The following is a 71,525-nucleotide window of genomic DNA, read 5'->3' on the forward strand; positions in this document are numbered from 1 at the left end:
GTGACTATGAAAGGAAGAACTTGATCAAAGTCTTTCTCCACCTGCTTTGAGAATAAAGGTCTAGCTGATGCAGGATCAGCACACTTGCCTTTATTGTCAGTATAGGCAGTAACCACAAACGGGATAGCAGAGGAGGGATGTCTGGGCGTGCTGTCACAGGCTGTACAGAGCAGGAGGGAGGTTTTCTGCCTTGTGGTGCCCATCCCAGGGCTTGAGCTGAATGCCAAAGACTTGTGAAGCACCGAGGAGAGAGTATAGCCCACCTGGAAAGTCCATAATGGAAGTGCATTTGTTTGCATCATCTAATCTCCTAAAGAAAAAGGGCAGTATGATCATACGACTGATGTCTATCCATCTTACTACTGTTGACCATTTTTATTCTGATTTAAATCATCTCAAATCAATTTGAACATAGTAAGTGACTTCCTACAAGTTTAGGAAAAATAGGCGACCAGTAGAAAAGAAAGAATTGTTAAGGCTCCCCTGAGGAGGAGGACATGTCAAATACAATGATGTTGAGTCTGTGGCTGTCAGGCTGAACCTCAAGTGGGAAAGGACCATCTCTCTAATCAGAGCCAGCTTCTGAGCTTTACCCAGTGCAGCAGAAACGCCAATCTCCCTGCTGCCTCAAACCCTGGCCACACTCTCTTCTTTCTCACTATGTTGGCAGGAGATTTGCGAGTACATCACCATGTGCCATTTCAAGCTTCATTTGAATAAGCGTCCTATATAATAGACTTTTATAGCTCTCTTTCTGTGAATTCTAAATGAACGTAACTAATTAAAATGTTCCAAAGTTTTATGTAAATAACTAATTAGCATTTGGGAAAGAATAGTAAATTCACAGATGGTTGTGCACCATTCAGGGTCTGCTTTGCTCGCTCTGGCTGTAGCCAATGCAGTGTTGGGCCCCTGCTGCAGCATTCTCCCTGGCAGGAGCCAACTGCCTGAGTTTCACCCCAAGGATGACCCAGCACCATCCATCCTGCCTGTAGGCAGTGAAAACTGTGTCTTGCAGGACTAGTCCCATTTTTAGTGTCCCTGACACCAGGGCTTGCAAGATTAAGGAGGGCATGGGAGCATGGATGAGAATCTCAAGGAAGATGAATGAGGTCTGTGCAGAGGGGAGGAGGTCGGTGCCTGAGCTGTGATTTTCAATGTTCATACTCAGGTTGCTCTGCTGCTCCAAGGATATTCCTCTAGAACTCCTTTCTCAGGGATACCTTTTAGGTGTGCAAGCCATGATAACGCTGTTGAACCTCAGCACTCCTGGGTCCCAGCCCCAGCACTGCCACCAAGACCCTGGGAGACTGTTCTCTCACTCAAACACTGCAGCCAAGCATCACAAGAGGCAATGTAAAGTAAATATTTTCTTTTTCTTTCATAGGATTGGGGTTAATTGATGTGGAAGTGAGAAGAATGTCACTTTTCTGACATCCAGACTGTCATATGTATCAGGAGCCTTACATTTATATAGCCCTTAGCACCTTGCACATATAAGTGCTATTACAGCACACACAAAAAGAACACAACAAAACCCCTGTAAACAAGACAAAACCAAAACAGAAATGGGTTTACAGAAATGGCCTGTTGCTTACTCTAGAAGAAAAAGATTATCATCAGAGTAAATGTGGGGGAGAGATCACTTTCCCTTCCTATTAAATAGGTCCCACACAACTACCCTCACATGTTTTAAGGGCAGCTCTGAATGTTTGCACCTTTTGCTTCCAGAGCTGCAAAAACCTGTGGGAGTTAGAAGGAATATAAAAACCTGCTCCAAGCTAAGGTAAGGCTTTCTGGTACATTAAAACCGGGTCTCTAGGGAGGGGAGATGAGCTTGGGAAGGTTCATGTTGCTAGGACAATGCTGCTTGGCCATCAGGAAATTGAGGGAGCAAGAGTCAGTGGGGAAATCAAAGGATGAGTTTTAAGGGACAGGTTAAAGCCAGATGTGTGCAGAGTCTGGCTGTTTGAATGTGCTGAATTTAAAAACATAAGTATGTTCTTCAGACATATTACTGGAGAAGATAAAGAACTGGGAGAGTAAGTGGAACAGTAAAGCTGTTGGAGGATTTGCAAGGTGAGGGGGAGAAAGGGCAATGCCAGGCATGGCTTTTGAGTGGTTTTATTTGCAATCCCTGCCTGCCCTGGAAAAATACCCATCTCTCTCTGTTTATACATGCAGCAATCTCCTGTAGAGCAGAGAGAAAGATGCAACTCTCTATCTGGTCCACCAGCCAGCATTTCTCACCCTGGTATCAGCCTGGAGAAGAGGTGAGCTGAACTGGGTGGCTAGTGGGCAGCCTGGTTGCTTTACGGGGGTCTAGAGATGATGTGGAGAGGGAGCAAACCTGGGGGAGTCTCCTAGTCTCATCCTTACTCTGATCCAACCTATGCTGCTGCAGCATGCTTGGAGAGCACAAGGCAGGTGGGTACAGAGCATTTCATCCTAAGCATCAACTCATCAGTTTCCCAGGCAGAGCATTTCACTTTTCACCTCTTGTGAAATTTAGAGAGCAGCCTGCTGATGCTGTGTTTTTGAATCTGTAAGTGCCTTCCCTAATTATGGATATGCAGGCGTTTGGCTGCAGCCTGTCCTGAGCTGACTCAGCCTGTGAGAAATGAGGGTCTGAAATCATTGCTCTTTCCTGTCTGCAGCCCAGTGCTTGGCAGGGACAGGCTTCTCCTGATGCCCCCAACAATGCAAAATTAACCTGTAAAGGGCAACTGGCAAGAATTCAAGATGCAAGGTAAAGCTGCAACCAGTCAACTGTGGCAGCAGTCAATAGGTATTTGGAAAATCTGAGGAAGCCTTAGGCTAAAATGATAGAAACTGTCTTACGGTTACAGCACATCATACCTCTGGTGCCTGGGGTCTGAGTCTCGCAGTAGGCACCAAGAATGTCCCTGTGCCCATGTGGCCCCTTTTGCAGACCCATGGGTTTCCTGGCAAAGTAGCACATGTGGCAGCATGATGTATTTCAGCATTCATTGCTAAGTGGTTCTGCCTGGAAAATTGACTTGAAAATGTGTTTCAGGATGTGCCAGATATTCTCATGCTAATTTCTCAGCCAAAACCTCCCATGTGGTGTCCAATGTGATATCAGTAACTCAAACGCAAGGGAAAATGAAGCCTCTATCTGCTTTCAAGCAATTTATTCTCCTTTTGTATTTTACATCCAGCAGCTAAGTAAATTACAGGGATTAAAATACAAAAGACATTTAATTTTTTAACTGTAATTTCTTAGCTTCTGGCACCAGAGTAACAAAAAAAAAAGATAAATTAAAAAGAATTAAATCCCAAATATAATTTCTAATGACTAAAATACAAATACAAATTTAACTGATTAAAAGTAAGAAGGCCTGTTTGAGCACAAAGAAATGGCAGCAGGATTCAGGATTCAAGTAGCTGTAATCAGCTTCAATTTCACATTAAAAAAATAAAGGCAAAAATTTCTGCTGGTGATTACTTTGCTGGTATTTCTGGTATACTTCATCTTTTGCTTTTTTCAAGCTGCTTTTAATTTTATCAACTTTATCCTTAATTCTGCTTTTCTGTTCCTCAAGCCTTGAGGGTTATCCAGCCCTTTGAACTGATTTCTGACATGCTCTGTGGGAGGTACAGTGCCTTTCTGGGGAGCTTGGGAGATGAAAGGTCTCTTACACTCTTTTTCCAGGTGGGCTGTAATGTTCATGACTATGTGAGAAGTAATGTGGGAATTATTGCAAGTCCTGATGTCCAAGCCAGAAATAAGAGAAGCCAAACAACAATTTATACTACTCAGGTGCAGCAGATCTTCAAATGCAATTCTGAGCTCTAAATTCTCCCGCAAAGCCAAACAACTGTCAACCTTAGCCCTAATCCAGTTGTTTAGGCATTTTTTTAGGGTTCAACTCACTTTTTCAAAACAAACCTCAACAAAGCACTATATTTCAGCTTCCCATTGCCCCATCACAGCACAGCTCTCTGTAAAACACTGCACACTCTTTTCCGGTTTTAATGGGGAGTCGGCACCAGAGTTGTCAGCATACACAAGATGCTTGTTAGGTCCATTTCTCAAAGTTTCATCCCCCTGTGAATTCCAGAGCAAGAAATCTCCTCCCTTAATATATTCATGCTTGCTCAGTATTTCAGTTTTTGCAGTATCTATTTCAGGTGTTCACTATAAAGTTGGAACAGGGGTATTTGGATAATTCACAACAATTTCTCACAACAGGTCAATGGGGTTTATACTTTGGATATTTTTTAAGTTTTGACTTCCCATGATTGTGTGTTTTAAGGATTTGAGGCTCCATGAACACGTGTGTATGGAAGACAGTTTTCTGCAGTTCTCAGTCTGGGGCATGCATGCACATATAGGAGAAATCCCTTTTGCAGTTAACTAACCTAACAGGAGATTCCTTTTCGTTTAGCTTTCTGCAAGGCAAAAGGCTTCACTGACCCCATTCTGTGCTGGATTTTCCCTACTGATAGACCAAGACAAACACTAGGGCTCTCTGGACCATCTGAAACAACGGAGACAGTTGCATTTGCATCAGATCTGAGGGTGACCTGCAAAGCCTTGCTCCTGGGGAGGATGCAGCAGAACAATGTCATCCTTGTTTGCACTCGTTTAAATCAGTGCCTGGAGTCTTTCCTTCCCCCTGTGCAGCACGTCCCCCGCACAGCCTCACAAAGGGCCGTATTCATCAGTGAGCAGCAACTAGTTATAATCCTTTTGAAAGACAACAGCCTGTGCCAGCTCTACTAAGGTTTATTTTAAAGAGTTCATCCTTCCTCACTCACACAAGCCTGGGGCTGTGCTGGCTGATTCTTGTGCATGTGGATGGGTTTAAGAGCCAAGTTGGATGGTTTCCATGGGGTCAGAAAGGACCCCCTGGATCAGCCAGCTCTGTTGAAGGAGTTACATCCCCTGTGGGAGCTTGATGCCTTCCATCCTGGGAGCCATTTGGTTTTGTGCCCACACTCCTCCCACGGACAAGCTGCTGCACAACCTCACTGCTCTGGATGGTGTGAACCTTCTTTGCATTTCCAGCCTCAATTTATTCATGGCCAGTTTGCTTCCATTTGTTCCCATGCCAGCACTGGCCATTATCTTAAATAGCTCTCGCTGGATTTATTCTTGTGTTTGTAGGGAGCAAGCAGCCCCTCGTAGCTTTCGTTTTGTGAGGATGAGACCAAAGGTGCTTTAGCTGTGTTACAGACAAGCAATCCTCAGTCCTTCTTGTTACCCTGCCCTTCTCTTGGGCTAAACTGAATTTACCTGCCTTGGGTCTTCCCAGGCCAGGCCAGGAGGGATAATTGCAGCCTGGCTGAGCCGAGGTGCTGAGAATGCAGCTGCAAAAGCAAAGACTGAGCCAGCCACGGTGGTGTTGTGTGGGGAGGGGAGGAGCGAGCTCTCAGTGGACTTGGGCTGGAGGAAAAACTGATTGTGGTGGTGAAGTGAAAACACTGCAACATAAAAAAGGCAACGCATGCTTAACTGACTGTTGTCAGCTGACCTTAATGTAGACAGCAGGGCCACCCTGACTTTGCTTGTCTCCCTTCCACATCACAACTCTGTGCATTCTTCACTGCGTCTCATGTCCTTCCCTGTGTCTGTCCCACCTCTCCTCCCTTCATTCTCCTTCCTTGCTTTCTGGAAAAGACTTTCACAGTCCCATTCAGGACGGTATAGAGAAGCTGGTCAGAGCTTAGCAAGGTGACTGCTTTCCCAAAAGTCATTCCCAGCAGTCAACAAATACTCTAAAGGCATCTAAGGAAGAACCTTAAACAGGTTTAAACTTCTAACTGTGCTTATGAGCTGTCAGGGGCTCTGTGTGGGCTCCTGTTTGTTAGTGAATTCTTCACCACTCCCACCAAAATCCAGAGGTCTTCAGAGTATTCCCTGAAACTGTGGCTCAAACCAAAAGGTATGACTGAAAATTATTGTATGGCAAGCAAAAGCCATCACTTCTAGCATGCATATGTACAAGAACAAGATCGGTTTCTGAAATTCAGACTCCTAATCCAACCTCAGCCCTATCAGACTTAAGTTAAATCAGCTTCCCTCAAATTCTTCCTCTCTCCCAGTCTTGCATCCCTTCTCATGAAGACCAGCAAGAGCCAGCCCCCAGTAGAGATGGTTACTGTGGCAACTCTAAAAGTCACCCTTTGGTACTCCTATAACTGTACATCTTCCTCCCATTGAAAGGAGTGGGCACTTTAAGCAAAAAGATAATGGACAGTCGTAAATTGCTGTATGGTGCAGTAGTCCCTGTTGCTGCCTGGGAGATGCATTTGTCACCTAGCAACAACATAAGGTGATGAGGAAATAACAGATTTTTAATCTAATGGCCAGGAGTTAACATCTATCAGAGAGCAGCCTCCCATGTCCGCTGATGAAGTGGATATAATTGATACAGGAGGCAAGAGATACCTAACTTTACATCAGTAAATGGATGAAGAGGTGGGAGCAGGGGTTACCTTCATGTAGGTATATACAGATGTATCTCTTTGTAGGGGGAATGACAGAAAGCCTAGACTGGAGATTTTCCTTGGACACAGAACTACTCAGAAGATGTTTCTTTCAATAGTACAGAAACCCAAAGGCAGCAGTGTCACAGTAGGCAGGGAGTGGGCAGGAAGGATCACAGGCCTCCATGGGCTTCAACGCGGAGCTCCTCTGGGCGTTCAGTGTCAGGTTCTGTCTGCCTTAGAGCAAGTGCTGGGGCTCTTTATGACATTCATGTATTCAAGCTGCTCAGCAGATCATGGACAGGGAGAGTTTTCCTGCTAAAGCAGGAGCTCTTTTCAGTATCAGGAACATACCGGAAGGAAAAGACAGGGCAGTTTGTGGACCTCTCTTAGCCAACTCTTTCTCCTCTCAACATCAACATTACAGAGAATACAAGAACTGGCTCCACAAATTGCCACCACCACTTGAAACCTCTGTATGGGACCAACTGGCAGAAAACTTCAAAGTTTGCTTCAAGGCCAGGCAAACAGCAGTGGTAGAATCCATTTTTTCCCCTTTTCTTCTAGAAAGAGATAGAGAATAGATACTATGTGTAATTTTTCAGTACCAGGAGCTCATTGTGGTACCTGCTCCCTGAAATGCTGGGGATGATTCATCCAGTAGCTCTAAATTGCATGTACCCTGGGTGCTGGAATGAGGGAAGTAATTGTGAAAAGAAGAAATCTGAAATTAGTTCAATGATAGATGATCTCTTAGAAGCCTGAAATTGTAAGAGTTGCAAGGTTCCCAGCAAGGCTGTGCACATTTCTATACTTCAGGAGAATTTTCTTTTAAGAAAACAGCTAAAAAGTTGTTTTGGCAATCTACTGTTGAACAAAATTGAAAATAATTGGTCTGAACCAGGACAAACAATGTGTTCAGACCATTTATATTGTGTAGCATATGCACTTAGCACCATTATGAGAGGTACTTTCTCAGAGGGAATCATTTCAGAGGCTTGCCTTTGATTAGTAGTGAGCTGAAAGTAAACATTTGAGAACACTAGGTTTGGACTGGGTTTATGCAAAACTTTAACAATAAATAACAAACCTGGATTGAATATGTGTATCAGAGTTGGTTAGACTTCTTGACCTTTTAGTTGAAGCACAGCCACAGAGGAATATCTTGAGAGCAGCTTAGCTTTGTCAATCATTACTGAAGTAATGGCATCGCAACATAATGCTTAACTTCTGGAGTGACAACTAAACTTATTCACAGCAACACCCTTTGTGTTAAACCTGGAAGAACCATAGTTAATGGTGCATTTCAGCCACAGGCTGTAAACTTCAGTGACAATCTACTACTGACAACCAAACAAACCGGAATCGTCCATTCTGCAGTGATCAGAGCTACAGAGCAAGCCATCTTCCACCCCTGTTTTACTATGTCATCTGGATGTATCCATTAGGATCAAAGTGGTTCTTATATTGTGCAATGAAATTTTGTATCCCTTATGAGAACCACTGGGGATGTGTGGTTTTTTGGATGCATTTTCCTAGCAAACCAGTCCCTGGCAGCTGCATAGCAGCAGCAGAGGTACTGGGTGGTGGTTGTCTTAGGCTGGGAAGAGTTTCCTTCATCCTTGTGCGCGTGTTTGAGGTGGTAGTCATAGTGCAAAGGAGATGGTTGGAGGTAGCTCTGCTTTTTCTATAATTCCAGAATTGCAGCTGAAGGCAGCATGCAATGAAAGCATGGCCTCGCAATATAGTCTCCAGTGATCATTTGTAGCAGGGCCAGTTAAATACAGCCATGGGTTAATATAGAACTAAGCTTCAGCAATAGGAATCTGTGAACAGCTATGAAAATACCAAAATAACTACAAGGTGCTGACCTTAAACTAGTGTTCCTTTAACTTCTAGCAGCTGTTTGAGTGTGTCTGTGCAAACCCAAATCCATTCCCTGGCTAGCGGTAATTTCTGAAGCGTGGAACACATTGGGTATTGTGGTTTTTGGCTGAAGGCACAACAGGCAAAGAAGTTTTAAAAACTCCAAATTACAGAGGGTAAAACACTGCTGCAAACAAAGCTCTTCCCATGTTTCTCCTGCTTGTGATGCAAAGACCTGGAGCTTTGTGTCTCACTTCATGGATCACAGGAACTGGAGTTCTGTGTTTAAACTTCTTGCAGGTAACCAAACCCTTCACTGGGACCAGGCTGATTTAGGGTTTTGGGGTGGGGGAAAGACTTCCACTTTTATATAATTTAGTCATCAGCTCTTTATTTTTTGGGAAAGAATTCCTTGATGACCTGACAGATCTGGGGAAGATTTAAAGCTCACAACAGTTCCAGTTAATGCAGAGAAAATGCAACTGCCTTAATCCTTTATTCTGTCTATGGCTATTGAAATGAAAGAGCATGGGCCTTCAGCAGCATGGGTGGGTGGTTGGCTGCATTGATAGATTACTACCTCAGAGCAGATGCACTTTGCTGCAGCTTAACTATGCTAAGGTAGCTCTGCTGAGGTAGTTTGAAGGATGATAAAGGAAAGTCCAGAGGTTGTCATTCAGCCATGAAGAATACTCAGGGAACATGTAACCACAGCAATCAGCTGTCTGGTTTTGACCTGTTATTCCAATAATCAGATGAAGTGCAAAAATAAAATTAAAGTATTCTGCACCAGGGTATATGTGTGACATGGCAAATTAGCTCAGTTTTAAAAGGACATGTCTGGAAGAGTTGAAGCTTCTGTCCTTTTCTTTATTCCTCATTTGGGCTTCAATTGCTCATGAAATTTAATAGATAATGTTTTATATGAAAGATTTACTATATGTAAAGACCTCTGGTGAAACTAGGGACAGAAAGGCAGTGTCTGCACAGCATCAGACACATTATAGAGACTTGTGTGGTGATTTCTTGCTGCTTACAGTGACACAAGCTTTGGACAACAAAATCCTTACAAAGAAGTCCTGTTGATTAGAGATGTAATATGATATCTCTCAATTACATGTATTTGATATGAATTTCTAATACAGAACATAGCTTTCCGGTTTGGCTTAAAGAAAGTCAGAAATCTCTACGTGCTTTGGATATATGCAGAAGCAAATCCAAAATAAAGTAATGATTTACAAATTACGTTCTGAAGTTTTCTCCAAGAAATAAAACTAAAATTTTCCATCTTGCTCATTCTGCTTGCCAGTGTTATTGCAATTGTATATCTGATCAGAAGTTTTTTGTAGCAAAGTTGGGCAGGTGTTACAACACAAATAATGTGAGTCAGACAAAAATTGCATTGGATTTGGTTGAATCATACTGATGAACCACTCCGGTTACTTTTCCCCCAGATAACCTGAAACTGAGGCAAAGATCAAAAAGGCTTGCAAAAATAAGCTTGCTTGAGTGAAGAGTAGAAAATATACCTGAAAAACAAGCTTCAGGTTCACATATTTGTAATACCTGAAACCTGACTCTGGGAATGATGCACCACTACTATCTGAAAAAAGGAAAATGCTGGGTAGAGCACAAGTCTGGTCAAAACAGCTCCGGTTTACAGCTACATGTACAATTAGCTACTGGAAAATGAGTCACAAGCCAAGAATTTGGTGACAGGACCTTTTGAACAGACATTTCTGAATAACAAAGCCCAGTTCCATAACAGGTCTCTGACACCTGCTTGAGTCTCCCTGTTCTTGTCCTTCCCTCTTTCACATCAAAAGAAATGCTTTCCCCTTGTCCTAGCTTTCATCTGCAAACTATTGTATTTATCAAGCCGTCTATGAGGTTATCCACTGCTTTTGATGCAGGCTAAGTCAGAGCAGAGACACACAGAGGCACCTTTATGGCTTTTCCTCTCCAACTTCCCACTCTAATATCAGTAATTATACTGTTTAATTGTAAAGAACCCGACACATATCTGCCCTTTCTGATTTACATGTGTGTTTTCAGTTTGCAGCCTCTGCGTCGGACTGTGAGCTTGGCGAGAGGTGAGTGTGGCTCTCTGTTTTCTCACCCTCAGCTGCTCCCAAACTGAGCTCTTTCAGGGATGCTGTGCTCCTGCCTGGCACACTGGCATGGCAGAGAAATGAGGGCTTCCAGGAAATGGCCATTTACCTTGTCTTCCAAAAAAGGAAAACGAGGCTGGCAGCCCTTTGGGTTTCATTTCGGTTGGTGGTTGGTGGCAATGTTGAAAGGCAAACCAGTTTCAGGCTGCTTCCTACTTCATGTGCATCTGCTTCCATCTACATGAAGAAACTTTTAATAGGGTTCTCTTGATGGAAGAAAGCTTCTCAATCCTTTGCTTACCAATGATGCTTTTCTTTGTGTCGGTAGATGTGCATTGGAGCCATTACAGTCCCTTCACACTGGACTGAAAGCTCCTTTTATTTTTTCCCTTGTTAGGTGCATCAGGCAGAGTGATGAAAACTTTAGCAGCTGGTATGTGTGGTAAGTTTCAGATCTGTTCTGGAAGGGAAAACTGGCAAATAATATTCTTTGATGGATATAGAAAGAGAAAGGCATTAAGAGAGACTGATAGCTAGAGAGCATTGCTCCTGGGCTGTCCCTGTGTTCTGCCTTTACTGACTAATGGAAATCATTTATCCATATCCTCCTCACTGTATGCTGACAACTGAGCTGCACAAAACCAGTGAACGATTTTAGGGAGAAATGTTTGGATTTCCAGCCAGCACTCAGTGCTGAGACACTGGTTTCCGGGGACTTTGATCATGTCCAGTACGCTGGTGGGGAAACTGTGGCATTTAACAGCTATTTGCAAAAGAAGTTAATAAATATGTTAATTTGAAGACATGCAGCCATCTGTCGGTGCTGCCCGCAGATGGTGATGCTACTGTTCCTCCCCTCCTGCCTCTGCCTCAGGTTCCTGATGTTGTTTTTCCTGGCCTTGCTCCTGTCCTGCGGGATCTGCTGCTGCCTGCAGTGCTGGCTGAAACGGCGGAGCTGCCTCCCCCACCGGCGCACCCTGGCTGTCTTTGCACTCAGCAGTTCAGATGCCTTTTGCGGTTAGTCCTGTCACTACCTTCTGCAAAGTCACCCACTAGCCCCAGTGGGGTTCCCCGTGGTTCATCCATAGCCCAGTGAGAGGCAGCCAGGCTTGAGTGGGAGCTGGGCTGCAGCTAGGTGCTGTGTTTCTGGTGAGCAGTGGGATGCCCAGCTCAGGCATCTTGTGGGGATGTTTGGATCATGCACTGGAGGGCTTAAGCCAGCTACATCCACTTCGCCTGAGCTGTACGTTAGCTGAACTCAGTGCTGTACCTGTGTGTCCCAAAGGTCAGGACTTCGCCATGCTAACTCTTGAAGCCTGTGGGACCTTCTCCTCAGTGTTTAGCAGCCAAAACATACACAGCCACAGGCACTGCCTGGGGGCAGACAGCCCTTTCCAACACATGGCCTCCATTTCTCATTCAGGCACCAGCCTACTTGAGCCACCAGCAGCACCCTGGGGTCTGTTAGAAAGTTGTGTTGGTGAGCGCTGTTCATTGTGGTAGGCACCCTCAGCATTGCCCCAGAGCATCCAGACTTTTGCAGACTGGGCTATGATGACTATGTGTAGCACCCAGCACTGACCTGGAGTATTGCCAGTACATCAACAGCCTAGGCCAAACAGTCCCTCCAAGAAGAACAAAGCTAATCCAGTCATTAGACTAAGTGTTTCCCAGAGAAGGTATTGCATGCTTTCTGGGTGGTCATGAATAGCATTTGGGGAGGACCCACCCCAAACCCACCCAAATTCCTCTGTTCTCACTTCTTGTATCTGGAGTTTGTGGTGAGCAGCTTTGTGATGCCATGCTTAAAAAATTACATCCATGCCTTTCTTGTTTGAAGCGGTTGGGCAGCTCCTCCCAGGCTCACCCCTCTCACCCCACACTTGTTCTTCATGCCTGTCTATGGTTATTGCTTTGCTTTTTTTCCCCAGTGAGTGAAGCACCTCAGTGCCCGTTCTCCGGATCTCTGAGCCCCTGCATGACCGCGGAGATGTCCTCTTCTCCTGCCCCACGGTTCAGCCTTGGGAAAACTGAGTTGCCTCCATCCTACGAGGATATTATGAAGGAAAACAAGCTCTAGACGCCACATGTTTGCTTTCTGTGAGTCCACTTTTTTCATCAGAGATCTTCCATTATGCTATAGTAGTGCGAGATCAAATCAGCCCTTTCCACAGGCTGGCCAAGAGACTGAAAGGCAGCACATACTTCATCTAAACCTAAAAGCGGAGACTAAATGCAACAGAATAAATGCCAAAAGCATGTGTTGAATTTGTCACAGGAGCTCAACCTGACATTTTGATAGGGCTCTGGGTTTCAAGAAGCTCCCTCAAAGGTTTATCTGCACTCAGGGTTTCTGTCAGCGTCCAGATTTATCTCTGTAAGGTTGCTTGAGCTGGTGCAAACCTGTGCAGCTTAGGACTGAATGTTGATAAATGACTTGATAGTTCCTTTTCAAACTTGGGCTGCCTCTTTCATTTGGCACAGTGCCAACAAACACCCTCTGGCAAAGTCATGTTGTTCTAATACATTGTAATGCAATCATGCCACTCTGTGATGAAGGATCGTTTGCCACATTTAAAATATTTAGCACAACATATCAGATTTGCCTAGTGTGAAAAGCAGCAAATTTATAGCCAGGGAAGGGAAAACAAGAGATGGGGATTATGGAGGGAGCAGCAGAAGCAAGAGGTGGTTACAGAGCACAGAAAAAAAAGTGAGTTTGCTCATTTGAACTGTTCTTAATTTCGTAGTGACTGTCCCCAGCTACTCTTGCCCTAGCACTGCAGACCTGCAGGGTTTAAATTGCCCAGGACCCACATGGCAGTCCCCCACAGACATGAATTACGGAGTTAGGTATTTGGTGCTTAGCTACAGAAATTTATTGGGATAAAGAATGCAATTTTCTTTGAGATGACCACTGCAGGCTGGATGGAAAGAGATTTCAAGAAGCTGTCCAGGCTACCTTATACTCAAGAAGGATCTGCATTCATAAGCCATTCCTAGGAGGTATTAGCCTGTCTAGTTCTCAAATTACTGGGGAAAGATGCTGAATTTCCCCCTGAACTGGATTCCAGATGAAAGCAAAGATTTCCTTTGTCCTGGGCAGGTCACTGAAGGCTGGATTCAGCCTGCCTGACCTCTCCACCTCTGATCTGATCTCCCAATGGCAAGGGCTGGAGGCTGCAATCAGATCCCTCTTAGTACAGAAGGTAAATGTCACACCCAGTACCGTGCACTGCATGCCTGTGGAGCCACGGGCTCACAGTCAAAGTGGGCAGCTGGGTCCACGTTAGGTACCACAGAAGATTAATGGAAGCCCACAGCCTGCCTTGTGGAGCAGCTCCCCACTTGTAGAGTGTGGTTAGTACCAGTTCCCCTGCTCAGGAAGGAAACTGGGAAGATAAATCCACTAAAGGTTATGAAGTGCTCACATATTTTCATAATGAAGCTATATAATTCACTAGATAAGGAATTACAGTGTATTTTGAGAGACAAATTCTCTGCCAGCACCGCCGCAAATTATCTCCATAAAATCTTATTTTAGAAACAGCTTTACTGTTTGACTGTTGTGTGAAAGGAAATAAATGTTACTGTAGCAAAATGAATGTTTGTGCCAGCAGGCTAAAATATTACAGGGTATATTAATAAGGAAAATTAGCAAGTACAGACTCAGCCAGCAGAGAAGCCGAACAATTCTTGAGTGTCCTTTTGCTGGCTGAGCTTACTAGGAATTGCAGGTAATCAGCACCTCTCAGGATCAGACCTTTTATATACATAAGTGCTTCCCCTACTCAACCCCTTCAATTTATGCCCTGAAGCATGAGATTTGATTATGTTTGTCACTTCAGCTTGCATAGCCTGCCTACTGGGCATTAAATCTGCCATTGCTTCCTTCTCTCCTATACACTGCATTTGCTTCAGTGACCCCTTGGTGGAAGTTAACTCCACAGGTTGTCTGCATTATATGCTGCATAAAACATTACCGTCTCCCGCTTATTAATTGCTTGGTTCTAAATAAATTGCTGCCTGTAATTTCATTGAATGTCACCTTCTAATCAAATGGCTGGAAAGGCTAACAAGCAACGACTGCTCTGATTTCAATGCCTCCATCTCTCTTCATCCCTCTTTTACAAGCTCCAGGAAGCGGCACTCATTACCGAGGCAATAAATCCTTGGCCAGCAGAGGGCAAGCGAGGCTTTCAGCAACGCACCCAGGAGGCTTCTGCTCTTGCACAAACGTTCGTGGGAACAGGTTCTTGTTTCCCTGCTGCAAGTGTTCATTCAAGCGCATTCAGCTTCATGGTTTGGGTGATTTAATTATTCACAAAAGGAATAAAATTATGCCGTCAAAAATGTATCAAGTGGCTTATAGTAAAGCAAGCTGGTGGGTGTCACAAAATTAGACTCCAGACAGAATCACCAGCATGGGAGAATCTGTGTACTGTTGTGGTATTTGTACAACAGGACGGGAGCCATGGGTGCTTCCAAACCCTGCTGAAGACCTGAAGCCATCTAAAAAAAAACCCAAAGTTTGTGTAGGGTTGCTTAGGGGGGATAACCTGACCTTGCTGCTGACTTGGGGTAGCGAAGGAGAGTACCCTGAGAGGGAGCTCAGTGGGCACTGCTCTGGACCTTGGCTTCCTCATTACTGGAATGGACAAAAGAATGGATTCCTTCCTTCATTCTACAAATGTGTTTGGGATGGCCTCACCAATCTACTGTTGCCCACGAAAGCCTGCCCCCTGCTCCCAGGTGCTCCAGCAAAATGGACCAGGATCCCCAAACCTCAGTTCCCATTCTTACAAAAGCAGAGATTTTGCCTGGTGTGTTTTCCTAAGCACTCAGCCCTTAATGAAGGCAGTTAACTCAGTTTGGTTGATGTTTCCTGAGTTATAAGCAAAGATGAACCATTTCTTTATAATTCATCATCTTAGGAATAGGGTGCACTATGGAAAAACACTTGTTCTGCTGTGGCCTTCTGGCTGCCACTCATCCTCTGACTTACGCTTCCTGCTGACTTTGAGAAGTGGCAAACTGCTCTAGGAAACCCCAGAAAACACTAGAAAGCTGATGTATTTTGGGATGGGAACTTGTCAGCAAGCCTTGAGAGGGGGAAATAGGAGCAGTGCAGAGGAGCTGATTGCTCAGTAACCACCTGAAAGCAAAAGACAAAGGGAACGTGATAAGGTGCACAGTTGGACTTTCACCTCCGCACATCAAGAACTGAACAATAAAGTCATAAACTGGCTCTCAGGCAAAACAGAGCAAAACTGTAGGCAGCTGAATCATAAAAGGGGGTTGGTCAGAGCTGCCAGGAGGGTTGCATGAAAGCTGGGAAAATACTAGAAATGCTCATTAATCTGTTTTTTATTGCCATCTGAAGACTCTGGATTATGGCCTAAACCCTTTTGTGCTGGGAAGGGCTAGTGACAGATCCTCCCCTTCTTTGGGTCATAGGATGGCACAATTCTGGCTCTTGCTTTTCTCGCTTAAAGTCATCTTACAGCAGGGACCCAAGAGCTACTGGGAGAAAATTGTTCTTTGCTGCCAGTAACAGTGCTTGGACAGAGTAATTTAGTCATTATTTGCTTGCCTACAGTATTTAACAGATGCAGAAGAGCAAACTGGTGATGGGGCAGGGCAGGGGGAGGTCCAGCCCCAGCTGAGAGAGAAAAACTCACTTTATTGCTGGAATTTTACTTTTCTCACTTGGAAAGGTGATAAAATGACTGTAAGTAGATGTGTTTAAACTGGGGATAAAGTCTACAGCTGTCAAAGGGCCATTGCTGCAGGTGTGCAGTGGGGCTTGAGGTCTGTACCTACCAGCAAAATCTGGGCACTCTCCAAAATCCCACCCCACTGTCCCAATGGCTGGTCCTGCTTGTGCTACTGCGTTTTTTGTGTCCTTGCAGGACAGCAGTGATTTCCCCCACAGGAATCAGAGCAGGTCACCTGGAAAAGCACCCTTCTGGAGGAAATCTGGATATGGGTTAGAGAAACACAATGTTCAAAGGCAGTAGCATTTACTATATCTCACTAATGTTACAATATGCAAGGAAAACAGAATCTTGAGTAGCGTTCTTATCTACTGAAAATAATTGTTCAGATCTACTGAATTCAGAACTAAATCATATTTCAATGTGTGTGAAAAGGTGAGAAATCTGTATTTTGCAAAATATTCATTCAGCTGCACTAGGAGATAGCCTAGTTCACAAGGTCAGAGTAAGAGTGAGTTCTAATTACAGGCAGAGTTATTAAGAGCCCCTGTGAGCAAGGCTGATTAAGGTAGTGAGAGGACAAAATACTGCATGCAGAAAAGGACAGCTATTTCAGATATTGTTTTATTACCTCTCTCACTTGCATGTTTCAAATTGGGAAATCAATACCTATCTGTACGAAATGAAATCAACTTACCAAAGAGCTTACCTACAAGACTTTGCTCTTTTCCGTAATGTGCAACCAGGCAGATCTCTGGCAGACTGCACCAATCTGTGTGCTGTCAGTGGTGAGGGCAGTGAGGAGCCCCAAGTTCAAGGAGTCACCACGGGGCAGATACAGCAGGGAGGAAACTTGAGAATCCCCGTTCTCAGCTAAGTACCTGACCCTGCCTATACCCGGGGAAATAAAGCAATGAGGTGCCCAAATGTACAAAAATACTCCTTGGAAGTTAGTGAAAATCTAGAGACGCCTAAAAGTTGCTGGCACTGAAGGATTGAATGCTGGGCCTCAGCTGGAAATTGCAACTGAGCAAAGAGCTTTGGGAAGCCATCAATGGCTATCAGAAGGCAAAGTGAGTCTATTCTAATTCTGAGTGAACTGCTTCTGAACTGCTTCTTCTTAGGTAGGTACTAAGGAAATACCTTAATATCTGAGTTCACCTGCAGCGTCTTTAGTTTGTGATTTTGAAAGAAAAAGTAAGTCTTGTGTGCTTTCTGAGAGGTTTCCTGCTAATGAATAAACAACCAAACTAACATAGATCTGCATTATGGCATGGTAATGAGCTAATGAGGAGTAAATACTGCAGTCATGAAATCAGAGTCAGAACTAAATCAGTGGATTAACAATTAAATATTAACAACTGATCAAAATATCAGATAGACTGTCAGCAGGATGTGAATAATGAAGCAATGCATCATTAGACTGGCTGTTACAAAACATTAACCTGGAAAACCTAAGGGTTGCTGTGACCTTTTCCTAGTACTCTTGTGCAGGAGATAGATCCTCAAAAGCTATCATAGAGTGTGGCTAAAGCAGGAGTATGGTTAAAGAATTAACCCTTATTCTACATAGATTCTGTAGAAGAGAAAGGATCACAAATGTTTATTCAATGTTCTTTGTATGCAAAGAATATTTGTATGTATGTTCTTCATATGCAAAGTGTATTTGAGGATGATGGACCCTGAGTTAAGGTAGTATCTGGGGTGTGTATGTGCCCTATCTGTGTAGCCCCAGCAGGAGCACAGAGCTGGAGGGATTAATGAGACCAGTCCTTTATATTCACCCCGATCCCAAAGTGCCCATTGAGCAAGTGCTTGGTGTGATCCAAGTGTTGCAAGTCACAAAACAGTCCCCAGCACCTTAAAACAAACTGAAGACCTTTAGGGCAAAGGCCCAGAAGTCTCCTCAACTACAGCATAAGGGAGGAAAAGAACAGGAGAAATCAGTGATCTGAGATCTTCATTACATTTGCATAACTAGATGATCTTCAAGCTCATGAATTGATTTCATTTTACAATGCAAACCATTCTATGATTCTATAATTCTGTGACTACCATGTGATCCCAGAGTACTTTTCACTTGCTAAACAAGAAATAAATCCTTGCAGCAAGAGATAATCTCCATGCCTCTGAAAAAGCTATAGAAAACAGAAACCAAGAGACTGTCCCTGAGTGTTAGTGGGGAGAATTAATGTGCTGGCTGCATAGTCTGGGAAGGATTTGATCCAGGATTTTGGTCCAAGTGATGATGTCTTTGCTCAGTACCTCCTCCTGAAGAGCATCTCTGCACTGGGTGAGTTGGGCTGGGGCAGTCCCTGGCATTGCTGCCTCTCTCCTACCTTGAGGAGGTTAAGAGAACATTTGCCTCTCTGGGGAGGAACATTGCTAACATTTGCCTCCACTGGGGAGGAGCAGATGCTAAGTACAGCTCTGCCCCTGCAGTGGGTTCACCCTCCCTCTCCTTCCTAGTGTATCCCTGAAGGAGCAGGGAAGCAAGGCCACAGCCCAGGAACCAGACTCAAAAACATCCACAGAGCTTCCCTGCCTTGGCACAGCCATACAAGCACCAGCTCTTCTGCCCCAAAAGCCTGACAGCAAATACATGATTCTAACGTCACTGAAAAAGTTACAAGAGAAAAAAGCTTTGGATGCAGTTTCCTGCAATAGCAGGAAGAAATCTCTATCATCTACAGATCTCTTTTTGAGTTCTTGGTATAATCCATGGATTCATTACATCGCTCTTAACTCCTGTACCCTTTGTCTCTCAGGAGTTTGTAAAAAAGCATTTGTCACTTCTCCTACTGTGTTTACATCTGTTCAATATGGCTGCTCATCTGCTGGCAAAAAGTTGCTTTCAGTTTAGCTAACATAAATGTCTGCCAACTGAAGCAGCATGAACTCTGCAGGCATGAAGCCTCCCTTGCCTGGGCAGCAGTGCTGCCATGAGGGCTCTTGCTGAGATGAGCTCATTATGGTCTGAGACTTGTGGAGGTGCTTGAGCCCATAGCAAAGCCGCATGGACCTGCTGTTGTCCTATCTGTCCCAGGGCCTGAATGTTATTTGATTAGGAGCCATGTCAGGATTGGGTTATGCTTTAACATTGCTGGTCAGTTCTGTGCTGCATCACAAGATGCTGCTTCCAGGATAACCTGTGAGAGGATTCAACCCCTCATCTTCCACTGTAGGGGCTATCAGAGGTGCTGTCTGGGACACAGCCTACTCCATCCACAGTCATTCAATCTCCTTCTGGCACTCATAACATAAGGCTTCACTTCAATTTGCCTGGGGGAAGAAAAGAAGTTTCTCCATCCAGTCTCCGCACCAGGCAGTTAGTGGAGGAAGCCTACCTCTGCTGGTGCCTCAGTACCTATGGCTGTGCACACCCTCCCGAGACTCCACTGTTGTTTCTCCACTGACCCCAGGCAGGTGTATCTCTGTGCTGAGAGCCTTTCCCAACCCCTGGTCCCCAAGACTATATAATGTGGTGCCAACGGTAGAAAAGACTGGATTTGGACAGTTCCTACCAACTCTAAGAAAATTGTGTCTCAGTTTCTCTTTCCGTTAAAGGCATAGAACTTTTACATCCATCCTTATGGAACATGTTAAACCACACTGGGGTTTTTTCACCCATGCTAGTGAAGACATAGCTGATGCTCTAGCCTTATCCAGCCTATGGGAGCTTGGATTGTGGCAGGAGACAGCAGTCCTGAACTAGATTTAAATATCTGTTGATAGAAAGAAAGAGTAGGTTTTACTATCATTTATCCTAGTTTCTAGCTGGTATAGACATATTGTCATGCACAACATCAGATCTTGGATCTTCACTCACTTTGTCCAGGAAAATTTTTACTAAGCATAAAGAAGCTATCGATTTCCAGATCTGTGAGTCTAGAGCATCTGTAACATACATTTTGACACATACTGAGAAGGACTGTAATATGCACCTGAATTTACAGTGTTTCCTCAGTGCAGAGGTTCACAGGCCAAAGAGAGGGTCAGGCATTTAACACAGCTCTTTATCTTCTGCTGAACTCTCCAGCTGCCCGTAAGAGCAGCAGACCACCATGCTGGGTACGCATGGTCCAGATGTTGGCTGGACGATCAGTCCCTCTCTTCACCTCTATTTTCTGCTTTGCACAGTCTGTTGACACATTGTAGACATGGAACAGATCCATCTTACAGTTTGGGGATCTCCATGCAGAACACTGGCATCTGATCCAGGAGCAGCCAATTTATCTCGCTCATATTGATATCGTTGAGACAAACGCTGAAAGACTTCATGCTGGTTATTTCAGTCAGTGCTTATGCAAGTCGCCTTGGCACTCAAGACAACGGATTCCCTAAAACAAGATCTTTTCAGAGCTTACTTTCTTGAAGGAATTTTTTTTGAAGCTCTCATAATGCAAATATTATAGCATACAGTACATCCTTAAAATTTAACTTCACATTTGTGTGGCAACCAGGAGCTTGGGTATCTGTGCAAGCCATACAAGTGCAAGTAGAGCTTGTTCTGGAGTGCTTACCTCCTCCTCATACTCTTGTGTCAACTGCATACATTTTGGCAGTAGCTGTTTGCGAGGATGGCAAATGAACATTTGTTACAATTGTCCCAGCTGAGGAATAGCCTTTCCTCAAGGAGTAAGCAGAGTGGAGTCTTCCAGAGCTGGTCTCTGTGAGGCACAGGGAGAGAAATAGGATCTGCTAATGAGTGCTTGGTAACTTTCAGCTGCAAAGCCTCAAAATGCAGAGAAAGCAGCACTCTAAGATATGACATAATAACACTTTTAATGTGATACTGACACCTCAGCTCCCACCTGAAGACCTTGATGCACTTTCTAGAGATGCTGAAATAAGACTTTTCCCATTTTACAGCTGAAGACATTGCTGTTGGGGATGAGCAACCATCTGGAAGAATGTCCCCAAAGGACTTTCCCCACCCTGTGTGCCTGTAGCACCCCCTGAGCACCTGTAGTACACCCTGAGCGGTGGCTCTATCTGTGTTTCAGACCTGCCACAGTTCCTCACCTCCGAAAAGATACATGCAGCAGGTGAGCAGGGCCCCAGATAAGAAACAGCCAAGTGACCCCGCCATGCCGAGCCAACATGACCAGCCAAACTTGTACTGGATGCCCAGAAACACGTTGTGGAAGACCAGAGAGGAGCGTTCCACGTAGACATCAATGGCGTACCACACCGAGCCAGTAATTCCTGGGAGACCTGCAGGACAGGAGGGAGGTACCACACACAGCCCCCAGATGGACCACAAGATCACAAACAGAAAACTTGGAGCTATAGCCTGCTGTATGATGAGTCAGACTTTAGGATGCAAAGACCTTCCTCGGACAGCAGGTTTTAGTCCCTGTTCAGTCTCAGCCCAGTCACTCTGATGTGTTCACCCTGGCTCCTACTGATACCAGGTGGAAAGTTGTCAGGCAGAAACTGTACCTCGCAGCACTCACAGACACCATCAACGCCAGCTGGCAGCACTTAGGTTTCTGCAGTATAAGGCAGAAATCTCTTCCCTTCTCAGCTTATTTAACAACCTGTTGCAAAGTTGCTCCAAGAATTTGATTTTCTAATCTTTCTTGACTTGCAGAACTTTGACAGTGTTTTTCAGACAAACTTTGTCTGGTGAATGGAGGACTCTTAAAAGAAACTCTCAAGTTTTATACATGTGCTCCCAGTGGCTGGGGTGAGTTACATGTGAAATCTTTTTACAGTGAAGCACAGGTAGATGCTCAATATTGGCATGAAGTTAAGTGAAAATACTTGGTACCTAGTTAGCTATTTATTTTTGCATTTAAAATTCTCCCACTGGCTGTAACAGAAAAAGCACCTTAGTTGGGTATTTATCACCTAGGAGGACAGATGTGCTATTATCCTTTTATTAGAGATCGGCTGCAGAGATTTCAGGCTTAGTGACTTGCTCAAGGTCACACAGTCTGTGGCAGAGCCAGGAACTGAACCAGGATTCTGGGACTTTGTAGTCCTTCTGCAATTAGATCCCTTTGCCTTGTCAACAACACTCACTTCTTCTCAGTAAAATAGCAGTAAATGGAAGTCGGTCAACTCAGAGCCAAGTCACCTGGTCAACACATGAAATATAAGCGGATAAATGATACGTGCTGTTAGGGGCAGGCAGTGAACAGAGGCATTTGCACAAATAAAGCAAATAAAGATCCTTCTCCCATGTCTACCCTCTAGAAAATCACTGGCTCCTCTCCCCAAAATAAAAGAAGGCTTTAAAGTTTCCGTGCTTTCCCAAAGGGTGTTCTGCAGGATGCAGGCACAGCAGGGAAATACCTGCAATGAGCAACATAACTCCAGAGACCAGGCAGATGCGCAGCTTGATGAGTGGCTCATCAGGAAGGAATTTCACACAGTCCAGTCCCAGGACAAGGAAGAGAAATCCAAATCCTGCCAGGATATCTGCTGTGATCATCATGGCTCGGGTCAGGACCAGCTTCACTGCAGGATAAAAGCAAATCCTTCTAGTGCACAAGAAATGGAAATGTGGGTGGGTAATGGGGACAGATCCTGTGGGAACATTTTTTTCCTGGAGTGCAGCTTTCTCCAGCTTCCCCTGGGAGTAATACCTCACTAAGGAAAGAAACAAGGCTTTAATATGTATGCGCACCAAATCATGTCTCACTGAGTAGAACAGATACTCTTTTTGTATACACTTGGGTATCCCTACCACTTGTAGAAACATTTTGACTCTTACATACCAGGGTGCTCGGCGAAGATAGAGTCGTACTCATCGCAAGTTTGGATCCCATCAAAAACATTTGTGACACATTCCCACCATAGGCCACGGCATTTTGTACTCACCTGTGGGTTAAGAAGAGAAATAATACCGTAAGTTAATATACCCACCAACACAGGGGATGGTCAGCTAGGCCCTTCGACAGAAATCCTGGTCCCATTCCATTGATGGCAAACCAGAGCTGTGAAGCCTGAAGAATTAAAAAAGTAACAAGATGGACAAAAAGCACAATTTTTTCTGTGTCGCTACTAATGGTTTTAAATTAGAGAAAAAGAAATTCAGACTAGACATTAGGAAAAGAAAAAAACCCACAACTCCCTATTGGTAAGGATAAAAATCCTAAAGGAAGTTGGGGGGTGACTGACGGGAGAGATCTAAGAGCAGGTTTGATCACTCCTTGCCAAACGCTTGTCTAAGCTGAGCAGGGTAGGGCTATGCACCAGATGACCTGAGACTTTGCTGTCCATGCTTCCTTTACACCATCCTCCTGACAAGAAAGAGCAGCTCAGAGGGGAGTGTGACTGTCAGGGCAAGCATTGCACCTGCTATAGGAGGTGGCCCATGGTATGGTGAAGGACGACTTTGCTGCTGAGCAGAGGTGTGGAAGCAGGCTCTTCTCCAGACGCGTGTGGAGGGCTCCCCCCAAATGACTCAGCCATAAAGACTGGCTGGAAAATGAGAGGCAGCTGTCCTTGATCCTGGTCCTGCACCTCTGGGTGCTCTGCAGGCTACGGGACCACGTGTGCACGAGCCATGCTCATTGCTGAGACATCCAGGCTTGGGCAGACGTTGCAGTAGCATCATGGCTAATTGTCTCTGCTGTCTTGAAGCGTAGATATCAGCCCAGCCTTCCATAAATCACTTTATTATGGGAGGTATTTTCATTACCAATGCAAATATGACAACAAGCACCTTTAAAACATTCCTGGAATTGCTCATACAAGGAGCAGCGTTAATGTTGGTTCAGCTTTCAACTCCAGCCTGCCCTGCTGCTGCCAGCGACAGCCACTGCAGTTAATGGAAGGAAAAACTCTACCAGGGATTTGTTTCATGCTGGGGAAGGGGACCAGGCTTGCTTGGCTGATGCAATAAGTTCATTTTTCTTGTATTGTGTAAATCAGAAAGCAGATAACATATCTCAGACTGTCAATAGAGTCTCATTCAAGATGTACTGAAGTCTATAGCCAACTGCAATATTTTTCCACAATACAATGTCTGAGCCAAACTGTACTGTGATAATGCACTGTGAATAAAAGGCAAGTAAAAATGACTTGTTACTTCATACTGGCAAAAAAAGATACTATTATGTTTAAATGAAAACAAGCTATACATTTTGTTTCATTAAGACGAAAAGTACTTACAATTTCTGAGATTTTCAGTGCAGGTTTGATGACAGATATCAAGAAGAAATTACAGGCAGTGTTGGAAAACCTGGTTTCCTTGATTCTGTGTTTTTCAAGAGAACAGTGTTATGTAAAACAATTTGCCATTTTTGTATTTCGTGTAGGTTTCTACCATGACCCTTTTAATCCAGCCACAGCTCCTCTTCTGTCTTAACACTCCACCATCCAGGCTGTGCTTGAAATTAGCATTTTTTTATTAAATTACATGTTTTTCACTTGTGTTTGTATCATTTAATGTTCCTTCCAAACCACCATAGGCTTATTCGTGCTACTCTGTATTCAGCTAACACTCTCAGTTACTTCCTCACTTCTCTGAATTTGTGTTATTTTTTTAAATGTTACAAGCAGCATCTTTGTCTAAATTATTTATAAAACGACTAACAGGATTCTAGGCTTTGTCAGCCTCCAAGCAAAACAGAAGTCTTGCAGTGCAACAGTTGTGATCACGATCTAGCTTGTGAAACACCCCCCCTTTCCAGACTTGATAAATGTTTTGTGTTTCTTGGGATGTTTCAGTTGTCGCTTACTCCTGCTAGTGCTGAACAAGGGCAGAAGCAAGGATCAGCCCATCTCTGTCCAGCCCATGTATAGCCAGGTATAAAGTGTCTCATTGCCTGCTGCGGAAGGGATGGGAACGAACATCAGAGAGGGGACCTGTGGTTGGCCTCGCCACTGCTGAGCTGTTCCGTTTTCTGTTATCTGCCTCTTCTGTTATCTGCCATCCCATGTCTTTGTGCAACCTTTGTCCTTCAGGTTGTTAATCTCCTCCCAAACCACCCTTGAGCATCTTACCTTGCACAGACAGCACAGACCTGCAGGCACATGGAAACTCACTGTTGTAAATGGGAGAGGGGAGAGGGGAGAGGGGTGGCTGAGGTGTCACATAAGGGCATGGATTTCCCCATCCCATGGGTGGTCTCATGTTAGGAGCACTAATTCGCTATCACCTCTTTCTCCTCATAGCAAATTTACTCCAGCTACACTGAGCACAGCCAAAGACTCCCTGAGAAGCGAAACATCACAGCCAAACTCCTCATCCCCCACTTGGATTATGAAACACATTGCCACGACCTGCTTTCCCTAACACAAGTATGCATGTAAAACATAAACTGCATAATGACGGCAATATATATAATTACATCCTATGCATAATGTATAATTAATATTAAAATAATTCTAATACAAAAAAATGAGAGAACAAGCACACATTTCCCCTTCTGGGGAAAGCGGAGAAGACAAACATGTGAGCGATGTTAGTCACAGTGTTATATCGCACTATAAGAAGGTGCTAACCTACAATGATTACAAACCCAGCGCAAGAGAAAGACAGGCAGCATTTAACAGTGGTAATATTTTTAATCTGCCTGCAACAGGGAGGGACTGTGTACACAACACAGCGTTTGTGGGGAAGGACATTATGGTTTTTTCCCAGCACAAACTAGTGTAAAAATTGACCCAGGCTTGTCCTGATGATCACACGGAACACACCAGCTTAAACCACTTTCTTTGTTGCTGTACATAACCTGGTTGTATCTGAAGGGAAGACAAGGGTTGTGGGAGTTGGCCGAGGCCCCTGCAACCTCTCCAAGGCTGCTGCCCTCACGACTGCCTGGCTGCTTTCTCCTGAGCTGCTCCTCTCCAGCAGAACCACAGTGAAGGCTTCACACCCTCCCAGCTGCTGGGGGCCAGGGTCAAAGCCAAGCGGCTTCGAGGGATCTCGTTAATGTATACAAATATCTCAAAGGCGGTGCCAGGAGGATGGTGCCAGACTCTTTTCAGTGGTGCCCAGTGACAGGATGAGGAGCAATGGCCATAAACTAAAACATAAAAAGTTTCACCTCAAGATGAGGAAGAACTTCTTTGCATTGAGGATGGCAGAGCACCGGAACAGGCTGCCCACAGGGGTTGTAGAGTCTTCCTCTTTGGAGACATTCAAAACCCACCTGGAAATGTTCCTTTGTAACCTGCTCTAGGTGCTTGGCAGGGGAGATGGTCTTCAGAGGTCCCTTCCAACCCTAACGATTCTGTAACTCTCTAATGCTGGAGAATAGAGTTCCTTTCTCTTGAAGTCGAAGTTGCCTGACTTATTCCAGCTGAAAACAGGAGTCATTGTGGACCCCACACCTTTCTGGCCATGGACAGTTTACCTGCATTCCCCAGTTTAGAGAGGCAGTGAGTCATTAGGGCCATTAAGGAGATCAGTGGTCAGGTATTAAGGCTGGGGGCAGTTTTGCTTCATTGTTTAGTATTCACACTCAGAGCAGGAATGTGAGAGTAGTGGCTGCTAATTGCCAAACTGGGTGCTAATGGAGCACTTCGCACAGCCCAGCGCAGGTGCCTTTGTGCCAAGAAGACAAGGTTACACAGCCTCAGGGTAACAGACTGGTTCTTTCCTAGACTCATTCTCATTCTGTTCAGGAGCTGGGTCTCCCTCTTGTTTTTCCCCACAATTCGGGATCCATTTGGCTTTTCTGAGTATACTGATATCTTCAGCTGATTACAGACAATTCACATCTTCCTGAAATGAATCTAAAATATCTAGTTAATTTAAGATGATAAATGCAGAGTGATATGCCATCCAGCATCAGTGGGTGCACACTGTTCTCTCTGCAAAGAAGCTCACTGAGCAGACACACTGACCATCAGCAACTTCACTGAATTGGATCTATGACCACCTCAGTCATCTCCACCCACCTCCTAGTGCGGGACTGGCAATCAGGTTGTCTGGATTTCTTGTGGCATAGAGAAAAAATGTATTTTTCTTACAATAAGTTTTATCCTTCTTTCCTCAGATAATTCATTACTTGATGTGATGCAGCTTAACGTTGCACTGCAATCACAGACTACAGAGGAGCTCTTCTGGTTTCCTGTGCTTGATAGCAGATCAAAAGTTTCTTCCTGATATATTCAGTCAAACTCTCTGTCTTGGAAGGTGTTTCATCTTCACTGCACAAACCGTCCTGTTTGCCAAAGAGCAGATGCCCACACTGCAGCCCCTAAATGTGCTGACTGCTTTAGGAAGAAAAGTACAAACTGAGTGATGGAGAAATGGTCATGGTTTGGGGGTCTGGGGTCTGGAGTCTAGGGCACACCTTGCATGTAAGCAGCGCTCTACTTCCTTATTTGCAACATCTTTTTGCCAGTACCTTTCTCTAACAGGAGAATGCTACTGTCTGCACAAGGTCAAGAAGGTATTTTTGACTGCTGGATCTGATGCCAGTCTCCATGCACCCCATAAATTTCTGTTAACCTTATAGTTCAATGGCTTTTAAGAAAAAGACTCGAAGAGCACAGGTGTACACACTGGACTTGTCCACCAGGTCTGATTTACAAAACTAGAAACATCTTCAAACTATCCATGCAGGCTGGAGATGCAGGATTAACTGTACTGAAATTCATGCACATTTAAATGTAGAGCCTGTAGACCTTTCCTGAACTTACTAATTGAGAGCAGAGTCTGGATAATAGTCTGGTAGAGAGAGTTACACGAAATACCACTTATCCCCTGCTCTTGCCGTAGTCATTCATTTCATTTTCATCCGCTTTCATCCAGCACAACAGGGAAAAAGTGCATGGGAGTGGAGAAATGATGTCAGGAACTGTTTGGTCTCTCTAGGACACATTTATTTTGGTGATCAGGCTGTCCTCACCCCAATCTTACCTCCAGGGAATCATCAGCATTCACCATCCAGCAGTCTGTCCAGGTAGATGCTATCAAAAACCCAGTAGACAAGAAAGCAAAAAAACAGCCCACATACTGGAGGAAAAACCTCATGCCAGCAGATGCTCAGCACATCCAGCGGGTGAGAAAAACAATGCCCAGCCCTTGTTCTCACAGCTGAGGTAAACGCAGAACTTTACTGTCCCAGGGCACTGCCAACCTCTTCCAGCGGCTTTGAACAGCCAGAACTTGTCACCTCTGCAGATGCCATCCGTTAGTGATGGCTGCAGGAGCAATGCTCACCTGCAGTGGGGAGGGGAGGAGGGTGAGAGCACCCACGGGAGCTGTTGCAGCCAATCCGCCCTGCACAGTTAAAGCTCCTGTCATGCCTGGCTGAAGAGAAATGGGTTGTGCAGAACTGGCATGCAAGTAACTGGAGTCCTGGACTTGCAAGGAAAACAGGTATCATTGCAGGTTTTGGCAATGCAGGGATTAAAAAACAATCAAAACTTGCTCTCCAGGGCAGAGGTTTTGAGCAAGGGACACACAGAAGAGCTTTCATGTACACGCACGTTTACTCTTGTACGTTGGTTCATGGCCTAGCATTGAGCAGCTATAAAATATCTTGGTGTAGATCCCAGGCCTTTTGGTTACCCTATTGGTCTCCGATACAGTGATGATATAGTTCAATACAGAAATGTCACTAGAAAGAGAAGGGAAAAAGTAGCAGTCATGGGCCTTCAGGGCCAACACCAACAACCATCCCAGCTCAGATATAGAGCTCTGTATTCTGCATTTAAGCCAGACCTAGATAGTTTTCATGCTCTGGACTTCTATTTGTTCATGGCCTGAGTCTGGCTCAAATGAACTTTCCAAAGAAATGACAGTTTGGGGGGTTTGGTTGGATTTTACCTGATCACTTACTGCCATTGCAACCTTCCAGTTTTCCTGCAGGACTCCCTGGGCAAGCAGAGGTCACACAGGCTGCTGGGAACAGACAGACATAGCTTCTGTAAGCAGTCTTCTCACTCAGTGTCTCCTCTCACACAGTGCTGAGAAACCCAGCAGGGCTCCAGGGTTTCCAGGAAAACCAAGGGGAGTGAGATAAGAGAATAGAGATTCCTCCCATCCCAAAGATGCACAGAAACCATCACATCCTCAGTAATCTCTAGTTTTTTTAAAGAAGAGCCTTAAAAACACTGGACACCAGCCTGTAGTGGGCAAGTATTCAACACAGTGCTGAAGAACAGATTCTTGCTCTGCTTACAGTCTGCTTGCCTGAACTGATGGTGTCTGAAATATCAGCTGTGTCCTCCAGATGGAGCCAGTTGGTACTTTTACAGAATAGCTCAAAGCTTGCCTTCTCCTGCGAGATTTCTCTCCAAATACAATAGCAATAACAAGTTTATTATTCTTACAATATATAACCCGTACAATTCCTGTCATAACCTCATGAGGCAGTTTTACTGTCAGAGTTAACACTCTTTTCCCTTGATCCCAGGATCACTCTGTTTCTCAGAGTTCACACTGCAGAAGAGGTCCTTAGCACATACTTTAGGAGACATTAGATAGAGAACAGAAGTACCAGGTTCAAAAGGCCAGGGCATGCAGCACTCCCTGCAGCTTTCATTTTTCTGCTCTCTGTTTTCTAATTCTATTCATAGACACTGACAAATGAGGAACTTATTCTTTCTCTGCCAGATGCATGTTTTAATATGGTTACGTGGGTATGATACTTTCTGCTGAGTTTTCTCATATCCACATGTAAGTACAAGGAAAAAAAAAACGTCACCAAAAAAGAGACAAACACAAAAAACCAAACCAAATCAAACCAAACAAAACCAACAAACCAAAACTCCCCAAAACAAACACGATCTTCACTTTATGGCTTTCTGTAACAAGGGTAGAGTTGTGTTTCCATTGGTTCTGACCCACAGTGACACTGGCCACACATGTCCTATAAACAGGCCACATATATATAGATTGCATTGATATGAGACAGATGTTAACAATATGCACCATCTTCCTGTACTAGTCCTGCATTGTATTAATTAACCTATGGCTGCACCTGTTTTCAAAACAAGGTATCCTAGATAGTTATTATTATTAGTAACTTAGAAAAAGCGGCGCGGTGAGCTCAGAAAAGGCCTGGATAATCTGAATTAAGTTGTTAGAGGTGGCAAGAGCTAAGTTTGATGGTATCAGAACCTGGATTAGCCAGGAAACGTATTATAAACATACGGACCTCCTTGCCTTCTCATTCTGTCCCACGCCCAAACACAAGCCTCTTTTAGAGAGGATAAGACTGGGGAGACCTGGGGCCATTTTTGCTCACTTGGTTCATGGTGAAAGTGTGCCCAATACAAATATTACAGAGGTGGAAAGTGAAGAACTCCCAGGGGAATAGCAAGACCACAGTAACAGCCAAAGTGATGTTTCTAAGCTTTGGTAATGGGTCCACCATACTCTGTTCTTCCCATTTAGCCTTTCAAGTGCCCAGGAATGTCAGCAGAAGGAGCAAACTTCACTAAGGGATGAAGGCAGCATGTTGAGGTGCCAGTGTTGTCTGTGCTTTGCTCCCTCTTTCCATAGCTATCACCCCAGTCCTGGAAAAATCTTGTTTATTTTCCACATGACCAGCAATTCCTGTTGCTGTCCCAGCTCCATATATTTCCTGGTGTTCACCCTCCCTGCAAGGCAGGGCATTAGAGTGACCCTTCCTAGAGCAGGATGCCAGTGCTTCCCTGGCCATGAGTCACTGGGGAACGGGAAGTGGATTCCTACTAGACATTTGCATCTAGCTCTGGGCTCAGGAGCATCCTCACCTCAACAGCAGTGCAGGTCAGGATCCTCCAGTTTTCCCTGGTGTAAGACTGTTACAGAGCATGCAACACGATGAAGATGGTTTGTGATTTTCATCTGACAAAGTGGCCAATTCAAAATCTAGTCCTTCTTTGGGTCCATGTCTCCAAACAGTCCCATGGAGACTTCTGGAATTATTAGAGAGAATACAATATTCTCATTCAGCAGAAACTGGCAAAGTACATATTTAATACTCTTTATTTAAAACAAGTCAGCATCTTTGTGAACCAAAGCCTGGAGCCGTTTCTCATCGTACTCTTCTTTCCTAGTTTAGCACAACAGATGACCCTTCAGCTTTGGAAAACAGCTCTCCCAAAATTACCTCTTTGTATAGCCTAAAACCTGGCTGACATGACTCCATATAGCTTTCAACTGGATTTGTAGGCTGTACTATGTATTCTAACTATATCTTATTCTCTTGACTAACTTAACATATACAGCACTTTGACACTAACAAAAGCATTAGGGTATCTTAATACTTAATTATTACAGCTTGGCTTTGAATGGCTCTTAAACTGTGTGGTATCAATGCAACATTACTTTGCTAATGTAACAGCCTTACCATCTTACATAAACACATTCCCAGCTAAGAGATAAATGCAATATGGGTCGATTGCCTTTATTACTCATTAACACAAGGTGGTCTGTGCTTTCTGCTAAAGCCAAGCCATCATGTTGCAGAGAGCAACAGAAACTACTGTCAGTTCTGGGAGGATCATAGCTGGTTTCCATCTATTTACCTACAAAACCATTCTTGCAGCAACACCCCAATGAGGTCACAGACCCATGAGCAGGGCAGGGTTGTGTCCTCCCTTTACTCCCACAGTGTCTAATATATAGTATAGTGGAGGGCCTTGAGCAAGAGGGAAGTGGTGATGCTGCACATTAATGCATGAAATGTGGACCTAACTGCAAGGAAGCAAGCAGTCAGTGAGGTGACTGACATGTCCAGGGCTAGAGGCTTGTCCAAAGAGCATGGCTCAGGAGTCAGAAGTGATGGAGAGCTTTAGGATGGGTTTCCCTAAGAGCTCTTCTGCTGCTATGGAAGACTCCATGGGCTTGACTGCCCAACCTTTCCCACTCGTCCATCCTGGTTGTACCCCACTCCATTTTCCTGCTTCATAAACTATTCATCCATGGCCTCTGCGTAAGTGTCTTTATGTCCAGAGCAGTGCTCCTGGGACATGAGATGCAACATAGATTAATTATGGAGCAGTGTGTGTCAGCTGTAATGCACTACTCCAGCCATGCTCATATGGTCAAAAACCCCTGGAATTTAGCTTGGAATTAGCTTCGTAACCCCAAGGAAAACAGTAAGACTCTGAGCAACCTATCATAGAATTGTAGAATATCAGGTTGGAAGAATATAAAGGATCATCTGGTCCAACCTTTCTTGGCAAAGCATGACCTAGAGCAGATGTCCCAGCATGCTATCCAGATGAATCTTAAAAGTGTTCAACATTGAGGATTCCACCTGTGACTTAACAGGCAATATATAGGATTAAAAGAAAATAAGAAAGCAAAGGGATTTTCTAGTAGATATGAGCTTGAAGGATTGGTAAGTAAAAACTGTGTTTATGTGTGTGTGTGTATAGTAGACACACAGGTATGACGCTTGCATGCACTCCTTTAAAACATTGTTTTCAATTACTCCAATGCAATAAATAATAAAATAAACATTTCATACAGTCTCTTCAGGCTCTTAAAGTAACATGCAACTTCTCTTCAGTACAATAAATTTTGTTTCATAGCTGCCTATGAAATCCCACACCTGGGAAACACATAATCTCAATGACGTATTATTAACCCTATTTTAGAGCCAGGGAAACCAAGACACTGACTAAGCGCTTTAAACTGAGAGCGTGGATTCACAGTCCCTCTCCTCATTAATACTGGGGCAGCACTCTCTCATAGGTGTGGTGAGATCCTTATCGGTGAAAACATGCATGACCACTCAGGTTTCCTGAAAGCAGCCACCAAGAACACACTGTGCTGTAGCTGCATACCAGCTTCACGCAGGCGTGTACAGGCGGAGGAGCTGGGCAGTGCATTAGACACACCTTTCTCGGCATGTCAGTAGTTCCAGTGAATAGCCCTAGTCCCCAAGCACCCCGGGGGCTGTTGATGCCCTGCCACATCCCTGTGGCGTCATCTTCATCCAAGGGTGTGTTTCCCAGCGTGAGCCGGAACTTTCTATTGCCCTGGTGCAAAGGTGATAGAGTGAGTGAAGCACAAGGTCTGTGCCACTAATAGCAGATGTGCAGGAAGGGAAGGGAGAGCAGGGTAAATACTTTGCTCTTTTCACAGTACCAGAGAAAAGCAAACAAAGAAATGTGCCATGGAAGAAGGGGTTTGTATTGTGTCTGTGCTCTGTTGGCCGCTTCTCAGACGCTCAGCTCACCTTAGCCTAAGGGAGGGAAGTGAGAGGGGTCGTACGTGTGCTTCACCCTGAAGGCTCTGCTGGCTGAAATCTAGCCCCTGTTGTGACTCACTTCACAAGAAACATCCGCTTCAGACCTCTGTGCCCCTTGTTCCTGTTCACCAACCTGCTTATCGGAGAGTGATGAAAGCCTCACTAGGAGAGTCATCGAGGAGGGGATAAAAGTAACTACTGTGTTAGAAATGCAGCTTGGTAACAGGATGTTTGATCTGCTATAAAAAGGCAAGGAGGACAAGAACTGAGGCTTGGAGAAAACAGTTGCTACTGTGAGTCACAGCCCCTGAGCATGGGACAGTTTTGGGACCTGGTTAGGTGAGTGTGGGTCAGGTTTGAGTACGGGATCTGCAAGGAGTTTCCCTGAAGAGCTGCCACTCTTAAAATCAGTGCCTGCCCACCTGCCCATCACCAGTCTTTTACCACACACTGTTCCCTCTGCTCATACCTAACATCCAAGCCGCACACTGAATGCTGCCCAGAGCTGACACAGAGCAATCCCAGGTCTGCCCCCACCATGAGACACTGAAACTTCTGTGCAGAGCCAGGCTCTGGCAAGGGGAAAACCAACTGCAAACACCCTGAAGACTCCCATGAGGCCACCCCCTTACTCCAGCCCTCTCCCTGCATGAGAAGGAGACAGGGCAAGGATGCCGGGCTGCTAAGCAAACTAATGGGAACAGAGCTCCTTATCTCTCAGAGACACCCCATCACTCTCTGCCTTCACCCTGAAGCCAATCTGCGCTGTAGGCTGAAGGACAAAACCATGGAGGAAGAGGAGAGAGGAAGGGCAAGGACAGCCTAATCCTTGTTGGAAACTCCCTGAGGAATGAGGAGACACGGGCAGAGCTGCAGTCCTAGCCCTGGGACAGGAGACAACAGTGGGTGACACCAGCCTCTGATGCTCATCTCACCCAAGACTTTTATATAAGGAGTGTCTTCAGAGGCCTCCCATCCTCTCTCCTTGCCTATCCTCCCCCTCTAATCAGAGTCTGTCTGTGCAGGAGAGGAGAGAGCACAACATGTCCTTTCCTTCTTTCTCACATTCTTTCCCTATTCTGCCCTGGTAGTTGTGTTTCACATAGGGCTTGGTTTCCTTCTCTGTTCTTTATAGAGATGTGCTGTTCCTCATCTAAGCTCTCCCAGAGGAGACCATCCCACTGCCTTCTCACTTTGGCTTCGTTTGCGGCTTCTTTTCAACAGCACAGGGTGTGGACTCATCCAAGGGCTCCCAAATCATCCATCAACAAAGCCTCTGTGTGCTTGAGGCTTAAGGAAGAGTTTTCATGAGCAGAGAGACAGATGGGAGAGAAACACCTCCAGCCTCTGGCCTCCAGCCAGATAACTGGGGTTTTAAACTCCCTTTAGGCACTGAAATATGACATTGGGTCACCAATTTGCTCTTCCAGTCTTAAAGATAAAGGGTGTGTTAGAAAATCCAGGGGAGAAGTCACTTCCCTCCTCCTCTGCCTTGCACACATGTGCATGCATAAGCTCTGCTTCCAATGCAGACAGGTCTTGCACTCAGCAAAGGATTTTTTGGAGTTTTCTTCCCATGTAGGCACTAGAATAACTGGCCACATTTGAAAACTTGCTTGATGCTGCTCCCCACTGGAAAATCCATCCATGTGTGTCACAGCAGCAGCTACCAGTGTTTCAAAAATACCTGGCTCTGATTTCAGTGTTCTAAAGGGGACTGAAGCATATTGGATATCAATACTTAAAAATTCCATCCTACTGCTTCTCTCACTTTCTAGAGATGACTGCTTGTTGGAAGTTGATTGTGCAGGGTTGGCATACCAGTAAGGATGCCATGCAACTGGTCACCAGTTCTGGCCTGTTGGAAGATTTCCTACAGCACGGTAATCTCTGTACCTTTGATTGTTCTAATATCTGTTAAGGCATCCTAAATAGGTTAGGTCTTAGGGATCCTTAGAGGAATTTCTAGCAATATGCGGAAGGGAATAAGTTCAACAACCCCCAGATAAAAGACCTGAAACCTCATCTCCTAGCCTTTACATTGCCCCTGAAAAGCCTGATCTACAAATCTTGCAGCAGTTTATGGCAGAGCCTTTCTAGGAAGGACCCTGGATCCTTTTATCTTCCCACAACTGATTACCTGGCATGTCATAAGGGTTGAGGAAGTGGATAGAGGTTGTGGTCCAAGCACAAAAGGTGAGACATAGCCATACCCTGGGATGGGAATCACTGAGTAATCTCTAAAATGCTGAATACAGCCTGGGCTTTCTCATGACATGAAGGTTGCTCCAAAACCAGATTCACAGGTACTTAAGCTTGATGGCTTAGTTCCTCAGTGGGTGAGCAATAAATGGTAGTACCTTTGGCTTCATGGAGGTAACTGTCTTCAGTACTGGCTGAACAGCAGTTCCTGTGGAAGACTTCAGATCTAGTCATTAGGGATCTTCTATTCTTCCTCCTTCCACCTGTTTGTTATATCATTCCATTTCAATGTGCTCTCCTTCCTTCATCTGATTTTAGGAAGAACAACCTGAGGTTCTTCCAAAGAGGAAAATTTTTCAGTGGTGATCCTGAAGGTGTTCAGAGTCTTGTCAGTCTCAGGAAATTCATTGCATAACTAGGACATCAAGCTCATACATGAGCACAGACACTACCCATCACTGAGTCTCTGGTAAAGACTTAGGGAGATATAGGTAGAAATATGATCCCTGCTATAACTGGTCCTTGGAGGATCAGGGCCAAGAACTTGCAGGAATCAGGAACATGGTGAGAGCAAATAAGATGAGTATCAAAGGTTAGGTCTTCACAGCACCCATTTCCTGGAGTCTCTGAGAGATGTTTTCCTAATTGCACATAGAAAACTCTTCCATAGATGGTACCAGGGATGAATTTTATCTTGTCAGGACCTTGATGCACATCTCTTATGGCTGACACACTGAGTATGACACTCACATACATACACATCTGTCTCCCTGTCAGTAAGGCTTGAGTCTCACTTATTCTCTTTGCTCCCCCTCTCCTGCTCTGGGACTTGGACACCAAAAGCTGCTGTGCTCCAGCTGGCAGTAGTGGCACATGGTGGACAAAGTGGCACACTTTGGGGTTGACACTTCCAACAAGATGCTGTCCACCAGACACTTCACTGCTTAGCCTCTTCACCACATGCCCCACCACAACTGTCCCCTGATCTGACACAATGAGTAGTTTCACACATTTCTAGGAAGACTTTTGTTGATGATATGACATAGAGCTACCTTCTATTGACAGCATGCAGAAGCAAAGTTTTTCCCACCATTACTTCTCTAAGACTGTAAAACTCATTGTTTCTCTTAATTTGAATGTCTGGCTTTTGTTTTATATCTGGCTTCTAGTACAGAATGTCCAGTGAAAGAACAATCTTAAAATAGAAAAATCAAAAGCAAAATAAATCCCATCGTATGGGTCAAATCTGTTTGCCTCCATGGGATGGTTTTGTGCCATGGAATCTCTATCAGAGTTTTCAGTATCACTGGAAAACAACATGAGTGGCCAAATGTAGGACCACTTTTATTTCTCAATCAGCTTGCTGCCTTGCACAGACAAGCCCGGCAATCTGAGAGCTGTGGGTAATGACACTCGCAGTGAAGCTTTATACATGCCAAACCCACTTGTTCACAGGCAGGAATGATTTTAGTGTTTTGGGGCATTCTGAGGGACAATCTTGGGCCTTGTGGTCATTTGTGGGTTGCTGATTTATGAGACGATCAAAACCAAACAGAACAGGTGAAAACCTAGGAGCCGTGCAGGAGGCACAACCCGTTCTAGAGCCCTCACTGACTCACTGAAGGGTGGTTTGGAGGAGAAGCCAAGAGTTCAGCCAGCCTCCAGGCTCACACAACTTCAGTGTGTTACATAGAAGCACATGTTAACTAGAGCCAGATGAAATCCATCATGTGAAGGGTAGAGTGAAACTATTCCCAAAACTGTAGCTTTATCACAGACGGTGAGGAAACATGAATGTTTGAAGGACTGAAAGAAGAGGGTTGATTATTAGCTTGGTTTATCTTCAACAGCTTAGAAATTCCAGGTCATGTCTGCTGACCAAACACAGAGAGGTTAATGGTGTTTCAGACCCCCAACATTTAAGAACGAATAATTCATACAGCCCATTTGAAACCCAATTTTCACAATATATTCCTTGCGTGTAGTCAGTATCAAATAACCCCAGTCAGTCCCTCTAACTGACGCTTCCTCCACCAACCACAAGTTTCAATTCCAAATCTGAGCTTTCTTCCTGGAAATGGAGATTTCAATTTGGCTGTGCAGGGAAAAGCTTTGGTTTTGGTGTTATTCACTGTCCTGCTCCCTTTTAGGCAATAAGAATCATTTGGAGGAGGTCTTTTCCAAAACCTTTTTCAAAACTTTGTACTGAATGGCCGTCCTGCAATGGGGAGCAGCTGACGAAGGATTAAGCTTTATTCGTGCTCCTGTGCTCTGTAGCCCTGCAAGCCATGTTCTTTGGCTGCTTCAGCAGCTTCCATGGTCAAACACAACGTCTGCTCCTCACTGCAGTCAGGTTGGACGCAATCCTGACTAATCCCAGGGAAGATTTGCAGCTGTCTTAGATCTTCCTGACATGTGGGTGCTGCCTACAAAACAGTGCTTGGAGCTAGGGTTTGGCAGGGGTGTTTCTCCTTGATGGATGGGGGAGTAAGTGAGAAAGAGAAGAAAAAGCAGCCTGCAGATAAACAACAAAAACATTTTAAGTTTTTTCTAGACAATGTAAACCAGATCTAAATGCATGTGATCCCACCAGTCTGCCCTTTTCCCCCAGAACCTTGGAGACACCAAATGAAACAGCAAATCATAGGGTTTCAAAGAAGTAAGATCTTGTATTTTCCTGTGAAACACAGAAGTAAACCTGCAAAACTCCTTACTGCAGGATACTGCAGGTGCCAGAAATCTAAAAAAAAAAAACAAAAACAGCTGAATATATGAAGAAAAATGGAGTGAGCAAAGTGAAAGTTAAATGTACTGGCACTCGCTCAGGATATATTCAGACATGGATCAGGGTGCGCTATAACACATTTTGGGGTAGCATCAGTGTGTGCTCTACAACTGGCTCTACAATGGGCTGCCACCAGAAACAGCAGACTGGGTTGATACTGTCTGGCCATTCCCATTTTCTGGTCCAGATGTGAAGCTTGTGTCTTCACTCTGAAATCTGGATCATGGAGCTCTGCGCACCTGCCCGTAGTTATAATAACATATCAGAATGAGATGTTTCCCCCTAATACAACAGTTTTAGCTCAAGTATTAATTCAGGGCAGCCTAGGGGCTGGTTTTAGGGGACACCAGGATCACATGTGGCCCCGTGCTCTCCAAACACAGGCATTGCACAGTGAAACCTTCCTCAAGAAATGTCTGAGAGAAGAGGAAACCAGGCTGCTCACCTGCAAGTCCTGGCAAGTATTAAATCTTGTTTTTGCCAGAAAAGGAAACAGGTATCATTTACTACTCACAGAGCACAAATCCCTGCCGAGTATGGAGGTGAGGCTGCTCGTCTGACTAACAACACCCAAAAGAGCGATATGACCAAGGTGTTAAGCATTTGCACAGTGCAGCAAGGACTGTTGCAGGAGGACAATCTCTTTGAACAATTAGAGGAGTCTGTCTACCTGCAGACTAAACCACCCCAGTGTGATTTCAGTAACTGTCTATATACACGCCTCTTCTCACTTGAACCTGCCTTTGTAAAGGGTAAAACATGAAGACTCACATGTTTACTTAAGAACAGACCACTCACTAAGGGCTGTCAGTACCTTTAGCCTAGAGAATACAGAGGAGATTGCAACATTTTGGATAAACCCAGGTATTTCAGCTGAGATTAATGAGCTGAAGGAATGGTATTTCCCCAAAAGTCAGGTAGAAAAATAGGTGAAAATATTTGGAACTCCCAGTGAAAAAAGAATCTTAGGCAGAGGAGGAAAGGCAGTGATGATTTAAGTAAAAAGATGGCTTACTTTGCCCATTGAACAAGTGCAGGAAATAATCTAAAGAAATATTTCATGTCTCAAAGAAAGGAAGAAAGTCCAGAACAGGAGACTCTATGCTCTTAGGGATGCTGTGAAATTCACCACAAATTCCAGAGTACTGAGAACACTGATGAGCGATGACGGGGAAATGTGGAGTTTCAGTGTTTATCTTGCTTTGTAAATTCCTTGTGATGTCCACAGAAAGAGTTGCTGGGTTTTGAAATCTCTCACAAAACGCGTAATAAGTATCACTTTCATATTGTCCCTGGAAAACACGATATAAATTGAGTGGTTATGAAGCTGGGACTCTGTGCACAAGGTGTTTACACAGGTTGTCAGAGGTGTTCAGTAGTCAGACATGAGCAACTTGTCTTCAAAGCAAGCTGCAGGTACAGAACATGTGCCTATGAAGAGTGCACAGAGGCACAGGGAAGAGCCTGTGCTGTAGACTACATGGACTATCAGAGGTCCAAGAGCACATGGGTGTATCTCAGTATTGCCTTTCAACAGCTTTGTTTGAGCCAAGGCTGCTCTGTTTTGCATTTACCCAGCAAGAGTGCCCAGTGCAGCACCCAGCAGGGACAGAGGGGCAATGGGACAGCTGTACAGCCCCTCAGGAGGAGCACAGCACCCATCTTGTGGCAGCTGTAGACCCTAATCCTATAGCCCCTTACAGAATAAGGCTTTCTTCAGTCTTCGCTCCATGGAAGGGGAAGAAACTGAAGACACATGGCGTTCTACTGTATGTCTAAGCAGTCAGGCTCACTCTGCAGACAGATTGGGCACAAACTGGCTCAAAAATGCCACCAGGACACAACCTAAGCCAAGTTTTCCCAAAGACAGTTAAGCATGGATTGCAGTCCTTCCAAGAGCTGCAGCATGGTTACTTTATACAGCACATGCCTGCATGCCTGCTACATGCATCTCCTCAGGACCACTCTTGATGTCCCTCCCAGTGCAAGTGCAGTCAGATCATTGCCATGGAGGACTCCTCCCTGTACTTTCCTAGAAGGTTCAGTAGAAAGCCCAAGTCCTTCCCACACAAAACGGCTGTTCCCACTCCTGGCTGCTCTGAGCCTGTAGCCAAAAGGATCTAAACCTGCTAAAAGTGTCTGTTTAACCCTGTCCACAGCAGACCTCTCTCTGCAGGAGTCAGTGAGGAGCTGTCTGATCTGTCTGGGGAGTGACAGGAGGGTCAGGGGAGGGGTGAGTCAGTGCATCACTCTGAAGCACCTGGGAACACTGCACATTCCTTTGCAGATGGACATTATCAGGCTGATATGACTACCCAGACATAACGATCAAATCCAGACACTCCTAACTCTGCTCTCTTCAAGTTCGTATGGGTTTCTGCCCTGCCTCTTCATCAGGCAAGGAACTGTTCCTCCCAAGGATCAGCTCCAACAGCCAGCACCATGCTGGTTTCTCTAGTCCCTGTATCAGAGTTCTTGATGAATACGCAGGGAGACATATCTACTTTGTTGTCCCTGCACTGCCAAAGAAAACTTTGCTGCTTTCCTATTTTTCACTCCCAAAGCTATAAAACTGGGGTCCACAGAGACCCAGGAAAACACCATTTCTTCAGCTCCAGGTTCACAGCTTCCTAACACATTCAAAAGTGAAAAAGGAAGCGGCTGGAAAAGTTTGCTACTAGGTAACTAGAATGGATTTCGTCACACCAGCGCTGCTGCATGGACGCGGGGAAACGGCAGCAGCAGGTGTTTTCAGAGCAAACCAGCCTCGCTTTGTCTCTGCCCGGTGCGACGAGATTGCAGTTGCTTTTCTCCCCTTTGACCCCCAGCATTGCGCAGGACCGGTCAGGTAATCACGAGTCTTGTTTGTTTGTCTGTTTGCAAATCTCAGGAAGCAGCTCCAGCAAAATCTCCTAAATCATCAGAACGCAGCAAACCACCGTGTCAAAACAATACAGCCCCATCCCTACCTCCAGCAGGATGTTTATCAGTAATTATCACCTGTTTATCTCAGAGCCTGGGATTACAGCAGATCCAGGCTGAAAGTCCCCTCCATCCAGCCCGCGATGAAGGCAGGAGGCACCACCCAGACCACGCCGTGTGCTCCCCGGCCCCCTTGAAGGGGACAGTATTACCTCATTCTGGATCTATCAATATTCAAATATTCACATAGGAGAAAGGGCAACTATAGTAACTGGGCAAACACACCCAAGAAAGAGGACGCTCCTTCCTGGTCTGTAATCCCCTTGTTCAATAACCTTAGCAAATCACCGAGGCATTCAAATATCGAAATTTCTCTTTTAAGAGAGAGCTGGTAATGCAAAGATGTACTGCACACAGTCCTTATTAAAATGGTACATTCAGAAGTTTGGTTTTAGGGTCCTGCCATCATTTGTACATGGATGATGAGTGTTTGCTCAGCTGCCTCTCTGAAAGCTCTTTAAAATCATAGTACTGATAATTTCCATGACTTGCTTCCTCTGGAGCAGTGTGTTCCCACGTGTGCTATGTGCCCAGTGAGTCTGCCAGGTGGGAAATGCCCCTTGCCCTTGCCTTGCAGTTGTGGCCCTGACCAGGGAAAGGTGGGTCAGTCAGACACCAGCGGGACAGCTCAATCTACACCCCACCCGGCAGCAGGCCACTCGGCGAGGGAGGAGGTCTTCACTGAGAGGGGAATTTGATAACCCCGGCTGGTAAAGCACAGTGACAAGCAGCAAGACCCAGGGAAGGTTAATGTGGGTTCCTGACATCAGGCCCCCTAGCTCTAGATAGGGGGGGAGACCCAGAAGAGCACAACCAGGGCACGTTTGGAGATGCCAAAGCACCGCTGGCACGCCCCACGGGGACCGGAGGGACAGTCCCACCGGCCACTTCTCCAGAGCAGCGAGGGGCAGGACGAGCCCCAGGGGCTGTGGGTCGGGGCGAAGTCCTGAAGGAGGAGGGGTCCTTCCCCGGTGACAGGTAAGGGGGGGTGGGGGGTGGCTCCTGGCTTCCCCGAGGAGGAAGGTTGGGGGTGCGCTGGGCCGCGGAAAACCCCGCGGGGCGGGGCGGGACGCGAAGCCACCAGGGGGCGCGCTTTGCGCGGGTTTAAAAGGTGCGCGGGGCGGCGCGCGAGCGGCAGTGCGGTGCGCGGAGCTGGGCGCGCTCTCCCGCTTCCCTCGCAGCCACCCGCCCCCCCACCCCCCCACCCCGCGCAGCCATGGCCAGCGGGGGACTGCAGCTCCTGGGCTTCGTGCTGGCCTTCCTGGGCTGGATCGGCATCATCATCAGCACCGCCATGCCCCAGTGGAAGATGGCATCCTACGCGGGGGACAACATCGTCACGGCTCAGGCGCTCTACGAGGGGCTGTGGATGTCGTGCGCCATGCAGAGCACCGGGCAGATCCAGTGCAAGGTCTACGACTCGCTGCTCAAACTAGAAAGTAAGTCGGGGCTGAGGAGTGCGCGTGTTGGGGTGCCCGTCCCGTCGGGGCCATCCCCTCCTCTACCGTGCCTCTCCGGTGGGGGCTGAGGGTTACTACCCCCCACGCCGGTACTAGTAGCGTCGGGGGTTGGGCTGAAGGACTGGGAGTGCTAGTCCTGTCGTGTATGTGTGTCCCTACAACAGTGCCTGCCCCTCCGGGGGTGCCGTCGCTGTCGGGTCTCTAGATCTCTGTCCCTTTGGAGTCACGCCGTTTGTCCCTTCGGGGTTGAAAGGCTCAGGGTCACTCATCTTTTTGCTCCTCACCCTGCCGCGGCTGTGATGCGTTTCTCTTGGGGTTCCCCGGTTTCTCTTCCCGCCGGGGCTGAGCGTGAGTCCCCGGTGCCGGTCCTTTAGGGCAGCCGGCGCTCTACTGAAGCGCACTCCGCGGCAGGACTGCCCGCCCCGACCCCCCCCCCCCCCCCCCCCCCCGATTGCGGGGGGGAAGAGACACGCTACCCGGGGAGGAAGCTGGAGCCGTTCCGCACTCTCCTTCCCGTCCCCCCTAAAAACATCCCGGGAGTGCAGGTGTCAGATCCAGTCCGCATGTTCGGGAAAGTGCCGTGCTTGCCAACAAGAGCTTTTGGTTGTAGAACTTGATACAGAGCATAGTTCGGTTAGAGGCGAAGTGAAACGGTTCTGAAGTGGTCTTTTCGAGCACGGATCTTTTTTTGTGTTTGACTGTTTTGGTCGTTTGTTCTCTGGGAAAGTAGCTGCTGCTCCCGTGAGGCTTTTAAGCAAAGAGCAGGCAGGTGAGCTGGACTCCAGCCCAGGTAGTACTGCCTGTAGCCTTTTAGGCAGACCAGTACATCAAGGCAACCTCTAGATCTCTTAACCCGTCCTGGGATGGCGAAACCACCTCGCACGCAAGAACTGTAGCCTGGCTTGCTGGGTATCACTTGGGGCGGTTACGCCGAGCTAGAGCCCCGTAAGAGTTGTTTCTAGAGCGCTGGGGCATATAACAACGTTGATACCCAAAGGGGTTAAAAAAATAATGAAATCGGCCGTTCTCGATATCCCTTCCCTCATCCCTAGTCCAGTAGTGTCCTGGAACACCTTCATCCTTCCCCTTCCCTAATTAATAAAATAATAATTGCCACCTTGGCCGCTTTCTTTTTCCAAAAGGAATGAGCAGGGAGTTTCACATAAACCGAGGACCATGGGGAGCATCCCCGAGTCAGATTGTCACCAACCCTTCCTGTGTATCACTCAGTGCAGCCGGACACCCCCATCCCCACCTTCACTGGCAACCCACATCAGTTACTCCTGCTTCCTTGTAGCAAATACCCGTGGGCCCTGCAGCTGGCTGAAGTGCAAATTACTCCTTTCAGGAGTTCGGTGCACGCACTTAGCACCAACAGGTTGTAGGGCTGTGGGTAATCGGGGCTGGGCTAAGCACACAGTCAGGGAAGGTTTGAGTAGTAATTATGTATAAGCTGAGCTTCAAGCCTCTTATCTCTTATCCCCCACTGTGAGTGGGGGGCAAAGATGCCAGCAGGGCTGTGGAATCTCCAGCTACCCCCTGGATGAGTTGCGAAAGGTGAACTTGCCTCGGGGGCTGTATGGCTGCAGCCCATTGTGCTGTAAATGAGACCTGCCTGCAGAATCAGTTGCGGAGCCTGGCTTGAGTGAACTCCTAAAAACCTGCCCCAGGCCGTCCAGACCTTGCCAATTCATGGTTGAGGGCTGAAAACCAGCTGCTTCCCTCATCTTTGTCCTGCAAACAATAAGGGCTCTTCTCCTTTTTCAAGGCTACGGGGGAGTGAGGTGCCAGAGACCTAGGCTGAGCTATCGGTGGCCTTTTGTGCTCTTGCTTGAGCCCCATGCCTTGCAAGGCACACTTGCCTGAAAGTTCCCTGCAAAGACCAAGAAATACGGAAGTCACAGGGGCTGTTTTTTCCTTGTTGAGAGTAAGAAAGGATTCCTTGTTCTTTCGATATCCCAGCTTGTTTAGGGTGCACCTTTCCCGCTTGAAAGCCGATCATACTTGGGGATGTACACCTTGCCCTTTTTTCCCCCTGCCTGGCCTCTCAAGGTCTTACAGCCACACAGGCTTGGACAGGGATCAAGTGCTGTTTTGGGTGGAGGTGTGAAAAAAAACCCCACTTAATTCAACTGCTGTACCCTGGGGTACCTGCAGCTATGCAGTAAGAGCTCCCTTACTGCATTCACTTATACCATGGTGAAGGTGGGCAATGTGAGCAGGAAAGTTCCTGCTGGGACACATTTTTCTGCCAGAGCTTCACATGCCCTGAACTCTCTGAGCCATATGTGAAAGATTTGTGTTGATGGGAGAGGTTCAGATCTGTAATTACTTTGTCCCTGTAGAAAGGACTGAGCCTCCTCACACCTACAGTAATTCATGGTTGTGGGAATGCTGGGAAGCTTTGCCAGCAAGCTTTTGGGCATCTGGTAGCTATTGCTGTTCCTCTAGATGTTGTCAGTGTTTGGCTGCTTGAACTGATGTTGCGTATCAGAGATGGGGTTGGCACAAGCTGGTGAGCACTGTTAGCCATCTGAGGGCCCTCCAGCTTCCCGGGTGGCCACACTGCTGGAGTGCACCCATGCTGGCACTTGTCCCGCAGCTGCGTTCAGCTGAGGGCTTATGTCAGTGCTCCTATTCAGGCAACAGAAAGGCTGAGTTTTGCTGGCTTACATGAAAAGCAGTGCGTGGCCACACACAGATGTAGAGGCAACAAAAGCCACCTTTGCAGCAAGGCTTTGTTGCACAGCCTCAGCATTGTTCTTGTACCCCTCCAGCATCATCCATGGAGCTTAGCTCAGCTTTGTGCTCCTCCAGGGTCTCAGGAGAGATGGTCTCAGACAGGAGGGAGAAGGGCTCCTGATACCTGTTTCTGAAAGCTTTAAGGCTCACAAATCCACACTCTTCTGTTCAGAGCAGAGGTTATTCTGGGTCCTGTGTAGGCTGTTCTAGCTTAAGATACTCATCGTCCTGTTTGGGTTTGCTGAGAGAGGTTCTGTGCTTGAGACAAGCTGAGACTCATCTACCACTGCATCACCAAATGCAGTACATCCACAATAGGCCTTTGTGCCCTAGCACAGAAAATGTAAACAAGGGTTTGGATGCCCTCTGGGTCAAACAGCATCACTGAAATGTGAAATCTTCCCTCCTACATATTTGCCACTCCCGGCTGAGTTTGTTCCATGCGCTGGGGAAGGGGTGGTGGGAAGTAAGGGTTCATGCTCAGGTTAATGCTGCTCTGTTGTGATTGTGGGGGAGTTGTGAGGGTGGCCCAGAGAGGGACAAAGCTAGCATGAGGGACAAAGGTGTTCAAATAGTTTGTCATCTCCCCATCTTTGCATCTGGAGTAAGCAGGTAGAACCTGTTGGTATCTATGCCTTCATGTGGGTAAAGGTTAATTTGCTCCCTTGTTTCTCAATCTCTGTTCCTTCCTATGAAAAATCATGATCAAGTGATGAAAGTTTCACATGTGCTGCTCTTCCAGAAGGTAGAGGGTTACATGGAATGCCACCAAGGCTGTTCCTGTGTGGTGGTTTGTCTGCAAGAAGGTATGGGAGTCTGTTGCAATCCACTGGTTTTATTGCTCTACAACCAGCTTCTGAGCTGTTTAATAGCTGCTGTTACTATATGTTACTAAATCTCCTAGTAAGGGAATTTCCAGGTTTTGTGGGAAAACAGGCTGCCCAGTTATCTCCTGACCAGGAATCAAGAAATGATGGTACTATGTATTGCGTTTCTTGCCAGCAAGCTTCATCTGCTGTTTGAGCGACCACCAAAGGGCATTGAACCTTATTTACTTTGAGGTAGGCAGAGTACAAGGCCACTGCTACCTATTGAACTTGCCTCTCTTGCACTGGAACATACAGTGAGGACTTCCCAGCCTTCCCACCTCTGCAAGCAACACAATCCTGTCTCGATCTTATGTCCTGCTCGGATTCCTCTGTACAGTCTTCCGAACTTGTGGGGAGATGCTTTGAGGGGGTCCAGACTCCTAAGATCTGATGGTTGATGGGTTTGCAGGGTCTGGTAAGTGGATTAAAAACCTACAGGCTATTGGAGGCTTTTGGGTCGAGCCAGAATGATGGCAAGGTGTAAGAGATGTTTGCTGGCTATTTCTAAAGCTGTTACTGCTTGCTTCATTCTCTCACCTGCTGCACAAAAGTAACTTTCACGTGCTGGCAGGGCAGAACAGCAGGATCTTGGATCCCACTCCTTCCAGAAGTAAAGGCTTTAATGAAACCCCAGTGGGAAGGCTGCTGACTTCTATTTGGAGGTGGGCAGTGTATCATGCTTCCTATGCTATAGGGGTGCTTGTAATTCCTGGGCAACTTCCCTTACAGAGATTAGAGGGATCTGCACAGCATCTGTTTCACCTGTGTTCTGTCATCGCTTGGTTGTATGGAGGCCCATGAGAAGGGAATGAAAAGTCCATAATTTAAATACAAACAAGGCAGTCAGCGAGCATCCCTATCAGAAAATAATCTGCACACAGAGCCATTACAGCAATTTGGCATTACAAACAGGCATTACAAAAATCCCATGGCACTTTCCCAGCAGCTTTTCTATAATGTAGATGACATAAACAGAATAAATAAGGAAATGTGATGACAGAAAAATAACCTCAAACATATGCTGGTGAAGTCTTTAATATATATAACTAAGCAGTTGCCAGCAATTACTTCTGTGTCAGGTAATAATAGCTGTGGGAAGGAAAAAAGTCTTGTGATAAGCTGCATTGTGTAGTTTGCATCCAAACCCACTAAGTCAGGACTGTTAGCATGTTAAAAAAAAGTGGGCTTCATTATGTGAAATGGATGCAAGCTACTGTGTCACTTTTGTGGACTTACATGGTATTCTACACTTGCAGAATTCACATTTTTTTGTTAACCATTATCAGAAGTTTTAAGCCTCTGTCCTTCAGTACTTGCTGCTTTCTTGCTATAGGCTTTTCAGGCCAGGTCTCTCACTATTAATAAACAATAAAAAGGCTTGGCTTCCTAGTCAGTAGTGGTTTCTATATTGACAAAATACTGTTGCCATGTGACAGCAGTTGTTGGGTGCCAGGCCAGTTTGTCTTGGGCTGCCACCTTGTTACAGGACTTTCCTTTTTCTTTCCCCAAAGAACTCCTGAGAGTTGCAGCAGCAAGGAGTGTAGGGGAACTCCTGTTTCTCTAATATGATAGATGTTGTAAAAGTCAATTACTATGGAGTACTTCTGTTTGTTGTTGGTAGCCAGTCCTGTTTAGCAGGTTAAGACAATATCATATCATTTGAGATTTTTAAAGCACCTGGGAAGGCCCATGTGAACAACAGAACTATTATTAAGCTAGCTTTCTCAGCTAGCTTTCTGGATGTGCAGCTTCCATTAACAACATGGCTGTTAATGTGTACATAATAACTAATAGCTAGTATGGTGATTAACCACAGTCAATGTACTGCACACATTGCAAAAGTGGTGGAAGACAAAAGCTCCATCTGCTATGGGCAGCCACACTGGTGGAGGGAGGATGATTGGCTAGTACAGTCATGTCGCAGTAAAATTCCTTGGGATACAGGGACAGTCTGTTCTGCAAATGCTCCAACCTGTTTTTGTCCTACTGTGATCTTCCTAAATGCTTCTGTCCTCATGCCATGTGTAAGAGAGGGTGAGGACACCAGGAGACCTGCTGAAAGCAGGCAGCCCTGGGAAATGCTCACAATGCTGCTTTTTGTTCAGCTGCTTCTGCGAAGGTGCTGTGGCATGCATCCAGTTAATACTTGTGCATCTTGAGATCTTAGCAGGTTTCATAGCTAGGTATTTTGAGGTCATAGAAACATTCAAGCATCTTCCTGTGTTTGTCCCGTAGGACCATGCTTGAAGGTGAGAGGTCTCTTCCCACCATTATAGATAGGTTGGGTTTTTTTTTTCAGTTGTTTCAGATAACATTTTCTATTTTCAGCTTCATGAAAGAACTCTTTCTAAACTCTCTTCTAATAACATAATTTTGTTTCTGCAGCAAGCCTAAGCCAAACTTACCATAGACTTAATGAAACAGATTTGGTACTTCTACCTTTCCCATGCAAAGTACGAACTAGTGTTCAGCCACTGGCCTCTCCAGAACTGCTGCTGTAATGTGCAATTTAGCCTTAAATAAATACATTGAGTCTGAATTGGTTGCATGGGTGGTAACCTGTCAACTGAACCTTCCTGAAAATTGGTGTAACTTTGATAGAAAGTATTTTGAGTGTATCTCTGACATTGGAGATAAATCTATTAAAAATGTGCTTGGATACTGCTGTTGTGATTTATGCTAAAGTGATAAATGGCTTTGTAAATTAATTGCTGTGATCAGTGCAGCAGATGGGTTTTGATTAACTCCTGGGTGGTGCAGAGGTGAGTCACCTTTCCCCTTTTAAAGGAGTGAGAGATGACATTAGGCAAGCTGACTGGGATTTCTCCCAAGAAAACCAAGACTCTTAAGGAAGTGTGTCACTTTCTATTGCTCTGACTGTTGCTGCCTATTGTATTATCTTTAACTGGTTTCATAATATATTTGCAGGACAACAAGGCTGTGTGTGTAGAGGTAGATCCAGGGTTTGTTTTACAGCTGAACTAGAGCCTGACAGGCTGTTGGTGTGGGTCACAAGAATTTTCCTGCACAAGAAGTGCTGTGGGGCAAAGTGTCGTGAAGCTGCTGAGGATAGGTGTGAGGCTGCGCTACCCTCCTGGCCTGTATCGGATTTGAACTGCTGTCTGTGTTTCAGCTAGAGCCAAAGAACCCATTGTTGTAGCACAGGCTCCCATGGGTTCACTGCAGCCAGTGCTGACTGATGAGTTTGCAGGTGCTCTGTTCTTGTAGGTTTAAATTTTGCAGCTGCAGGTGTCCAAGCTTGAAGGGCTTTGCAGAGGTCTTGCAGTATGCAGTCTGTGCTTTCTGAGGGGTGAACTCCAGACCTGGGGACAGATTCTGGTGGTGCTTTGCTAAAACTATACACGTCACTGCTAGATAACCCTTTGTGTCAGGGGACAATTTTGCCTTGGTTATTGCATGTTCCTGGGAGTCTGTTCCTTTGATTAACCAGCCCTATTTGTTCCCAGATATTTAACAGGACTGTATCTTAATACATGCTGTTCAAAGAAATTTGATTTGCCGAGCAGTTACGCTCAGGCTCTTTCACTTCTATTTTTTTTTTTTTTTTAATGACTTAATTTATATCATTATTTTATTTGTCCTTTGGTACAAAGAAAATATGAATTCAGTAGCTCACATACATAGGGTTAGTGTGTCTATGCCTTCAGATGAGTCAATATAAAAGTAGGTCTTGGATAAAGTACATTGAGTCTGTCTGCTTAGAATGTAGACAAATACAACCCTCATCTGTGGGAGGCATCACCCTCTGCTCTTGTATAAAAGACAGGTTTTAGAAGTGTTAAGCAATAAAGAGGCCATGCTGTCTGCTGTGGGACTATTCATATGTATGGTGCTATTCATATTAAAACATGTGCCTAAATGCTTTGTCAAGGTAGAACCTAAATCTGAATGCTTCTTTTGATAAACAGATACGTCCTTCCAATTGGGATTCAAATGATCAAGGAACAAAAGATGTCCGAGGGCAATTCCCAGGTCATTTCCTGCAAAAAGCTGCGAGCCTTCATTTGCCATGCATTTTGGAAGAGGCTGAGAGTCCTCTGATCCTGATGAATGACAGTTTCTGAGAGCTTAAAGCTAAAAAAGAGTGACTTGTTTGGTTGTATCTTGTGTAACAGGGAACAGAGTATTTTGACACGTTTACTGAGCTCAGTAATTTGAATTTCTATTTGTCTCTTGAATTTTCTTTGTGGTAACACAAATACTAATGTCTTCTAGGCAGTCTGCAGGCCACTCGGGCTTTGATGGTGGCTGCAATAATCGTGGGCCTTGTTGCTATATTTGTTTCTGTGATTGGCATGAAATGCATGAAGTGCATGGAAGATGATCAGGTGAAGAAGATGCGGATGGCTGTCTTTGGTGGGGTGATCTTCATCGTTGCAGGTTGGTAACATACAGATGTTTTTAGCATTATATGTGACACTTGTAAACAGTGTTTATCCTGCGTAGGATGGGGGAGGGCTTGTTGCCATTGCTCCAAGAACATTTTGGGCTGGGAATTCCTTAGTTGACTTTGGCATGGCAGCTGCCAAAATTTCTTGGCACTAGCATTATATTTTCTATATGGACTGCATGCCTTCCAACTGTATTAGCAGAGCTGAGTTTGACCTGTGCACCCAGTTTCAGTGAAAGGCTGTCAGCAGTTCTGCTCTTGGTGCAGTGTAACTATTGGTAACACCAAATCCCTTCTTAATAACAGCTCAGAAGTTACCAGGGTGGCAGCAGCTCAGCATGACTCCAGATGCTGGTTCTGTTACATGATTATTTTTTTTGCAGTGATTGTGTTCATTCCCCCCCCCCCCCCCCGGAAGTCATGACACTGTTTCCTTCACATGTAGGTTTGGCAGCACTGGTGGCCACATCGTGGTACGGCAACAGAGTGGCTCAAGCCTTTTATGACCCTCTCACCCCTGTCAACACCAGGTACTGATTTATTTGATCTAACACTATAACATAGCATGTCAAATGTCATGAAGCTTAGTTTTGATTAGTAGTAGCTCAAAATAAGAGAATTTCCTGAGCTAGCTCGTTGGCTTCAAACTGTGCAGAAAAGAGTATTGGGTGTCATCATCCATGTGGCTCTTGGGTCTTGGCTTCGTTTTAACGCAGCATCACTGCCAGAGACCAAACTGATGTGACTTCTGTGATTTTCGTCCACTAAATTCTTAAGGCCTGGTTTACACAGAGCTTTGCCTTTCTGTGCAGGGTGACCTAAAAGAGTGGGCCAACCCAATGTGCAAAGCTAACACTGTAATTCAGAGGTAATACTTGTATTCACTTTCTTCTTTCTCCCTCAGATTTGAGTTTGGATCAGCTCTCTTCATTGGTTGGGCAGCTGCTTCTCTGGCCATGCTGGGGGGGGCCTTCCTCTGCTGCTCCTGTCCCCGGAGAGAAACTTCATATCCACCCTCCAGAGGCTACCCAAAAAATGCTCCCTCCACAGGGAAGGATTACGTATAATGGAAGCAAAGGAGTCGCCAGCACTGCTAGTGAAAGCATTTTGGAGAGGACACTACAATGCCACTGTCCTGAGCAGAGTTCAGACTCTAGGTTCTGCCTTCCTCTTCTCCCAAAAATGTGTATATTTTTATAATCCTCTTTGATACTGGACATAACTTCTCCTTTCTCTCCCAGCCCATGGAGGAAGGCTAGCCTAGGTTCATGGGTATCGCCACTGTAAAGATGAAACCTCCAAGCTTGGGTTAAGTTTAGTATTTGGGAGTAAAAGGGAAAATGATACTGTTTTTTAGATGGATGTTGGTGCTTTTTTTAGTTGTGTTTTTTAATTAGATGGTAACAATTCAGTCCCATATCCCATTAAGTTAGAGCCCAGTATGGTGTGTAGAAATTAAAGGAACATATATAATATACAAAGTGATGAAAGCAATAGCTTAAGGGGAAACATAATTTTGGGGGAAAGATTTTACATGTAGGAACGTTTGAAGAGATCAAAAATGCTCTTGTACTCTTATTAGTATCATCTTCACCACCCTACTTTCTGTGCAGATTGGCATGACATAGGGTCAGACAATTAAATTGCTGTGACTTACATTGGAATCCATAACTGTCCATGCACACGCTGTTGGCCAGCAGAAGATGCAGTGTAAGGTGGCAACTGCAGAGGTTAGCAGAGGCCCAAGGTGGATGCAGGTTTCCCTGGTGCTGGGGAAGAGCTTGAGAAAAACGATTGCCTTCTGTTTTCACTGGGTGGCTCTGGTGGGGCTGTTGCTGCTGTTCCTTAGACACTGGGTGTGGCAGGTGATCGGTTTTCCATGTTACCTTCCCAGTACCTAACTGAGCTTGAAGCTCTATCCCCTCTGTGTGTTACAGGCCACCCTTTAACAGACACTCTTTTCTTTCCTTGAGTCTTTCTCATTTAGGCTTAGGTTACTGAGCTGTTTGCCGTATGCAGCTAAATGTGTTAAACCAAACAGAATGCACTACTGCTGCTCCCTGATGTTTCCCCAAGGATACCTCACATGCTGCCATTTGATCTTGTCTTTGTTTTTGTTTTTTTTTCTTTTGTTCTTGTAAACATGTTCAGTGATTATATGAAGGCAAATTCCAAGGAAACTGACCCAAAGGTTATGGCATTTTATAGTAATCCAAGCTCACCAAAGAGGAAGAAAGTAGCATTTTCAAGATAAAGCCATCCTTGCATATTAAGTTGTATATTAAAAAAAAAAAAAGAATTTAAAAAAAGCAGCAGCTCATCAGAAGTTCCCACCCCTTCCCCAGTTAGTCACTTAGTGTTTGACTAACACTGGCTAAGGCTGTCTGGAGTTAAGTCTCAAATGCCTGGAAGGATGATACTAGTTCTCCAAAGCTCTACCTTGCTTTTCCTACGGAAGGAAACTGGTGGTTTCTGACCAGGCTTTGTAATTGTGCATGTGCTCAGAGACATCTCTATTTCTTTCCGTAGACAGGGAGAGCCTCTGGGGCTGAGCTACGTACAACCATGATAGTGGTTTGTATAAGCCTTGTACCTCTGTTTGACCTGACTCTCTGCAACATAAAGTTACTAAAAGAAATCAACCAGAGCATTTGCTTCAGGCTTGAGTTGATGTTGGCCTGCACTTGAAGCTGGGTCATGTGGCTTCCACTTCTTCATGGGGAATTGCCTGTGCACAGCAGCTGCCTCACAAGACCTCATCTTAGGAGGCAGCAGTTCAGGTCACATTAAAGAGCTGCTGAAGTCTGTGCTTTTGTATATGCATTAACACTGAGCCAGGGAGCAGACGCTTGTATTGGGAACTTGTATAAAGCGTTTAAACATTTTCAATAAATGAACTTTTTTTTTTTTAAGGAAAAATTGGACTGTATTACTTAATTTCTTGGTTTTGCTCAGAATTTGGGCAGTGTGCATGGAAGAGAAGCATGGGACTTGGGCTTTTGGGAGCCTGCCTGCCAGGATGGAGCTTGTTTAGCTCTGTGTATCTACAGCAGACGTAGGTGGGGACAGATCTTCTGCCGTGAGTCAGGCAGCTGTGGCCTCTGGCAGAAACTCAACCAGTAATCTGCTATGATTGCAGCTCTGGAACCAGAAGGTCTGCTCCTTGTCGCAAGCAGGCTGCACCCTGGGCGGAGCAGGAAGGGGTAGGGGGATGGCAGATGGCACAGGAGAGTGGGAGCTGCAGGAATGGGGAAGGGATGGGGTGTGGAGCCAAGGCACTCCTGGGAGAAGTGCTCTGTGTTTCAGCAGTGCTTTGCTCTCTGTAGCTCCAGAGCAGAAAGATCTATTTGTGTGTCTCAAAGCTTTATGTGCGAGGCCTCATGCTGGGCTAGGGGAGGTTTAGATGGAATATTAGGAGAAATTTCTTTACTGAAGAAATTTTTAAATGAATGAAGAAATTAAGTCAGTCATTGAAACAGGCTTCCCAGGGAAGCTGTGGAATTGCTGTCCCTGGAAGTGTTCAAAAACTGTAGATAAAGACCCTCAGTGACATGGTTTAGTGGTGGACTTGGCAGTCATGGGGCTGGACTTGATAAAGGTCTTTTCCATCCTAGTTGCTTCTATGATCCTATGATTTCTGGATTAGTAGGATCATGAAGAGGTGGGCTGTGGGAGCATCCATCTTGCTCTAAAGCTCCCTTGGGATGATATTGTACTTCTCCCAGCTATGGTAATGGGTCAGCCAGTTGGTATACCACTTTGCAGGCTAGGTAGAAAATGGTTCCAGCTGGGAGTGGTTTCTTCTAACCTGCACGGATACCTCCCTACAATAGAAAAGGCTCTATGCCCCTTGCTTCTACCTTGCCTAGAAACCTTTTTCCATTTACCAGGGCTCTTTTGTTCATCCCTTTCACATTTTCAAGTACTTGTGATGAGAGGCAAATTTTATTTAAAACCTTTTCTTAAGCTCAGTCAAGGAGCTGCCTCCTCTGTTCCCTTGCTCCCAAGGGCTGTTTGCTTTTGTAATTACAAACAAAAGGAATAGAACTAATTAGGCCTTGTAAAGCTGGCAGAGCAAAACAGCAGCCAGGCATGTGGCTGGCTGAGTAAGGTTGCAGTGCCTGGAGCAGACTGGTTGCCTGGCATAGTTTGGGGTCTATGGTCATTCTTATTCCAACCTGTCAATTAATCAAGGATTTCCATTGAGATTAATTTTTTCCCATGTTTTCATGCTCGCTCCCTCTCCAAAGACTTTTGCAAGTTCCACTTTGAAGTTTCCTGGGCAGAAGAACAAGAGAAGAAAGCAATCTCACCTATAAAATGGTCAGTAGGACTTCTCAGCTGCTGGCAAATATTGCAGGAGGTACACATCTCTCTGTGTGAGATGGGCACAGAGGAAAAAGCCAGAGGCTAGTTTGTTTGTTTGCTATGTGTTTAACTTGAGAAAATTCATAGCCAAACTTTCACTTGGTTTGTAGATTGCTGGCAGGCTGGCTAGAAAGCCAGTGGTGAAGTTTGGGGGTAAATATAATGTTATGGCTCATGATCCAAATTCCTGTCCAGTGGTGACAACGCGCAATATCTCTTGGAGGGCTGATGTCTCATGAGTTGACCCTGACCCTGCTTGGGAGGGAGTTTTCCAACCCTTTCCCCCCCCTTGCCTTTTTTGCAATACACTTGGCCATGTTTTCTGTAGCCCTTTGGCTCTCTCTGCTACAGGTTGCAGAGAAAAGGCGTAACATGGATTGAAAGTTGGGGGAGTTTCCCACTGGGTTTCAATCCTTGCATATATTACTGACATTCCTGCTGCTAAAGCCATCTTGCAATGAAATAATAGCGTTTGTACAGACAATTGGAACTTTGTTTCTTGGCATCTTCTTGCACACCATATTATTTACATGGAGTTTGCATAATATAATACGCAGAGAACTTCACTGTCAGTGGGAATTATATGCACACTTGTATTACTTAGATATTCCAAAGGACTTAGGGAGCTCAAGGTATTTTTGGAACAGCATCGGCTTTTTGGATTTCTTGGCTTCTCCACCTCAATTTTAAGAAACTGTTTATGCTAATCCTGTATCAGATACAGCATCTGATTTACCCATGAGCTTCTTATAATAAATTTGCCTTTGTTTCCCGTACTGCTCCGAGGACACAAAGTGTGTTAAAGCACGGAGAATTCTGGCAATGGAGATCTCAGAAATAACCAATGGAGCTGGTGGCAGCTGGTGACAAGAAATATTTGTGAAATATTCGTACGAACTCAGGATCTTTTTAACGTAAGGCAGAAGCAGAAATGATGGCATTGCTGAGTGAGAGAGGTTAATGCAGCACTTCTGCTCAAAAGCAGAAATGCCAGTAACTTCCTGAAGTTGCTCAAATATAGCAGATTTACAAAATCTAAATGAGCAACCAGACTGAAAGAGCTTGAGCCTTTGTCCTGAGCATGGAGAATATGGGATAGCTGGTGATATGAATATGATATATGAATATGGATAGCCAGTGAATTGACAATGTTGTAAAATTGCCTCAGTGTTTTAGCAAAAGGCATCTAAAAGTTGCCAACAGTAGAAGCATCTTCCAGGGTTTTACCCCTGTGTCTACGTGAAGAGGCATTCTGCAGAGTCTGTTCTTTGCACAGTGACAGAGCTGCAGTCAGATCATAGAATCACAGAATATAAGGTTGGAAGGGACCTCAAGGATCATCTGGTCCAACTTTTCTAGGCAAAGCATGATCTGGACTCTGAAGAGGTCCCAGAGGAATAGGATTGCACTGGTCCAGGGGCACTAATTTTTCAGAGGGTGATGCGGTTTACCCCACCAGCCACAGGTGCACAACGACCACATGTTTCAGCCAGGGCTCTGAATCCAAGTGACAAGGGCAAGCGACCTGAACTTTCCAAACTGGCCCTTTGATTGCAATACAAACAGCATTGCAAGGATTTCCTTATTATCCCTGTCATCAGACTCTTCATTTCTCCAGTCCCGCTGGTTCTTCAATTTGCCTGGTTGCTGTTTTCCTGCTTCTAGAAGTACAGCCTGTGACAAGCTTGCTCTTCTATGGTACATTGCTGTAGTTCCCGCAGAAGTCCTGCGTGCTATGGCATCTGCATTGCTGAGCAGAAAGGGAAAAACACTCCTTTGTTGAGCCTCATGTGCTCAATTGGAGAACATCCCAACTCCTACAGCTTTTCCAGAAAAGCCCTGCCTAGATTCCTAGCATACTGCATCAGGGACTTGGTGTTTCTAGGGTCTACATGTCTTGCAGAGAACTGCTGCAGAGAGCAGGAGCCCACCAGTAGGTGCTTCTGCTTTGCTGCCACAGTGGCTGCAAGCAGCCACCAGCTGGTGGGTCCTGCCCAGGCTGGGGGCTCAGCACTGGACAACCCGTGCAGCCAACCCATCCACCCAGTTTGCCCTGAGGGACAGAAACTGCCCTCTGCCCCTTTCTGGTTCCTCAGCCAGGCCCAGGGGCAGGTTTCGTGTCAGAAACCTGAGTTCTGATGTTGAGTGTCCCATATTAAGGTTTTTCTGTGTGTTCAGGTTTTGCCTTACTCTGCAAGTGGGTTCTGCTCACCTCCTGCCCTTCTTCTCTACAGTTGTCCAGGTCCTCCCTCTTCCTTGAGGAATGATGTTTCTGAAGTCCTTGCATCACCAGGTCCACGTAACCACGCTAAGCTGTTCCTGACCAGTACAGCCAGGCTGGGTTAGATGAGTTGGTGGCACATTCTGGGACATTGCACAAGTCCCCATTCTTACCATGGTATTTTTGTACTTCACCTACCGCATCATAAAATGCCATATCTGCAAGAAGTACATCACTGGCTCTTGTCCAGGAAGGTGAAGGATGTGACTGACATAAGAGCTGCATTTTCACATCAGGGCTGAGAACAAACGGTCACAGTTAAGGACTTCCATCTGCACTGCCAACAGACTAAGGGGCATAAGGACAGCTTTTGCCAATGCCCTATAGTTTGCAGGTGGCTTTTACTGGAAAAAGAAACCAAACAAACATATAAACAGAAGAAAGTTGACAAGAACTCTAGCATGCAGGAGGCAGGGAGAGAAGAACAATACGGATTAGCTGGTGCCAAGCTTTCCTATTTCTCTGGCTTCTAGGAAGGACCAAGCGATGTGAGAACAGCTTAATGCTAATACCAGTGTTCTCCCCTGCCATGGATACACCTCCCACTGCAGCCAAGGGCTTTGATTTTTAATTTGGGAACCTTCACTCAGTAACATTCAGCAGGTTGGAGGGTGGGATGCTGGTACTCCCAGCCCCATTCTCCTGGCTGCCTTCAGAGCCAGCTGCCCCAGCAGGAGAGCAGCAGGGGAGCTGTGAAAACAAGCTCAACCAAGGGAAAAAAAGCAAGAAATAGAATTCGTATTACAAGGTAAACAGTATTAACTCCATCTTGGGGGAGTAGAAACATCACAGCAGTGATAGGCTTTTCTTGTCCACAGGCTGTGGAAGGGCGGTGGAATGCACTCCACCCTCCCCTTGTGTAACACTTCCCATGCAGCAGCTGTAAATAATCATTTACCTGTGTTTGCTGCTCTTTTGCTGCTTTTTTTAGGGCCTTTCTTCTTAAATGCAGCTCCTGGAGGGGTGGCTGCACGGAGATGAGTGTGGTACAGCCTTGGCACTAGAGCTGGTGGAGCACTGCCACATGCAATCAGAGCTAGAGCTGGTGGCCCTGGGTTACTCCTGCAAGCAAAGCTGCCAGCTGTGGTAAGGGGGATGGGAGAGCGTGGGCTGCATTTATTGTTTTTCCAGTGAAAACAGCTCAACAATTCATTTTAATCATTGCTTCTCCCAGACCTGCAATAGCATTTCTCCACACTTTGCACTTCTCTAGAAAAGGTCTGGTAAAAACACATTGACCAAAACCCATCTGTCAGTGAGCCAAGCCTGCTTGTCTACCTGACTCCAGGATTTCAGGTAGCAGGTGCTTTGGGGAATTGTTTGAACCTTTTCTGACTTCAGGTACTCAGAAAGGGGAAGACATTTTTTTAATGGGTAAAAATGCCCTACCATTGATCCAGACCTATGGGTTGTCTCTTTTGTGGGGGGTTACTAGCCACTGGCATAGTGTAACATGACATAAACATCCTCTGGGGAGATGGATGCTTGGGGAGCATGAGCAGAAATGCGCCCATGCCCAAGCACACAGCTCTGTGCAAGGAGCAAGGGAAACTGAGAACTAATGAAATGCTCTGTTGCTGCCTTCCTTAGGGGGGGGATGTGGCCTTGGCCCAGCAAGCAGAATCTGCACAAGAGGGAGTCTAATTTACAGTGCCCTGTAATTTGCTGATGCCGTAATATGTTTAGCTTGGGGAAAAGACTCTGTTGATGTTAATGTGTTCACTCACATTGGAACGGCGGTATGTTCCATTGGCACGAAAAGCAACACCACACTGGGCTGTGGTTGGACCATCCTTGTGAAAATATTGGGGCAGCAGCTCAGCTGGGGATGAGCTGTCGGGAGCAGCCTCCTGGACCCTCCAGAGCCAGGTAGGATCTGCCGCAGTAACACTCACTTTTCATTTAGAACTAATGTCCAGGTTAGTTAGACTCAAAGTGTCAGCACTGGATCAAGCAATATTTCCCTAAAGCTTTTGAACTAAAACAAAGCTCCACTCCCTATCTGCAACTCTTTCCCCAGACTGCTGCTTTTTGAGCCCAGACAATGATGGTGAGGGTGTTGTTAGTACCGGTGATAATAACAGAAATAACATGAATGATCTCCAGGCACAGACTGGGGTGCCAGGGTGATGCACCTTTCGGAGACACTGGACAGACAGACATGCATTGAAAGTGAATACCACTCTATGATCTGGTTCTGCTTTGGGATACCACATTGCCACAGCTCAAATATGCCTTCCAGTTTGCCTAGTAGATTTGTTATTAATAATTGTTTACACCTATGCAGCACTAGAGCTCATGGGACTGCTCCAGACTGCTTTGTGTTTAACGGTAAGTCTGCAGCGCTACCCCTTGCAGATAGAGAAAATACTTGTTAGAAATTCAAGCTAACTCCAGGGCAAGTATTTATCTCCGTGGGACTTGCATGGCTCTTTACAGTTTTATCTGCACACCTAAATTCTTCATCACACTCAGAGCAGCCTAGTGGTTTAGGATAGTGTGTTCATTCTGCTTACAGATGGGCAGCAGGCAAAGTATAACCTTAAACCTTAAATCCTGGAAATCAAGGGAAGTGCCTACAGATCCATGAGGCTTTGAACTTGTGTCTCCTGTCAACTGTGCTGGTGCTCTAACTTTCTTTCTCCTCCTTCACAAATCGATCATGCATTGGGGAGCTCTGTATGTGTTGTCTTGGGACTGACCAGCTGCTATGAGTTACTTGGCTCAGGCTGCAGGCACAGGGTAAAGATATGGACCATTTTGTCTACAGGCTACCCTGGAAAGGCATCCTTGCTCCATCCTTGCTGACCATGTGCTCTTGCCTCCTTTTTGCCCCCTCTGAAGCATGCTGAGCTGAGCCAGGTTTGTCACATGGGTGGTCAGACCAGCAGAAACCAGGGAGCAGGTCTGAGACCCTTCAGCTCAAGGGCAGGGGAGAAAGGCGGAGCAGTGGGGTAGGACCATGCTTTTGGCTCTGGCAAGCCCCGGGCACGGCAGGCCAGTGAAGCTCCCAGCCTTTCTGCAGAATTGCTCAGAAACTGGAGCAAGTAAGAGTCTTTCTGGTGTTTGATGCTGCAGAGAAATGACACAAAGAAATGACCAAGCTTTCCTTGCACACACCTAATTTGGCTGAAGGCATGGATTAGTCTTGATGCAGTGCAGCTCTTATCACCACAAGACCACACTTAAATAGGAATTTCCTTACAATTTTTCCCCAGAACCAGGCTCAGGCCAGCTTTGAAAGGTGATGACATCATGACCCAAGTTAGGAGAAGATGAAAACTTCCTTTACAGAATTGCACTTTGCGTGAACTTTCTTCCAAAGACAGATCAGATGTTTCAGATTGAGCTAAACCATTAATCACAGCCATAGCAGTAGTTAAAAATGTGGCAGGCCTTTTATAACTTGTTTGTTACCATAGGCCACAATGTCAATATTGCAAAAGTGCAGTTTGTTGCCACGATAATCAAGTTGTCTAGCACTGAATAATGGACCAGTGGAGGCTGCCTCTTTTTATCTTGGCATACACAGGGCTCAGCAGTGTGTGTCAATACTGAGAACACTTGAAGGACTGCATTGCTTTGTCTGCTTGGACCCAAAACCACAAGGGCTTTGGAGAGGATTCAAGCTGATTCTTAAAGTAACTGCTCTAAACCAGCTTACCCCCTCCTAACACTGGCAAACCTGATTATCTATGTCTTGGCTTTCAGAAGTTAGCCCTCCCTTTCCTCCTATTATACACCTGGATAATGAAATCCATGCTGCGTGAAAGGAGCAGTGATACACTGCATGTGAAATGGCAGAGTTCTGCCATGAGTGTGCTGCTAACCCCAGTTCTTCCAGTATTTATATAGATGGCATTGGTCCCAGCCCCTCTGAGCAGTGGCTTCAGTTTAGCTGTGCCAGGCGCTGTACAAACATCTCAAAGCTTGAAAAAATATATAATGTATTAAGGGTGAGACAGAACCAAACATATACACTTAAATCAACTTGCTCATGCACGACCAAAGCACAGTAATAGTTCTGGCGAAGCAGGCAGTATTGCGTTCAGTGTCCCTGAGCCTGCACTGGGAATAGCAGTACTCCACTCCCCTTTGGGATGCAACTTGGCTGTTTCTATTGATTTTAAAGAAGGGATACCTATGGAAATGACAGGACAAACAAAACACAGGGGGTCCTGGGACTGACCACAGTCCCATCCCTGTTTGGGTCAGTAATGTGTTTCTTACAGAATAGCTACAGATGACACATGACGTGCAGGGCAACCTCTGCTCCCTTCGTGCCAGAGGAGAGATGGGCAAGTAAAGCAGTGTGAGTATTTCCACAAAGAAATTTAGAGAAAAGCTTGTCTGGGGCTTCCCTGTGACATGAGTAATTATGATTCACACTTCTTGGACAAATGGGAGCTAAAAGCAGTAATTACAACAACCATCACGTTCCGTGGGAGATTCTTTCAGTTTTTACTTTCATTCAGAACTGAAAGAAGTTCAGAAGAAATGCTGATAAAAGTTAAATAAACACTCTTCCTTCTGCCCCTGGAATTCATCTGCAAAACAACATACAATGCAGTTATCGAGACCCAAAAGGTTCCTCTCAGAGTTGTGTATTTTCCTCTTAAGAGCAATTGAGGCGATTTCCTGCAAAAGGCTGTTTCTGCTCAGTATCCATAGCAGTGTTTTTCTTCTCTGGATAGGTGGCCACACATACTTGCCAAGATCACTGGTGCACTTGCTGCTGGATGTGCTATAACGCTCAGTCTGGGATGGGAGAAGGTGTCCCTCCTCACAAGCATGACACATGGGTCTGCTCCTAACACCAGGAATTCAGCAGCAGCTCTCTTCCTCTCTGTGCTCCTCCTAGTCCCCTTGGCAGTGCAATCTCTTCCATGTTAGAGATTTTTTTTTCCTGGTGGATGTTTCCATGTGGATTTCATTCTGTTTGTGGAGGCTGCTGTGTGTACAAACCAGAGGAACAGGGTGGGAGCAGTGTCAGCTTCCCACACCTTATCGCTGGTTGTCCACAGCAGGTGGGGAAGGGAGGCTCTGGGCTCCATCCAGCCAAAAGCCTGTGGGAAGGCTAAGGATGGTTACTATAATGATGGTATCTCCTTCCAGAGACGACCAGAAGAATGTGGTGGGTGCAATCTGGGACACATTCCCACACCCGCCTCTGTATACTTACACTCATTCAGCTTGAACATCCAATTAAGCTTGATGGTAGCAATTAAAAACCCCAGCAGTATCTGTTCTTACTCATCTGTGAAAACCAGTTAGCGAGACTCTGTTACAGATGATCAGTCAAATTTTAAGCTGACTGGTGATGTTAGTCTCTCAGGATAATTCTTTTGGAAATGCTGTGCATGTTTGTCAGTGTAACATAGCACAGCCCAACACAGGGAGCCTTCCAGCAGGGTGAAGTTTAATTACTCAGTAGAGTGGAGAATGGGTATCCGCTCTGATTAGGATCTGCAGAAGTAGAAGTGTGTTTGTGTGAAGGTGTGCACACACATAGGTGACATACACACACACTGGATTACCTTTGCAAGTACAAATTCCAGCATGTTAGACAGTCACAGTGTCTGCTTGAAAAAGGCTTCCAGCGGCATCATAAGAGTAATGAAAGCTTGGGACTGCTGCCATTTGTGGGGCAAATTCTGTTATTTTTATATGGGATTCCCACTGGAAAAAAGCTAAGTCCATTTGTTTGCTGTAACAACACAGGAAGGGAAGAGGTTTTCCTTTTATCCTGCTGCTACCTTTGTCATCATATCCCTTTTCTCATCAGGTTGTGGTCTGTATTCAAACTAGCAAAGGTCTTGTCCATAGCTACCAGTCAGTAAACAGTATTAAGTCAGAGCCAGCTTTTATCTAGATTAAATTAAGCAAGCAGCAGATTAAAGATATAACACATTTACCTTTCTTTATGCTAGAGCAGGAAGGGGTATGTTGGACCCCATTATGAAAGGGTTTCCCTTGGTTCTGATAATAGAAACTCCCAACTTCAGCTGATCAAATAAAGCCCTTGAGGTCTGAGATAAAATGTCCTAAATGTAGTTGACAAGCTTCTGACAAAACTAGTCGTGAGCTCCTGCTTCATTTGGGTGCTCACGTCAGTTTAAATCCAGAAATGATCCCAATCTTTCCAGACTGTTACTGTTTGGAAATGCCATCACATTTTCAGATCTGTAAGTGCCCTGAGGCAATCCTTGGCTACCAACTCTGGACTTTCATCAGCCACCAAAACTTTGACTAAGCCCTTTCTCCTTTTGGATAAACAAACCACCCTTTGCCTCCCTGAGCCCCATCCAACACCACAGTCACATCAGAAAATGAAAGCAATTTACTGATCTCAATGGCTCATTTCCCAACATAATATTCAGTGCTGTGAGTCATCCGAAACGACCCTCCCTGTTTGCCGTAGGGTCAGAAGCGTTTTCAGTGGGGAGGGAGCAGGCGGGGCATACTGCCTGGTCACAGCACCTGCCATAGAGTGCAGGTGGAGGAAGGCTTCCCGCTTCTGCCTCTGCCACAGCTCCTTGATGGCACCACTCAGGGGAGTATATTCTTTGCATCAATAGATGTGGTTATCAGTTCATCTGCACTGTGGCAAGGTAGTTATAACTCCACCAGAATCAGATGCCAGAGGATCGTAAATAAAATCCAAAGTCCTACCATAATCTGGAAGCAGGTCAGGTGAACAAGATCAGTAGCATTGCCTGAACCTTCTTTTTAAATGACTCTTTTCGGATGCAAATAACTCAGTTTAATAAATGTAGATGCTGCCCCAGGAATCAACATAATCTGGGTGACAAATGAGGAATGGCTGGTAGGTAGGGAGCATTACCTAACTTTAGAAACGGTTTAATCTCTTTCTTAGAGCTACAACAAGGAGGATTTTTCTTTGTGTTTCTGTCCTCAGACAAACTTCCTTTGTTCTGGTGCAGTTTCTCCTCCCCTGGAATTTGTTGTCCCAACTTCCTTGCTCAGTCATGCTCAGGCTTGCTCCAACGCCAGTGTCTTAGAAGTCTGATGAAACCTTAATGATGCCCGCTCCCCTTGTACCTCTGTACCCAGCCATCCAAAGAGAAACGACAGAGCCTTTTCCTGAGACATTGGCCCAACAACATCACATGGGGAGTGGGAATGGAGGGATCACACCTGCTGAAGCCGGGCATTTGAGTACAAGTACTGGGTGACTCAGATGTCCGGAGTGGTGGTTAACTTGCCAGAAGCACAGGAGTCTTGTCTGAGTCCTGTCTTTCTTGATGAGTATTTTCACACCCAGGCACACCTTGAGCGGTGTGGAGAACTAGGAGCCACCCAGCAGTCCAAGGCTAGGGCACTCCCTTGGGAGGATGCTTGCAGCATCCAAACTGACCAAAGCAGGAACGTGAATTGAATCTTCCACCTCTCACGTGGACATCCCAACTGCCAGCACCTGCACAGGCTGTCCTTGCTCAAGTATTTTCGGCATTGAGCACGCCTTGAGCAGAGGCTGGGGAAATGCCTATGAGTTTGTCTTTAAGGTGTCCAGTTTGAGATGCTTCTTTGCAGGAGCTCAGCTCTTGAGCACCTTGGCACAGTTTGGTGAAAGCTTGGGATCCTACTGGGTACATGGACACCCCTGAGTGAGGAACTATGGCCCAGGAGCCTGGTCCATTCCAATCTGAGACAAGTCAATCGGCAGTCTCAGTGGCTGACTCATCCCAGCTCTCCCATTTGACTTTACTGAGGAGCACCTCTTAAATAATGATGTGATTTCAGACTTGAGTGAATAAGACTTGATAAAGGTGTCACTCTAGGATTTATGGATTTAAGTGCAAGCTTAACTGCTGCTTTAGTCATTGTCTAAAGGGCAACAGCAAAATGCAAAGTCTAAGGTAGGAAGAGATCTGCTGCAAAACCCCTCTTCTATTTCATTGCTACTCACAGAGCTGTGCAGTCATTTCTCCATGCTAGATCAGAGCAGTCTGAAATCTCCTGCATCATTATTAACCCTTAGCATGTTCCTCTACACACAGTCCTTTTGCAAGAGGTAGGATGAAGCCTAGAGAAAAAATCCACCCTGTGTTCAGCAAGGGAATTCTCTCTGCTAATGTCAGAGCCTTGTTGCTCAAAGGGCCGGTGTGAGGCCAGTTTTTTCCACATGAGGTGAGAGCTGCCATCACTGGAGAGAGCAGAGATTCACCTGACCTGGAGAAGTTGTTTCCATCAGTGCTGCCTGCACCTGCCTGTGCAAAACCCACTTTGAAGTTACAAGCAGGGAGAGAAGGAAGGAACCGAGCTCCATTTCTGGCAGAGTGTGTATCTACACCCTCACCATGCTGCTTGCTTTATTCTGTTTTGCATTTGTTCCTGTGCTTTGCAGGCGCAAAACTCAGGTTTCAGGAAGCAACTCATTACATTTTCCATATTTTGAAATGTAGTGACTCACTTCAACTGAGCCAGCCACTGCTTTGTCCTTGCCCTGTGTGCTAAAGCAACATGACTGTTGCTACCCCATGACTGGCCCCCTGAGTCCAGGATGCTGGGGGTCCGGTCAGCAGCCAACGCTCATCACCTTCCCTCTCAAAAAATGCCCCTTTGTGCCTTTTAGACACAAACACGAATGTACATGAAAGGACAGTGGGTGGGGGCTTGTGCTGAATAATAAGCAGCAGACAAACAAGTCGAGCAGGTCTGTGGAAGCAATTCAAGGCAGGCAAGCCAAAAAGATCAGCAAGGTGAGATGTAATTATAATACCTCTAAGCTGGGACACGAGGAGCCAGCGGATGCATGACACAAACATCAGCCGTACAGCCCTGTTACACCAAGGGGAATTAGGCCCCAAGTAAAAACATGTTTACAACTTCACATTTATTCCAGTCGAGCCAGCCCTGTGATAACGTAACTGTCAGCGCGTTGTACCTTGGCCAGGCTAAAATAGAATCATAGAATCATAAAATAGTTAGGGTTGGAAAGGACTTTAAGATCATCTAGTTCCAACCCCCATGCCATGGGCAGGGACACCTCACATAAAATCTTTTTGTGTGCAAGATGAGGTGGGGAAGAGTGACACAGGGACATAGGGCAACTTCTATTTCATTTTCCTTTCTTGTGTCCTGTCCTGAAAATATTGTTCTGAAGAGTGATTTATTCAGGATTTTCCCCCTGTTTTCCATTGTGTGTCAGCTGGTGTATTGATGATAAAGGGAGTGCAGAGCAACAGCTCACATCCAGCAAAAGTAAAATGAAGATTCAGAGACCAAGTGAACGGTCCCCAAACCTCTGCTACACTGTTGGATAACAGAGAGGCTGAAAGGTACTTTGGTTTTCACCAGAAAATAGCCTATGGAAGCATCCTGCTCATTAAGCTATCCCTCATTTGTTTTCTCTGTTTGGCTGTATGAAGTTAGTTTTCCCAACATGAAAGGATGAAAGGATGGATATTGTGAGCCAATTGCCCAGCCAAAAGCTACAAGGAAACCCTATGCCATACCCTAAGACAAAGCTTAAACTAAATGAGCATCATTGTCAGAGTGAAATAGTGAAAGAAAGCGTGAGAGTTTCAAATTGTCCAGTCACTTCAGATAAGATCTGTCTTTCTAGAGCTAAAAAAGGAAATCAAATCAAAGGGGAAGAAAAAAAAAAAAAAAAACCAAACCAAAACCAAAAAACTGGGTGAATGCTGAAAGCTTTCGGGCTTTGTTCTTTCATCACAAGGAAGAGAAGAACAGGGACACATTTGCCTCTTTATGAGTTGTATTTAAGAGCTAGACTCTTCTTCATTTTGAGCCAAAGGAATTGTTGCTTTTGAGCTTGAAAAAAAGCAGAATCAGGGTCATGATTTTAAAAAAGCTTAAATCCCAGGCATGTTTTAGAAACAGATTCAAAAGCACATGCTCACTGCAATTATCTACGCCTGCGGTGTTTTCGGACATGTGGACTTCAGGAAGACAATAGCCAGCCCTGTTATCAGCACAAAGGAGGATCAGTTTGGAATTACTGTACCTGTAATGTCACAGCCATCAGCTCTGAGGGTTTCCATTCCCACTGTTGTTCAGCTGTGAATTTACTTACAACATTCCTGAAATTAAAAAAAAAAAAAAAAAAGGAAAAAAGGGCATTCCTGACTGAAGTGTGGAGCTGGCACCGTCTGAATGGTAATTCTTAGCACAGCTCTTGCCTAAAACCAGGGGGGTATTTTGCCAGTGGAAACTGATGGCTTTTGGATCAAGAAAGAAAAAAAAGTCAACTGGGGAGGACATCTGAGGGTGTTCCAGCTTGAATCTTTGCACTGCCCAAGGATGACAGATGTGATGGATAGATCTCCTTCTGCAATATTCCCATGACTGTTTCCATCTGTTTAAAACACAAGATCATGATGAACCATTGCAGCTCCAGAAGATGGATTAATAGGAAGTTTTGGAGATAGTGGCAAATATCCTGATGCTACCTGGTGTGATCACTCATAAGGCACTCACATCTTGGGTAGCTGAGTTGGGCTGGTGAGGAACTATCTCTTGGAAGTCCTGAGCTTGTTATTTAGGTTAACTACATATGACTCTTGCGTATTAGAGTTCAACACTCCCAAGGATAATACTGTTGAATCTCAGAAAGTTGGGTGGGACACAGCTAGGCATGGGCAGTCAAGCCTTAAGGATTGGGGGAAGGAGGGAAAGGTGCTGGTGGACATTTGGTGGGGTTTAGAAGGCTTTGGCTCTCCAGAGCAGGAGGCGCCATAAGAAGCGGTCCCTCTGTGCTGTTTGCACTGCAAACTACTCTGTGCAGGTGGTAACCTTGCTTAACCAAAGTGCCGGAAAACTCTTAAAAACGTCTTTGAGATGTTGGGTCTCTGTTCCAAGGGCTGCAGATCCCCAGTGGCCTGGGCCTCTGTGCATGACTGCTGCTGCAAAGCCGAGCACAGGGCAGCTGGGGGGTGGGAGACAGGCGCAACAGCGGTATCTGCAGCAGCCATCTCGGCTCCTTTCATAATCGATGGGGAGAAACTGGGAGGAACGCATGATTCACCTGACCTGCCTGAGCACCACAGGGTCGTGGCCTTTCTGCCTGGAGATTGCCCTGCCAGGCTCTGTTTCCACTGCTCTGCCTGTCCCACCGCACTGCCACTCCTGGCTTTGGCTGGTGGCCCCTGACACCCAGACCCAGGCAGGACACTGCGGCATCCCTGCTGGCAGCTTGTGCTGTGAGGGCTGCAATGGGACGGAGGCAGCAATGCAAGACAACACCTCCAAACCAGCACCCTTCCTCCCACATGGGTGATCCCTTGTCACCTTCATCCACACAATCTCAGCATGCATTTAATTTATCTTATCTGCCAGAGGAGGAGCTGAAATCTGCACCAGGTGTGATTCATGTGCCATCACGGTGGATAAGCCCCATGCTGGTGACAATTAACAGTCACTTATGTAAAACACCGGGTTTCTAGGGTATTGAGCGCCCATGAGCCCATAAATCACATGCAGAGTGCTCAGGAGCTCCTGGACCCTGATCTCTGGCAGCGGTATCCATAGGCTTTCTATTGCCTCAGGCTAACCAAAGCTGTGACATAGAATGGCAGAGAGCTAAGGTAACAGTCCTGCCAGAGGGCTTTCCACTGTACGTGAAGAAGATACTCATACCTCCCTGGCAGGCTTATTTTGGGACAGAACTAAGCCAGTTAACACAAGACTTGGGATGGGGAGGAGTTGGAGGGACAGGGGTGTGTATGTGTGATCCTGGAAGGGCGGAGGCAGGACATACTGTACAGAAAGGGGGATGTGGAAAGAGGGAGTGCTTGGAGGCTTGGCTAGGGAGGAAAGGCTGGTGTAGGGTGAGAAGGTGACAGTGAAATGTGGGGACTGAGAGCTCAACCTCACTGGGCTGATGGGATGGAGCTGGAGGAAGAGCCAGCAGAGGAAAGAAAACCTGGCACACAGTTTCCCTGCTTTCAGTCGCAAATGAGCAGAGGAGGGAGGGGCTCTGAAGACAGATATGCAGATCCACTAACCTCTGTCAAGTTAACCCTTCTCTGAAGACCGACAGGAGCAAGCTCTGATGCTTCATCCTTTTGTGCTTGGTGGAAACACACTGCTCATTGCTAACTTGGCATGTGCAGAGACCAAGTGAATCCAGCCTGATGTCAGTGGGAAGACAGTGCTCGGTGCCAGGCTTACCATCCTGGGGCTCCTGGCAGGGACCATATTGAGCCTTGATGAACCTGGATAACAGGATCCAGGTGAACCAGTCCTGCAGGGAGCCCAGCAAAGCCAAAAAGCCACCTTGTGCCTAGCAACTATGCACTGGTTAAAGTCAGCTTAGTTCTCAGCCAGAAAAACCCCTCTGATAAGTAAGTCAGCCAGCTTCGTATTTACCTTCCAAGGCCATCCAGCACTGACATGCTTTGCAGAGCCAGGCCCAGTGAGAGAGGGAGTGCCCAGGAACGCTGTGGTGGGGAAGCAGGAGGATTTATAGCTGTTTGCAATGGGGGTCGGGTGGGTCACCTGAGCTGAGGGGGCCTCCCAGGTCCTTTTCTCCTTTGCCAAGAAAGAAGTTCCTTGTTTGGCCTCCCGGACAGTTGGATCCTGCAGCCCCCTCCCAGGGAGTGGGGTCATTTCAGAGCAGCTGAGCATGGGAAATGGACCCGTGGGTTGGGCTCGCATCTCGCTGGAGGCAGGATTCTGGGGGTTGCAGGGAGCTCAACAGGGAAATAAGCCAGGCTCTGAATGAGTTCTGTACCACAGAGCATTTCTCTCTTGCCAGCTGATCATCTCTTTGCACACCCCCACCTTCCTGGCTGCTCTCACACTAAACAACAGCAAGAAAAAGAGACTTTTTTTTCAGGTGAAATGAGGCGGATGCCCAACCCGGGAGGGGTGCATAGGGATGGGCTATTTTCTGGGTGCAGTGGCTTAGAGAGACTGTTTTACGATCCAGCAGAGAGCATTCTGCAGGGACTGTATCACCCTGATGTTACCCTCCCCGGACTGATAATTAGATCATTCCCCACTTCTACTCACACCACCATCACATCTGCCCAGTTACTGGTATGGGGTTTTGTTTTGGCTTTTTTCTTTGTCAAGAACGCGGGAACCTGCTGCTCCTGAACGGCTCTGAGATGATTTTCCGCTTCAAGCACTCTCCCTTCTCTTGCTTCCAAATCAGAGCCGAGAGTGCAGCCAGTCGGGCCGCCGGAGAACTGCACTCCTCCACGGAGACTGCTGGAGCACCCCAGGGCCTGACGACTGCCCTTGCGTTGGGAAAGGTGGAGTTGGAAGGGGAAATCTGCAGAGACTCCTGCATCCATCTTGTGCTGTGCTACGGCTACAGGGAACCGGGGGACATTGCCCCAGCCACTGCTCCAGCAGAGGCTTTGTGGTAGGAGAGAGCTCATGGCAGTACTTTTCCACAAAACTGGAAAACTTTGCAGAATGTTTCATGGCAGTATGTGGCATTTAGGTTTACCCTTGATAATACTTTTATGCTTTGGAAAGGAGTTTTTGCAGAAAGAGATAGAAACATGAGGAGGTTCTAGTAGGAACTTCTGCTGCCAGACCCTAGGGACAGGGTCAGTCTTTCTGCATCAGTGAGTATTGAATATTTATGCTAAAGCCTGGCAAGGTGAAGGCTGCCTCTACAGCTCCATGTGGTGGTAGTACTACTCCCTGTCTTAAACTGCATAGAAGGCAAATTTTAGCCTGTTTCCTAAGCAAATGGCCTGACATTCAGCTTAGTGGCTGTTGATCTGTGTACTTCTGCTGTTGGCAGGGCTTTTTTTTCACCTCATCTCTGGGATTTCTTGCCCTAGTTAGGAAACTGGTCGCGGAGCATCACCAGATTCCTCCAACCATACAGACTGTTTCCCATCCTGCTGAGCGCCGACCTTTCCGTGCCAAAGTGTGTGGCCAGATGAGTGTCTGTGCTCCCTTCCACCCCTGCCTTGCCGCCTGCCTCACCTCACCCAACGGCCCAGCCCTTCTTTGCAGGCGGGGGATGCTGGCTGCTGCTCCACCGTTCTCGCAGCTCCACCTGCAGGTGCTCACCCAGGCTGTGCCTGCACAGAGCTCGGCTCCCCGGAGCTTGGATTTCCAGCCACGTTACGTTGATCTTGCCGGCTTTGCACAGCCCGTTGCTGTCTGGCCCTTTCTGTCAGGTTCCTGCCCTTGATTGCGACACCGGGGTGCCGCTCCT

At 45.9% G+C, this 71,525-nt stretch overlaps 3 protein-coding genes across 3 annotated transcripts; 2 read left to right on the forward strand and 1 right to left on the reverse strand.

The window, feature by feature from the left end:
• Positions 1 to 8,547: 8,547 nt before the first annotated feature.
• On the forward strand, positions 8,548 to 12,513 carry TMEM207 (transmembrane protein 207; the record flags this gene model as incomplete). Its single annotated transcript, XM_080622226.1, has 5 exons — positions 8,548 to 8,622; positions 10,378 to 10,415; positions 10,831 to 10,875; positions 11,308 to 11,450; positions 12,365 to 12,513. The coding sequence occupies 5 exons, from the start codon at positions 8,548 to 8,550 to the stop codon at positions 12,511 to 12,513; spliced, it is 450 nt and encodes a 149-aa protein (XP_080478352.1).
• Positions 12,514 to 20,680: 8,167 nt separating this feature from the next.
• On the reverse strand, positions 20,681 to 28,094 carry CLDN16 (claudin 16; the record flags this gene model as incomplete). The annotated part of the gene is made up of 5 exons (XM_080623299.1): positions 20,681 to 20,820; positions 21,176 to 21,367; positions 22,454 to 22,618; positions 22,879 to 22,981; positions 27,981 to 28,094. 5 exons carry the CDS (start codon positions 28,092 to 28,094, stop codon positions 20,681 to 20,683), a joined length of 714 nt encoding a protein of 237 aa, XP_080479425.1.
• Positions 28,095 to 42,440: 14,346 nt separating this feature from the next.
• CLDN1 (claudin 1) lies at positions 42,441 to 51,773 on the forward strand (the record flags this gene model as incomplete). Its single annotated transcript, XM_080623480.1, has 4 exons — positions 42,441 to 42,663; positions 50,532 to 50,696; positions 51,152 to 51,236; positions 51,611 to 51,773. 4 exons carry the CDS (start codon positions 42,441 to 42,443, stop codon positions 51,771 to 51,773), a joined length of 636 nt encoding a protein of 211 aa, XP_080479606.1.
• Positions 51,774 to 71,525: the final 19,752 nt, after the last annotated feature.

Source organism: Psittacula echo, assembly GCF_963264785.1.
Source record: "Psittacula echo genome assembly, chromosome: 7".
Classification (NCBI taxonomy): domain Eukaryota; kingdom Metazoa; phylum Chordata; class Aves; order Psittaciformes; family Psittacidae; genus Psittacula; species Psittacula echo.